General features: G+C 40.2%; 1 protein-coding gene across 1 annotated transcript; it reads right to left on the reverse strand.

Annotated features, from left to right (window-relative positions):
- Positions 1 to 12,551: 12,551 nt before the first annotated feature.
- Positions 12,552 to 51,509, reverse strand: LOC145439424 (L-fucose kinase-like). Its single transcript, XM_080316905.1, has 30 exons — positions 50,283 to 51,509; positions 50,088 to 50,212; positions 43,488 to 43,639; positions 42,879 to 42,929; positions 42,305 to 42,430; positions 41,989 to 42,061; positions 41,827 to 41,933; positions 39,801 to 39,911; positions 36,575 to 36,664; positions 35,853 to 36,030; positions 33,877 to 34,013; positions 33,711 to 33,812; positions 32,282 to 32,381; positions 31,258 to 31,331; positions 31,078 to 31,199; positions 29,116 to 29,240; positions 28,767 to 28,876; positions 27,761 to 27,881; positions 26,802 to 26,975; positions 25,667 to 25,805; positions 23,755 to 23,900; positions 22,544 to 22,696; positions 21,664 to 21,754; positions 18,375 to 18,451; positions 18,021 to 18,146; positions 17,884 to 17,955; positions 16,755 to 16,843; positions 15,819 to 15,918; positions 14,971 to 15,194; positions 12,552 to 14,038 (listed from the first exon to the last, which is right to left on the reverse strand). The coding sequence occupies exons 2-30, from the start codon at positions 50,164 to 50,166 to the stop codon at positions 13,958 to 13,960; spliced, it is 3,330 nt and encodes a 1,109-aa protein (XP_080173031.1). The 5' UTR covers positions 50,167 to 50,212; positions 50,283 to 51,509; the 3' UTR covers positions 12,552 to 13,957.
- Positions 51,510 to 58,893: the final 7,384 nt, after the last annotated feature.

Here is a 58,893-nt window from a genome sequence, read left to right on the forward strand (position 1 = left end):
AGGCCTACGGATCAGTTTCCATGCTTGATAACTGAGAGCGAATCGAAGATTGAAAAGGAAAGAATCCCAGAGTTATATTTGAATATTGTCAAGATTCAATTCATTTACAATAAAATTATAATGCATTTGAATGTTGTTCTCTATCATATCGAGAAATTAATGTATGAGTGCTTGACAGTTGATGCAGTCACTGAGGCAGTGGAGTACAGAAAGGCTTGGTGTTTGTAGCCATAATAGGCTACAGCTAGAACTCCAGAAATTTGGATTGGCAACCGGAAATAGCGCCTTTAACTGGGTCACCCAGATTATGCGTTTTCAGCATTGAAATATGATATTGGTTCGTGTGTGCATATAAGACGTCATCTTATTCATTGACAAACCCATGTATACCCATCGAAATATTCATTTTGCGATCTATCGGGAGCTGTGCAATGTGTAATTGTGTATCCATTGCGAGACTTCGGACAGAACGCGCAAGAGCTGTAGTTGCCGCTTGTGGGCACTGCCGGGACCAGTGTGCATTGCTTCGCGACTCGCAACGCGCAACTCGCGATGTTGCGTCGCGAGGTCAGTGTGCAGAGGCCTTAACCGTACCATCAAGTTACTTGTTTATGTTGGAAAACGTCATTGTGACGTCATCGTCAGTCGCTTGCAGCCCTTGCCCCACCACCCGATATTGTCACGTGCCGCCACTGCGTGATACAATTTCACTGAGGCGTGAGATCTGCCTGTGTCGACACCATATAGGACACTATGCTTTGACATAATAATTGGCAATAGCATCTGATAATCCGACGTTTCTGCCATCAATAACCTGATATATACATCACACTTTTCATTGTTCAAGAATGTTCACTGTCCAGTTCATGTCATTATAGTCCTTGCACAAATGAAAAGTAATCGTTCTTTCACAAAGAAATCGATTAGATATGTGAAATAGTCGATTACGATTACGATTACTTTGGATTTTTTTCGAATGTAATCGATTCCGATTCCGATTATTTGAAAATGCTGTAATCGTCGTAATCGATTACGATTACTAATCACGATTACCCCATGTCTGGTTGTAGTACAGCGAAAGACACCTTCCTACATTCTCGGATAGAAAGTTTGTGTCCTTATCAGGGTTGTAATGACTCGAGTCATGACTCGACTCGAGTCACGATTTTCTGATGACTCGACTTGACTCGAGTCATTTTATCAAAATACGGAAATGACTCGACTCGACTCGAGTCAATCTGTGCATTGACTCGACTTGGACTCGAGTCAATGCGCATGACTCGAACCAAGTCATTGACTCGAGACTCAGACGGCCAAGACCGACATTTCATTGTAATTTCGAAGCCAACACACTATTGGGATTTCGTCTGTTGGTACTGGTACTTGAGAATGCGACCAGAAACTGCTAAAAGTGAGGACAATTGGTATATCATAAATGCGAACCATTTGATATCACCAAACAGAGTTATAAAGAGTGGGTTTACCAAGACTTTAACTGGAAACTGAGCACAACACAATGACTTGGACTCGGACTCGAGTCATAATATCATGACTCGGACTCGAACCTCTGCTCGATGACTTGGACTCGGACTTGACTCGGTGGTGAATTGAAAATGACTGGACTTGACTCGAGTCAAAACTATAAAAGTGAGATTGACTTGTGACTCGGAGCCTTGTGACTTGTTTACAACCCTGGTCCTTATTAAGTAGCTTGCCAAAAATGGAGAAAGGAACGTTCAACAGAAGCTGTTGTTGGCTGGCAACACTGAAGTTGTGCGTACACTGCTGGTGACACAGCGTGTTGCTTCATTCTGACAATGTTGTCTACACTCTCTATCACAATTTTTCATCATGCGTTTCTAGAAGTAAGAACCAATGCCCACGCAATTTTGCTTCAGTTAGGATATTGCGGCACGTTCAGCCTAACACCATGTCAACCAATTTGTTTCATTTAGCCGTTTATGATTCACAATGAGAAGATAATGTGTCGTCTAGAACGGTAGGCCTATAAGGTAGCCTAAAATCTGTAAAATGCCGTATGATAAGCTCACCGATAGTGCAAACATTTACGATACAAACGAAATGCAGGTGGCAATTTTTTTGTCTTTGTAAACAATTTTGACAATATTTTGAATTATTTTGACATGTCAAAAGGCATCGTCCTAGTTATGACCTTTTTATAGTCAACCTTCGTGTCATATGCAGAACACTGGGGTCGATATCGCCTACGTTGGGATTTTGGGAACTATTGGACTAAACTAAAGGTTGTAATATGCGTGAGGGATAACACGCCGTGACATTTTCCAAAACGGGATGTTCGAGTAAACAAAAGATTAGTATCTCATTTACATAGCAAAACTATCATATGCATCTCATGATGCGGTCGAATGCTCATGCTGTCGGAACTTTATACCTGGTGGGATGCATCAATGTGCAATGTACACTCTCTGCACCTTCCGCATAGCTCAATTTGCAGCTCTTGAAAGTCTATGCGAACATATTATGACCGTTTTCAAAACTACTTACTTACGTGAGTAGATTTAAAGCCAGCAAATTCTACTTCTACTTCAAGTAGTTTTAGGTTGCTTATGGAGGAAGTACTTCTACTTGTACTTGAGTAGATTTTTCTCATCACTACTTCTACTTCTACTTGAATAGCTTTCTTGACTACTTTGACCACCTCTGCTGACTACTACTCCAGGGACATTGAGATTTGCATTGTCTCCAAAACAGTGAACGCAGCAGAGACGATTCTGAAATTCAAGAAGATTTTCAGTAGGCATGCACGGCATCTGCGAGACTTTGGTCTCTTACGTGAGTAGATTTAAAGCCAGCAAATTCTACTTCTACTTCAAGTAGTTTTAGGTTGCTTATGGAGGAAGTACTTCTACTTGTACTTGAGTAGATTTTTCTCATCACTACTTCTACTTCTACTTGAATAGCTTTCTTGACTACTTTGACCACCTCTGCTGACTACTACTCCAGGGACATTGAGATTTGCATTGTCTCCAAAACAGTGAACGCAGCAGAGACGATTCTGAAATTAAAGAAGATTTTCAGTAGGCATGCACGGCATCTGCGAGACTTTGGTCACAGATGGAGCACCATGTTCTCTTCCCGTGACTTTGCGTCATTTTGCGAAAGCTGGAAAATTGAACATATCATGTCCTCACCTAGATATCCACAGGGAACTCGGAGGCTGAGCGTGCCGTTTAGACCATCAAAAACCTTCTGCGAAAATGTGACGATGAATATCTGGCGCTACTCACATACCGCTACACGCCATTGGCTATCGGCTACTCGCCGGCAGAATTGAGCATGGGCCGCAAACTAAGAACAAGAGTACCGTGTCATCCAGACGATCTTCTGCCTAAGTCTGTCGACCGAACCGCCGTGAAGAAAGTCGAAGCAGATTACCGACGCAGAGTTACACGTGATTACAACAAAAGACACAGAGTAGCCTAGTACCTGGAGATGAGTTCAAGGTGGGAGATCGCGTCTGGATTCCGGACCGCAAATCGCAGGGTGTTGTGGAAAAACTTGACACTGACACTCAACCCAGATCCTTGGTTATCAGAACCGGGCGTGGCACCTTCAGAAGAAATCGCCGAATGGTGCGAAGATACCAGACGGAGAATGCCCCGCAAGAAGGCGTCGACATTACCGCCAGTGAGGCAGCTGAATTCTTCAAATTTCCCGATCAGGGAGGAGATAGCAGTTCGAGCGCTACTAGTGTCGATCGCGATGACCATCATGAGGCGGTGATAGTCCGACGGTCGGATCGGAACAGAACCGCACCTCGCAGATACATCGAGGAGTACTGATGTACCGTAGTTATTGGAGTGGTGTGTGTAAATATATTGTGTTCTTCACTCACCTCTTGCCTGCCAATTACTTCATACCTTTGTACCGCTAACTGCCTCAATTCGGATTGTTTATTGTCTTCATTCTGTGCTTGTGTTGTATATGTTTGTGCTGCTTATAAGCTTGTGTGCGTGTCCCGAGAAGGGAGATGTAGTGGTAGCTCTATGGCGCCACTAGGGGGTGACGGCATCGCAGGTGCTTTGGTGCTTGGCAGTGTTGGGATGACTCGAGTCATGACTTGACTCGAGTCACCTTTTTCGTATGACTTGACTTGACTCGAGTCACTTTGCTAAAATGACTTGACTTGACTCGGCGTATCAGAAATGTGGATTGACCCGTGACTCGGAGCAAAATTCACGAGTCAATTTCAAGTCATCAAGTAATCGGTGTCGATGAAAATCAAGGTATCTTGCATATGTTTGGATTGTTCGCGACACGCTGGTGTAATCCGTGTGATCGTGTTTTACTTAGCCTCCATTGTTTTCTCACAATTAAATTGCCACGAACGAAGTGATCGAAGCTTACAGCTTACCTTACGTTGTCGTAAAGTAGTAGTAAAGTAATTTAATAGCAGAATACATCATTCTGTTCTCTGTTTTTACCTTGGCTAAACCTTTTTGTTTTATTGAAATTGAATTCGAATATAGTTTATATACTTCTCAGCCATTGGCGAAGGCTCGAATTGTATCATATCAATATGGCATTGGTTAGTGTATTGCATCTAATCAATTCGTTTCTCTATTCTCTATATTTTGGCTGGTAACTATACAATTGCTTACGTAGTTTAGCAATTCTGTGAGCGATGAAGCGCCTTCTTGTTATATTTTTAACTCTATATTCGTTTATAGGCTCAGAATAAAGGACCACCCAATCTGTATTTCAGACAGTTAGCAAAATGCAATGACGTAATCATGCCTCATGCTTCGAAAAGTCAACTTGACTTGAATTGTGACTTGACTCGTGACTTGACTTGACTTGACTCGACTTGACTCGAGTCATCTCCAAAAATCGGGTGACTTGACTTGACTCGAGTCACTTTCGAAAATCGATTGACTTGACTTGACTCGAGTGCAATGCAACTCCAGTGCAAAATGTGCAATGACTCGAAATGACTCGTGACTCGAAGGTAGTGACTTGATCCCAACACTGGTGCTTGGTCGTCACTGAATACATGGCTGCTTGAGAACTACACGTCTCGTATATTAGACAGACCGTCAGTCACGCTACTACAACGACCAACCAGTTAAGGTCTCTCGATCTGCCATCCATCTCGACCTAGAGCCTGAAGTCACAGTCTTCTTCGATGTTATACCCTTTCTTCTATCATGCTCGAAGATATCATTGGATATGCTACACCAGCGGTCTCATGTCTTATATAAATTGTAATTTCGCAATATTTCATCGCATGGAAGAGAGGATTTTCGTTTTCCTGATACTTTCAGATGTCTCAGGCCATTATCAAAAAATTGATGGTGGCAAAAATATAGGTTTTATCTATAAGGTCACCGGTAACGCACTGGCGTAGCAGCATGTGCTACCGCCCCTGGCTCTCGCTTAAAATGCCGCCCCACCCCTAAGTAGAGCGCACCAAATTTCGACATATTTTCATGTTCAAGCAATCTTGTCAATAAAAATAATTACAAATATTATGCCGCGTCTCAGCCTCACCGCCTCAACGTTAATAAGGCCAAAAATAATAAAGGCGACAAGAAATAGCGAACGAATGTATCGTGCAAATAGAAAATCAATAGCAGCCTCAAAGCAAAATCAGCGATAATATCCTCAAATTCTGTCTGTTTCTATAGACATAATAGATAGAGCTGATAGCTGATCATCAGTCATGGTAGAACGTAAATAAGACTTAATCAGTTTGAGCTTTGAGAAGCTCCCCACACACCAATGGTCAGATAAAGCTTCAGACACGAGCATAAATATGGTGTCGAATCAAGTAGCTTTCCATTAACTAATCACTGTAAAACATCAAACGCTGTTGCACTACGATCAAACGTGGTTTCACTGCTCCGCACCAGCCTCTTCTCTTAACCCTTTCAAATCTCGAGCTGAACAACTTCATATGATCATATCTTAAAGCAGAGGTCTCAAACACGCGGCCCGCCAGAGCATTTTGGGCGGCCCGCGACGATATTTTAGGTTTTTATTAATTTGACAATATATAAGTTTCACATATCTTTTCAGGTAATAAAGTGAAAATTCCCTCATAAATTGCTCCGAATGCCCGAAACTATTCATCAAACACATCACATCAATTGCAAACGCTACCATGCAGTGGAAGATTCAATATTTCGCCAAATTGCCAATTCATGATGACAAAACCTCACACATAGGCGATTCGTGACTGAAATTTGTGAGTTGGACTTGGACGCGACCTTTGTTAAAATTACTCAAACTCGAGCTATCTCGATGGCAAAATGAAAATGACTCGAGTGGACTCGGAATGCCGTGAATTTGTTAAAACCATGGACGCAATAAACTAATCGCGTAGTAGGGGAATATAGTAATAGATCAGAAGGTTGCAGCTTGGTTTTTCGCTAACTAAGCAAGTATAGTTATGGCAACCATTGGCAGCTGTTAGTTACATCTTTGGTCGCTAAATCATGTTATTAAAGCCACTTAAAGGTACGGAGTACCATATAGTACGCTCCATAACGATGTAACAACAATGGGCCGTTCGGCGTTCCGATATTTCAATCACTAGGACACTTTCATTAATATATTTTATTATATTTATCTTATTTTCTGCTCCTATGTTTGAAGATATTTGGCCATTAGATTAATAGCCTACTTATCAGAAGTATACCCGAATCCTGGATTGGAAATACATGGCTCAACATTGAAAATATTTTGATATCAGATCAGTCTCTATTAGCAATCTGTAAATTCAAAATATTCATAGTAATAGCTGCAAAATTATAACCCGAGAGTTTTTTATTGGCATCATACATTAGTCCGCCCATATGGTGTCTATATCTTATAATTATTATATATCAAGTACAACAACGATTCTATTTAAATAGTTATAAATGTGATGATATCTTGTTTATTAGGTGCCCTACTCCGAGAAATACGCATGATTTATAGAAATAGGCATTTCGGCGTCAGCCATTACCGCGCCACGACGTAACAACAGATAATGATTTTCAGACTAACATGGGACTCTGAAAGTTGTGCTAAAAATTCGGCAGCGAGAAACCCGATTCTGTCGTGAATGATCGAATATTTTCGCTATTGGCACGATGAAGCTACAGAAACTCTTTGCTTACACTGAGCAGAATGAATGTGCTGACAAGCACAGGTGAAACATCCACCCCGCTGTAGGGTCTTGGGTCGAAGCCCCCTGAAGTTTGTCTTGTCGCCCTGTTGGGGCCCAAGACCAACGTTTTTGGGGGTGGGCTGACGAAGGGCTTTTTCGACACGGATTGGCGGATGGTCGGTATAGTTGCTGTATGGTGTTTTCTTGCGGCACGCATTGTATTCGTAGTTGCCAGAATAGCCTATGCCCCCGGTGGCAGTGGGCCATAAGCAAGGTAGCATGACATGGTGCTTGGTTCGACTCCGGAACGCTTCTTCTCTCGATATTGTCAAAGAGAAAAATATTCGAGTTGGCGTGGTCGGTTAAACACACGGCATTCGGCGCGACAGACTGTAAACGACTCTCGGCGGTAGCACGCTTATCTGGACAAGGCAATTTCACCTCGATTCAGCAGACTGACTACCATAACATCATATAAATGTCATCAGGAAGATAATTAATTACAATCAAAACCAGCTAAATGTCACTCGCTAGCACCATATGATAGTAAAAAGCGGTTGCATACTCTAAATTTCAGCTTCATTTCAATTTTGAAAGTTAACCGATCCGCCAGGACATTTTTTGAAATTTTACCGGTCCGCGAAGTGAAAAAGGTTGAGAACCACTGTCCTAGAGGCCTCATATTGGTTTGTACAAAAAGCTAGCAATCTTCTGATTTATATGATCCCTGTTTGCGATTGCGCATATTTTATTTGTTCTCTATTTGATGTTTTTAGAAGAATCAGCTTCATTTCAATTTTGAAAGTTAACCGATCCGCCAGGACATTTTTTGAAATTTTACCGGTCCGCGAAGTGAAAAAGGTTGAGAACCACTGTCCTAGAGGCCTCATATTGGTTTGTACAAAGAGCTAGCAATCTTCTGATTTATATGATCCCTGTTTGCGATTGCGCATATTTTATTTGTTCTCTATTTGATGTTTTTAGAAGAATCAGTTTCCAATTCAACGATGTCCTTTTTTTCTATATCGCTTTTCTAATCATTCTAATCGTCTGATTTTAATCCTGATTATTTGATCCTAATCGCTTTGCCTTTATATTTTTCTCGTTGCCGTTGCATCATTCCCCATTCCATCGAGCAACGGACGAACGAGCACTATTGCGAATCTCGCTTGTACGAGCAATGAGCATTTTGTATTTGCAACAACGGAATCTCAAGTCTACATTATTCTTCGACAGGGTTCATTTGGTTAGATTGAGAAGAATACGAGAACGATACGCAAGGTAAATCGACACTCATTACGATCGGAGTGTCGCATCGAAACATCCCTAATTCGAAGGTATTAAGGCATGACAATTTTCGCAGCAAACTCCAAAAAGTCCACCTCGTCGTCATAAGTGCTTCTAAAATTGTGACTTCGCTTTGCAGCAGCGCGTGTGGGAGTTCAAAAATTCAAACATATCATCTAAGTGGTGTATGCCTGTAAACCTAGTTCCAGCTTCAAGTTTAAATCTGTCCAAGAGCTTGAAACATGTATCGTCTAACTTCTTCAACAACACTGAGGCCAGCATCTTCTGATTGTTCGCCAGCATTCTCCTTTTTCTGAGAACTCTCCGAAGAATCGACCTTGACGGCTATTTCGGAGTGGTTCCATTGCCATGTTAACATAATATTAATTCGTGTTTTCGCTATCAGCGCGACACTAAGCTTTCGATTGAGACCTGTTTGATTAAATTTTAGCTCAAGGGACGCCAGCTATGGGACTACCAATAACGCTTCTTTTAGACGGCTGTGTACTAGGGCTGTTCAAAAATAACTTTTTTTCCCGGATTCCAGCCATTCACTGATTAAATTGTCAGGTTACCCTAAAAAACGCTGCACCCCAAATTTGATTCGATTCCAACAAGTATAGGACTCCGCAGATCCAATTAAAATTTTTAAGTTATTATCGAAAATTGCACCCCAAATTTGATTCGATTCCAACTAGTATAGGACTCCGCAGATCCAATTAAAATTTTTAAGTTATTATCGAAAATTGAAAAAAAAATTTCCAAATTTTTCTGCCAACCCCATGAAATTGTTGAGCTGTCTTCGAAGACGTTGCAAAACAAATTTGAGTCAATTCCGACCAGTAGAAGCGGACTTATGTGAGTTTTACGTTGATAAATCGCGGATTATCCACCGATCAAGGATAATCCGAGAATTCTCATCGAAAAACTCACATATCTCCGCTTCTACTGGTCGGAATTGACTCAAATTTGTTTTGCAACGTCTTCGAAGACAGCTCAACAATTTCATGGGGTTGGCAGAAAAATTTGGAATTTTTTTTTTCAATTTTCGATAATAACTTAAAAATTTTAATTGGATCTGCGGAGTCCTATACTAGTTGGAATCGAATCAAATTTGGGGTGCAATTTTCGATAATAACTTAAAAATTTTAATTGGATCTGCGGAGTCCTATACTTGTTGGAATCGAATCAAATTTGGGGAGCAGCGTTTTTTAGGGTAACCTGACAATTTAATCAGTGAATGGCTGGAATCCGGGAAAAAAAGTTATTTTTGAACAGCCCTACTGTGTACACTCTGTGGTTCTTAACCTTGCCCCCAGCGCCCCCCAGGGGGCGCTGGCGATCTTGAAGGGGGGCGGAAACGTTCAGGGGGCGATATGGGGGGCGCTGGGCTCAGGGGGGCGGTATGGGGGGCGCTGGAGAAAAATGGCTTCGCAGTAGATGATGTGGTGATAGGACATATCCTTAATTAGTATTCAGGGCAAATTAACACCGACACCTTCGTTACATATAGCCTTCAAAATACATATAGGTTTAATTGTCCATGGGCGCCTAAATGACTGACACCGAATGTTCCTGTCTTGGCAATCTGAGCCTCAGAAGACGAATTCCATCTGGCAGGGAAAAAATATGTGTCAGTGAAGAAATACCAATCTGAAATCGTGTGCGTCTTTTAGTTTAGTACGATTGGGCGACACGGGATATTCCTGTTGGGCGATATCCCCGTTGAGCGATTCTATATTTTTTGATATTCCAGACAGGGGGTCACGAAATAACATCATGCAACGAAGTCATACCAACGGGTTCGCCCACTCGAATATGTTTAATTATTAGTATCGGGCCCTACAGTTTCCAAGAAACCTCACAATGATCGCTTTAAGTTTTGATGAGTCTGCGCACACTCAACAACTCACTGCGCTGACCCTTGGACAACAGTGCGTAACGACTAAAAAAATGTAATAACTCCGGATATGTTGTGCGCAACGTAGATTTTCTGTGTGCAGAGACCGCGTGTCAGCACTGCGCACGTGCGCAGCTTAGAGGGAACATTGCACCTCACTCAGCTTTACCAAATGTGTTTACGTGAGCAGAGAGAATATAATATAAAAATTGATCTCAAGTTACATGCAATTCCCGATGATATTGACCAATTCAATCATTAATTAATGGAATTTTTCGCACTTCGCGCGAATAGGCGAGAATAGCTGCCTCAGTAAATGGACACTGGACACCCCTTGTAGATACCTAATAGGCTATCAGCAAATAGCGGACAGCCTAATGGGGGTCTGGGAGTGAAGTCCCCCGGAAGTTTGGTTTACCACCCGATGGGGGCCCAGGACCAACGTGTTTTGTTGGGGGGGGGGGGGCTGACGAAGTGCTGTTACGGCCCTGGTAACGAATAATTGTACCTGCGGGCACGCCCGAATATGTTTAATTATTAATCACGTGCCCTTTATTTTCCTATACAACAGCTCACTCAGTGCTACTGGTAAATCTGATTACCTGGGCTGAGAGGATAAAAGTTTATAGCGACTTAGCGACTTATATATGTCATTAACACCTATTCAGTCATGCATTATGGAAAATTTTGGTACCTAGGGCGACCAGGCCACACAAACTTTGCTGACCATCAAAATCCCGATATGGGGTTCGTGGGGGCGAAGCCCTCAGAAGTTCGGTTTATCACACTATGGGTGCGCAAGGCAATCGTTTTTAGGGGGGTTGACGAAGTGCTGTTACGGCCCTCCCTCTTACTCATTGTCTTTATTACATTACTTAATATGAAGTTGGGGGGGGGGGCGCTGGAGCACGATAATTTTTGAAAGGGGGCGCTGGAAGAAAAAAGGTTAAGAACCACTGGTGTACACTATGCCGAGCGAGTTAGCGTAATGCGTCCGGCTTCTTGATCGGTAGGTCGTGGGTTCGATCCCCGGCCGGGTCAGACCAATAGACTCGAAAACTGGTATCCGCGGTTATCCCGCTAGGCGCTCAGCAATCACGGAGGATAAGAAAAAAACGGGTGCAGACTGGATGACCTTATTATAAAATCCGTATATCCTTCGTCAAAGCATCTCAATTTTGCAGGTGAAATAGAATACCATCTCTCTCTCACTGTGCAGCCTCATGTTGCCGCCCCCTTGTAGTGCGGATCATTGACCGGAGCCGGATTGGATATCCGGCCGGATTTTTACAATTTTGACCGGACCGGATCGGAGCCGGATCACTACTTTTTTGATCCGGCCACAATCTTTATGGATAAGCATGACTTTTATAACTATATAACTACCAACCAACCACACGTAAATAACCACCAAGCCAGTGTGAACATAAACGAGGCGTATTTATCAATTCACGGAACCTCCGTACCGAGTAGGGCCGGATTTCTGGCCGGACTTTTTCATTATTGGCCGGAACCGGATCAGTACTTTTCCGGATGCGGCCGGAGCCGGACCAGAGAATTGCACAACCGGATCGGAGCCGGACCAGAGAATTTGTCGATCCGCTCCGCACTACCCCCTTGGAGCCTGCCGCAGAGCCAGAACCGTCAAGTGGCTGCTACGCCACTGCGGTAACGGGTGAGAGCGTGCGATATCAATGGAAGTCGGCCTATTCTACAAACCCATCCGCTACATACGTAGTGCAAACAAAGAAGATCTCCTACGCAAAATGGATGAAAATATCCAATTTTGATCAACATAACAATGCTTACGCCGAGCCCACTTGGGTTAAATCAACGATCGACGCATATCTTGATGTTAAAGAATTCCATTTAATTCGCCACTATACCCTTAATTGAGTGTGTTCCATCGGCAAGTCTTCTTTTCGCGAATGTTAAAAACTATGCCGGGATCTCGTCCAGGCTGTGAAAGTTTATATTCCATCGCCATTAAAATCATGCGCATAGCCTACATCCGGCTAGCGACGAAAAGAGCACCTCATATGACAACTTTGACCCCGTGCAGGATGGGCTGACGATAGTCATCTAGGCGTAACATACTTCAATCTGTCAGCTTAATAAGGCGTATGATTTAATACGAATATACGTCAAGTCTATTCATTTTAATACAAATATGCGCTGTGCAAAAAACCAGCTGCTGCATAAATACGAATATGAATTGAATACACATCATTCAGTTTTTCAGTGAGTGATTTATTGTCATAAGTTCGAAACACCACAAGATAGCGATATAAAGAAAAGTGGGTCTTGGAGTAATCTTTTCATCAGACACCAACCAGTTGTTGCAACTCGGTGTCAAAAAGAGTTCAGACTAACCAACTTTAGTCTGGGTAACATTCTGGAAATAAATGCACCTCGAATGTAACCTCGATGAACGTGCAATTCGAATCTAATCTATTTCATCTCCAAAATCAGAATCACTAAGAAAGGCGTGCCGAATACGTTGAACAGATCACCAACACTTGTTATAATAGGAACGACGCAGAAAGAAATAAAGATTGGCACTAATTATTATTAGTCCTATACAGATTATAGTTAAAGGACGCCAACGTAAATGCGCTGAGCATAAGCATAATGAGGAATAATACAAAGTAGCCAGAGGTGGTCATCGTCGCTACTCAAGTAGAAGTAGAAGTAACGCCGAAATTTCTACTCAAGTAGAAGTAGGAGTGGTGGTTCACAAGTAAGTAAGTAAGTAGGTATTCTACACCTATTTCTGCCTACAAAACTGAAAACTGTCAAGTAGAAGTAGAAGTATTGTAAAATCATAACTACTTAAAAAGTAGTGTGAGTAGGCAAAATCTACTTCAAGTACTTCAAAAAGTAGAAGTACTTCGTTACTGACCACCTCTGAAAGTAACTGGGGAGTTTTGGCAAGTCAGTCGACAGGTGCAAGTGGAAACCAGTGCATCAAAACCAACAGCGTTGATCAATATGAAAAATGTTGGAAACTTGGCGGTTGCACTGCACTCACTACAATACACGTCACACATATGGAATTGCATGTTTCATTTACAAGCCCCACCTATGGCCATAATAGGATACACCCATTTGCTACTTCTACAATGATTGATGGACGCAGTGAAAAAGTATAGAAAATTGCCGATCGAAATCACCGTCTTTTAATGTCTGTTCAGCAGACTGAAGGCAAAAGAGGCATTTTACATTGCACATGCACAATTATCATTATTCAAATTCGATTATTCAAAAATTCATGCCAGTGACGTCATATTTGGTGACACGATTTCTGTTCTTTCCATTCTCTACTAGTTTCTGACGATTATCCCTGAAGAGTGTCAGCCGAAAATATTCGGGTTCATTTCAATATGTATGTACTATTCAATTGTATGCTAAATTCTGTACCTCCAAGAGTTACTACTAATACAAACTTTCTGGATAAACGAGTCATTAGGGCTCACCACAGATGGCAAATTATGGCAAGTTGTGGTGAATAAATCGATCAACATGCGGTAGAGGACAAAATGTATGGAACTATGAAAGGATGAATCTACCAGATATTAGCAGTAACTGGACGTATCAGTGATACGGGAAATGAAAAGGAACAAATATTGGGAGTGTCACGAACTAGCAAGCTCCTTGTACAGCGTTACGCCAACTCTGTCGATGGTGGCATTGAACACTCCAACGTCTGATATTCCCTGAATAAAATGAAATGTGTGATAGCGAATAGAGTAACAAAATCACGGCAAGGGTCATACGAAGTACTGGTTTACGTTCCGGAAATAGCCAAGAAGATGACATTTCATTGGAAATTGGAGGAATAGTAAAGTCACCACATTATGGGCATTTCGTCTATCAGTCCTGATTCTTGAAAAATAGGGTCAGAAACTGCTTGAGTTGAGGAAAATTACGATATCATGAATGTGAGCCATTCTATATCACACGAGCAGAGTTGCAAAAAGTGGGTTTTTCTTATCCTGCAGACCTGTTTATTCGATATACATGCTCACGCTCCACTTTCAAGACGGTAGAGAAATCAGTGAAAAAATTTGGCTTGGGAGTTTGTAAGAATTCTTTCAAGTCTGACTGCAATGATTTCGAAATAACGTTAAATGATGCAAGTTTAAAAGGGACTTGTCAGAGTCTGTGTAGCAGTGACAATAACTAATCATAATAATAGGCTTAGTTTGTCCCTGAAAATTTAACATTCAAATAAAGTCCTGTTCTGAGGTTTGTGAGATGTTCAGTCCACCGATATTACTCAATACAGACACCATATTGGAAATGTTCATGGTTATAAATGAGTCTAGCAAGATGAGAGAATCGCTTCCTTAATACTTGGCAATACGATAGAATGTTCTGTTGTGTAATTATTATGAGGGTTCCATAATACGTTGTGATATCTAGAAAATGGTATTCATGTCCTTCATGTCAAATACATTGGGATAATAAGACCATGACAAGGTGCCAGAGCACCTACATTGCTCTGAAATATCAGTAAAAAATCCCGCCAGTAAATAAAGCTTATAGTGTCTTATAATAATAATAATAATACAGGACTTGTTTGGAATGGCATATCAAACATAAATTGGAAGTGTTTCACACAGGTAAATCAATGTGGCCACAATACCTCGATCTGCTCAAGGAGGTTAGTAAGCTCGTCGTTTCCGATCGGATCCTTGAACAGGGCAAAACAAAATCCGCCCCCACCAGCGCCGGCTAAAAGTTGACCCAACACTCTGGATTCTAACTTTTCCATAATCCTGACGCAGTACTGCGGTTCAGAGCCCCGAGCCATTATCTTTTTTTGCTTCCTGTAAGCAGTGATGCAACGACCAAGAGCCAAACTGTCACCTGAGATGAATAATAAGAGAGGAACTATTTGATGCTAATCAGGCACAAGTATTGACATGAGTTTGAACAAAGCTTTAAAAGTACATTGATATGAAGTGTCATACGCATTATTATTATTCCATCTATCTGTTGGTGTTTTTAAAAAAGGCCAGGAACTTAGTAAAGTGAGAAAATTTAGCATGTTCTGAATGCGATACATCACCAAGCAGAGTTGTAAATAGTTATTCGAGGATTGACCTCGAAAATGAACAGTGAACACAATGACCTGGACTCCGACTCGAGTCACAATGCTATGACTCGGACTCGAACCTTTGAACACTGACTTGGACTTGACTCAGTTGTGCATTGAAAATGAATCGACTTGAATCAAGTCAAAACTATCTGAAGTAGAATGAAATTGTGACTCGTTGTGACTTGGTTACAACTCTGGTTATTATCACTATATTGTCACACTATGATATACCGGTAGCATGAAAGTTCTATGAATCACGGATGCATATCCGACAACTGGTAGAATTAGACACGAGATTGAGTCAGTAAAATCAATGTGGCTAATGAAAGTTTTCGAAAAGTCATGTGATTTTATGAGTTTGATAAGATCGACAAAAAAAGGAGAATTCCTACCATTGACAAAAGCATCCCGGCATTGAAACGCATTCTCGACGAGAGCATCACAATTGGAGATAATTTCAGACTTCTTGGCATACCAATTTCTCAATACCTCCTGAAAAAAATGAACAAATATGTTGCTACATCAAACATCGGAAACAAAGTCAAGGAAACAGTTTTGCATGGTATTTAGAATCAAGGGTTCGATATTGCAATGGTTGTCACCACCAGGGTATATACGGCAAAACATTCCGTAGCTAGCATATGGTATGATAATCGTTACCCAACGCCGTGGTAACATGGTACTGCTAAGCAAGTACTTCCTTTGAAATCCGATAACCGGTTAACAAGTTTTGTTGTTGTCCAAGTAAAATTATTCTGCGAATATTCAAGCGCTTTTGTTGATGAAACCGTATGAACTCTCTCTCTTTTCATGGTGTCGGTAACGGTTCAAAATTTCCACGATCCAGCAACATAAGTCTGTCACGTCACTTCTCAATCGATCTCTTGTGTAAACTTCTGTCTTCAATTGAGTAATATATTCATATTGAAAGAACCTCAGAATTCTAAAGTAATTTTCCCCTTTGTTGATATACAAAGTTCTTTTGAATTCTCTGCTAGTTGCTGACGAACGTCCTCTTACAATATTCGGGTTATTTCAGTATGAATATAGTATTAAATTGTAGACTGTTCGTCTAAGAGCCTCTTCAAATTTCAGTAAATTGGTTCTCTACATCCGCTTTTAATGAATTTTGCCACTTGATAACTAACTGTTGCCTACTTCTACATCAGTAGCGTAAACAACTGGACATATTGGCATTCTCTGCATTTACTGCACACTATATTGGCTTTCCCTAACTGATATGGCATATCCGTATCCATACTACTTGACTAGTGGAAGCATTTTGACCGTCACCTATATGCCAGCGGTACAGGGATCAGTAACGCTACCTGCAACACATTCCTAGCGAGTCTCGTCTTTCCAGTGTAAATCATTTTCATATGTTCGTCCACGAAATCCAGGAATTCGTCAGAAACATCTGCAAAACAATTTTTGCCACATCAATCATCTGTACAACAGAAAAAAAACTACCAGATTTTTATGATATTATTATTATACCATTTCACATACGTAATGACGCGACTAGTACCACTACGTGTTCCAGCTGTAAGGATATCTTACAAGCTAACCCCATCTGTAATTATAAGGTTCAAAATTCATAACAATGGATGGAATATGGATTAGGATTGCCATGTCATGGGAGTAAAAGGTCGCAACCTAAATCTTTTTGGGTGATTTTTGTGAGCAATTTAGTAAACCGAGAGCTGAAAAATTGACCTCATTACGGCCTGATTACCAGTTGGAGTGCTATTATTAGTGTTTTTCGTCTGTGTGGCTAGTGTGACCTGACCTGTAGTGAAAATGAGATAAACTAAAGACAGATCTTATAAATGACAATTAGTTTTATAGTTGTAGTTTCGACAAGGGCTTTTTGTGAACCCCTTGAAACTAGTACACACATCCCAGGTTAAAAATCCCTGTCATAGAGATTTGGCCGTTTGAATAAACCTGAAGTATGATTAGCTTCCCAACTGTCCGAAATTCTTCTGTTTTGGCTTGAATAAAACTGGATGAAGTTGACTTAGGCTACTTGTAGGGTTATCATATTTTGATATCCTACAAAGAGGACACTTTTAGTCACAAAAGCTATAATAGCGGATGAGAAAACGGGTGATTTGAAATTTTTTACTTGAAATATTATAGGGTTGACTAAAAAAAGGTAATTTTTCCAACTAGACTCCTGAAAAACTCGATCCCATGTAAAATCGGTTGGGCTTGACCTTTTTTTAGTTAACCATGCCATCACTGCTGTTGAAGTTCATGTTTCTTGTCATTTATGACTTGAGTCTTGCAAGTTCGACCGACAGTACCATATGCTCTTGTTTCCATAAACCATGCATACGTAGATAGCTATACTGTAACAGCATTGCGTGTGTCATGGCTTACTACCTGTATGCCATAATAGTGTGCCTTTGTACAAAATAACCTCAGTCCGATATTAGTAGCAATGACACTCACCAATAGATTCCACTTTAATCTCCAATGGCAGTTTGGCCTCGGAAGAGCAAATTTTCACCCCACCAATCAAACCTGAAATAGCACAGACGTCGCTACGGTTTCAGGTCAATCACTTCTGCTTGTTAAGTAGAAAATACCTCCGACTTGATCCTGCCAGCCACCGCCAGTAGTGAGCATTTGTTCTACCATGACAACAGCATGTATCACGGAATGGGTATCAACTGCTTTTCCAACGGCATGAAATAGAGCCATGATGATTGTCCCTGTGATGAAGATTCGATGCTGTCATATTATATCGCACTCATAACACAGACAGGGGTCGTGGACCCCAGGTTGGGAACCACGATACTTGGTGCCTAACACCATTCCAAACTTTGAAAACAATCAATACTTCAGGTGGAAGTGAGATTTTGTCATAATCCTAGAACAAACAGAATGATCCAAGAGCTAGCGCAGAAAGCAGACCATCGCAAATCTGCTGACATACACACCGGCGAGAATACTGCTTGTCCCCATGCCCGATCCGCGTGGAAGATTGGACCAGGTCTGAATCTCTAGTCCTCCGCATCTATGAAAATAGAAAATGGCAATTGGTAGAAATACATTAAAATTTCAGATTGACTCCGACATTATATCAGTAATTATATTTTCCCGAATTGTCGTGCTCCAAGCGACGTTAGATGCTGGTCAAATAGAAGTGAGAAAGTCTTTTATATGAACATCAACATGAGATGACCACAGTGGCGTATCCAGCGGGGGGGGGGGGGGGGGTTGGGGGGGTTTGGGGTCGGAACCACCCCCTTTCAAAATCCTAAAATTTGATGTCAAATATCGCCTCTAATATTTGCTAATTTATTAGTTTAACATATTCGTTTTTACGTATGAGAAGGCGAATATGGCGTCTTAATGTTATTTAAGGGGACTAAAACCCCTACAAAATATTGGAATTATCCGCCGAATTAGTCGAAAGGATAAAATAAGTCATTATATTTCGCTAATTCCATACGAATTCTGCGCTTGTTCAGCTACATTTCAGCTGTGGCAGTTGCTGACGTTCTAAACTTTCTTCTTCGATTTCTCTCTCGCTTTGCTAAAACGAGAGACGCATTTTAGGAAAATCTAATCTAATTGGCCGACGCGATACGTAATTGCAAAGACGGAGTTGTCGGCAATCAACATCGCTCGCGAATTCGCTGCACCTGCTCGCCTTGAAATACTAATTAGGAATTGCACGGCGTGTTGATTGATCAGCGAGACGCAGACACGGCGGCACCAGTACGACAATGCTGTTCTCAAATCCACATTGTCTTCGCGATTATTGGGGAGAAATGGCCTACGATTGACATTCACATTTCAAAATACAACCCTAGCGATCCGCGTTCCCGATTGTTAGGTGGCTTGCTGTCGTCCAAATACAGGCCTATGTTGTCGCTGAACGGGAGAATTGAGTAGGCCTAGTAGTAAAGTTAACCTAATTATATCGGCTGACAATTTTCTCCGTCGATCAAGTTATTATCCCAGTGTGTACTCTGTATTAATTGACTGACTTGCGTGCTTGCAATTAACGTCTAATTATCTTCGCGCGTACTACACGCTCAGCCGTACGGCTAGTAACGCCATCGAAAAGCACACATTCGTGTACGACGTACACTGTTCCCACCACACCTCTCTGTGGCGATCGCGATCGTTCTCGTTTATGCTACTGCCCTATTCCGAGCTTGTTCGTCCGCTGCTATACTACCGGCCGTGTGAATAATATTGTCAAAACCTGACAAAATCGCGCAGCTCTGGCCGGAACTAAGCGCTTGGAGACGGGCGGCGTTAGCCGGCTCATGACTAAATGTGAGCATTTACGAATTTCTTTCGATCATACCGTAAATTAGACGCGACTTTCAGGCAATGTCTGTATCGTATTCGTACATCTCCCACTCACCGCAAATCTCTTTTTATTATGAAACTATAATATATCGTAAATATTTGCCATGGTGTGGAGATGAGTCATCGTCATGATGACATCATAATAGCCGACGCAAACACCCCCCCTTTTTCGCACTCTGGATACGCGCCTGGATGACCAGCAATGTTCCCTCTAAGCTGCGCACGTGCGCAAATGCGCAGTGCTGAAACGGTCTCTGCGCAAAGAAAATCTAGGCTGCGCACAAAAAATCCGAAGTGATGACTTTTTTTTAATCGTTGCGCACTCTTGTCCAAGGCCCCGCGCAGGCGCTCAGACTCGAGAAAAATGAGAGGGAACATTGTCAGGGGTAAATAGTGCTATCGCTGAAGTCTGAAACCGAGGTAGGCCTACAAGTGGGGCCCGAAAAGGCAAATATTGCGCTCCGCGAAGCAATGAGAATTTGCAATCGTGTGAGACTCACGAAAGAGATTTCTCTTTTACTATGGTATCGTACGCGTGAGCGATACTGATATCATATCAATAGCGCAATCCTTTGTGGGAATGGCGAAATAACATGGTTTAACAAAGTTATAAATAACAATGGGCTAGCTCGAAGTTAACTGCGATAAACTAACGAATAGTCTTCTCCGCGTGGCATGAATAATGTGTAAGATTTACTGTACAATTACATGCCGCGAATTTTCGAAGTCATCACTTCCATCAGGCGAATCTGATCACGTATGGTGATATTGGATAATATGCAGAATATGCAAGATTGCAAGTACAAGCACCAATATTGTTGAAAAATCCATCCCTTTGCAAACGTTGATCGGGAAATGCAGGAACTATAGCAACTGCAGCAACTGTAGGGCGTTGCATTAGATCAGCTTCTCAGCAGCACAAATTTGTGATTTTATTCGATTCGTTTGAACGGGTATCTTCTGTCGATAAGGTCATACGCTGATCTTGTTCTTGCTTCAATCAGACTTGAATATTCGTATCATTGTATCTGACTGTATGTCTTGATAGTAATGAGTGCATTGCCGGTATTAAGACGTCACATCAGTGTTTTAACGCGATAGGCCTACATCGATCGCATGTATTGATTTCAAGTGCGTTCTCGTGCGTGTATGTCTGTCCTCTAGTAATCCATAGTATGTCACCATATCGTCGCAGTGGAATCAAAGTGACTTATGTGCAGATTTCAATGTCTTTTGACATAGCAGATAGGAGGTAACGAAATAGCATGGTGTAAGGAAGTCATTATACCAACGGGTACGCCCGAATATGTTTAATTATCTTTAGGGGTCCTACCTTTTCCAACACATCTCACTCGATCAGCTTTACCTGTAAATGTGATTACGTGAGCAGAGACAGGATTAAAATTGATAGCAATATATGCAATTCCCGATGATATTGACCGATTTTATCATGAATTATAGAAAATTTTCGCGCTTCGCGCGTTTAGTCGGAACGCCCACTAAACGAAGACCAGACATAGATGATTAGTAGCGGTGAAAAGCGTGTAGCCTGAAGGGGGTCTGGGGGCGAAGTCCCCCAGAAGTTCGGTTTATCACCCTATGGGGGGCTGGTTGCGCACTGTTGTCCAAGGGCCTGCGCAGTGAGTTGGCGTATTTGCGCAGACTCGTGAAAAATTAGAGGGAACATTGATGACCAGTACCAATTATCTGGCATATCAGCAGAACTATACAAATACAAGTATTGCTATCTCATATAACATTTGAGGGTGCATGAATAGAATGCAATGTTGTGACAAAATAAGGATAGCCTACTTTATTCGGATACTCAGATCATTCTGCCCAGCCAGGTAGTCACAGATAGTGATTTGCTCCATGCCACAAATAAGGAATAGTCTATCTCACCCCAGCAATGCTAGCAACTGGTTTTTCAACGACTTTGACGAGTTCAAGGACACGATTTCGGTCAAGACAAAGCAGGCTTTCACCAGAGCACCTGTCAACAAAAATCGATTTTTAGTAATGGGCAATCAAAAAGCTGTCCTATAGGTTCACACGAATCACAGTTAGCAATTTTGGAATAACAAGCCAAGTATGACGCACAAGCAGTCGTTTGTCCAGTGCTGGGTTGAACAAATGAAGTGATTGGAAATTGGTGAGTCCATTAGGAAATTTTGTATCGCCGCTTGGAGAAAACCGTGGGAAATGATGCTTGGTTGTGACTAGGGCTGGGCATAATGATTCGAGTACTCGAATCTGAATCGAGTATTAATTTGGATGATTCGAGTCGAGTAGTAAAACACAATTTTTTTGAGTACTGAAATTATACGCTCCTCGCAACTGAAAGTTAATTTACTAACGGGAATTACAGTTTTGACACTATTTTCCACTGAGGAAGCCTGAAACCTTGATTGGCCGTGTCGCAGCATACGAGACATAGCACAAAGCTACGAACGTTACTGGAAATAACACATTTCCGAAGTCATGATCAACCTGCAACATTGTCCAGAAGTGCAATGAAATCGTTATGGTTGAAAAAATAACAAAGTATCTTTAATGTGATGGATTAACATGCGTTATGTTCTTTGTAGTGGCATAAAAGGTACATATTTGAACTTTAACATAATGCATGTTGTTGTGACGTCATAATGAGTGATACTCGAATACTCGACTCGAAGCATAATATGTGATTCAGAATCGAATCACTCAGGTACTCGATTTTGCCCAGCCCTAGTTGTGACTCGAATTGGGTAGCACGGTTATAGACAGCAGTGTCATTCCTAACCTTGCGCTTGCGGCCGGCAGTAATTGTGAAATTGGTCCACACGATCCCATATTATGGACGGATGAGAAATGCTGCTCATGGAATCTAATGCTGAAAACTTGATGACAGGGTCTGAAATTCTTCGCACCCTTGCGCCGATTGGTTTCTTCCCATCTTCGCAGAGAAAAAGAGAACATTAATGGTATAAGAGTAGATATGATGCGAATTTCTACATAAACAGCATAGTAGTGGCAGGTAAGATGGTTGTGTTATAGTTTGGTATATTTAGCGGAGCAGTCAATTTACCAACAGCCCGCTGTAACCAAGCAAACACGGCCCTGCAACTACAACAAGACAGTTATTGCAGTGCTAGTAATCTGTGCAATTTGTACCGGTTTCTTCTGATAGGAGTAATTTGTTATTGCAAGCATCAGCTAGTTAAGATGTATGTACATTATAACAACAATGGCATGAGGTACAGGTTACAGTGTACTGTTATAGTATTAAAATAACTGGACTGTTTTTATCGAACTGGTAGACGACTGTGATTAAAAGTTGGGCAATTGGACTTTTATCATCTTTCAGCTTGGGTGTCCACAAACTGACATAATTGTCTTATACTGTTATTCCTACATGAATTCCAATACAATATCGACAATTGTCCAAAATACCAACATGAAGACCAAGTAGATTTGCGTGTAATGGGGAAGCAAATCTGAAGCATGCCAAACGTATTTCAAGCATAGAAGATTAAACAGGATTCAAAAGTAGTTCTGAATTTAAAAGGGGAAAATGCTCACAATAACTGCAAAACAAAGACAATAAAATTGACCGTTAGGCTATTCATTCTATTAGAGACGTTTGCCGCTGATGAGATTTAGTCCAAATTGTTTTAGTGTGCAATCATTGTTTCATGAATTAACGTACAGAATTGGCTTGTTTACTAATAATTAGAACCACAATTCATCTCAAACTGAATGCCCACACGAAATATGTACTATCGACATCTAAAACTGATAAATAGGAAGAGGTAATACTGTAATAGCTATGGAGACTGGAGAGTAATCATAGGCGAGTGCTTAAAAAAGTAAAAGACTCTTTGTTACTCACGAGTCAGATTAATCAAGCAAACTTAATAGCTTGAGAGATTTGAACAGTAGTTAATGCAGTTATTTAGAATACCCTTCGGCAGAGTTTACCAATCCCGACTTGACAGCAAGAAAAATACTCACCAATCCGAATCGCCATATTCAGCACAGCCCCGCCGTTCTCATAACACACAGGCGGAGTATCAGACCAGCCACCGGATAGGTCAATTCTCGCTGGACTCTCACACAGAAGCCACGTGTCTTGTTCTAAAACCGCGGTCTTCAGTGTCCTGCACAACAAAGTGGCATTTGTCGCGTACCACTAATTCGTTTGTACTGCACTGATAAACCACCTGGCTCCTGAAGATTTGTTTTATTCAAATGCACTAATATTTATTAGGTATTGGTGTTATTAAATACCATGACACATATGAATAGCAATAAGAAAACACAATATAATTTGATAGGTACATCCGTTCCTTATACAATCTTAGCAATCGCATATTTGCAGCAGTTTCAGCTACTGCGAAGGCCAGCAAATTGTAGAGTAAATACAATTAAATGTCACTCATCGTGTAACTTTGTTTGGAAATATTAACATGGTACTTCGGTTTTTAAGTCATCCAAAAATAAGTAATAATTGCAAAATTTTTATTTTATCGGGCATACCGTTAGTACTTTTTTACTGAGAAAATAGTCAACAGCCTTTTTCTCCATCGTAAAATTTCGTTAAATCACTTCCTCAGAAACCGAAAAATTTGTGCAAAACTTTCGTCGTAAATTACTCACTCATGGTTCTTTGAAAAGCAAGCACCAAGATCTATATTTCCTAGTTTTTTGGGGGGCTAGGTATACCATGGCCCGAGTTACAGAACTTCACAGCAAACTTTTGAATGGCTCTTTGAAAAGCAAACATAAACATCTATATTTTCCTAGTTTTTTGGGGGCCTAGGTAGGCCTATACCATGGCCCGAGTTACAGAACTTCACAGCAAACTTTTGAACAAAAATATTGAATTTTGACATTTCAAAACAAAATTCTCCAAGACGAATTGCACATAGTCCTTCAAATTTTAGAAACATGCAGTTCTGGTACTTTCAACAGACGTTAGATCCAAAATGGAGGATCACAATTTTGAGGTACGGTGTTTCACGTGTCGGAGCACTACTTCTCTTGTCGAATCCAAATTCTGTGGGCTACAATTTCTGCTATTTTCTTTACAATGCTCATTGCTACACCTAGCTGCTGTAAAAATTTTATTCCGATTGGGGTAGCCCTTCGCGAGATAGCGCTGCTGAGTTGCTAGTCTCCTTAAGGACGGAGATAATAAAGTTGGCTGATCCAGGACAATGCTAATCATGTGATTTAAAGCTGCTAATCGGGACGCATTTTAGGCGGAGATTATGAAGTTGGCTGATCCGGAAGAATGCTAATCGGGTGATTAAACACTGTTAATCGTGACGCATAAAGTTGGAAAAGGTTACGCTCGATGGTTAGTCGAGGTGTCCTGAGTTTCTAATCAAGTGGCGTTATCTGTTGCATCATAATGCAAAAACGCGTTATTGGCTGTCAGTTGTCAATTTGTTGAATGAAACAGCAGCCTGCTGATAACGATACTATCACTGTAAGGTAGAATTATCTTCATCGGGATATGAAAGTCGTGTTCAATTAGTACGATACAGCTAAGTATCGGATTATAGAATATTGATATCGCTCTGCAATGGTGGGTACATAATTCGTTAATTGCTCAGTGAAGCCATAACCTAGGAGACAATCGGCACTGTCATTATCAAAGATATTTGTGCGTAGGAATGGTACGCAGTGTTCCGGTTTGTTAAATCATGAGATTACCACTGACTTTATGCGCTGCGATCAACCGGTTTCCTTAATCCTGGCTTGATAAATCCTGACGAACGCGATAATCAACTTTTTCGCTAATCCAACTTTATTATCTCCGCCATAAAAAGCTCTCAAGTACCAGTAGTGGTATGTATGTATGCCATAGTTTGAGAACCACTATGTTCCAATAACAAAAGTGTACGGACAACGCACCAACCTGATATATGTAGAAACTGATGCGGAGGCAAATCGAATGAAAATTTGACTGGCTCTTTCATAGTGACGCGCAGAACGTATGAGGGAATCGGCGTTGGACATCCACTTCTGTCGCACTTTTGACAAAGCCACTACGCCGTCTTGAGAAAATACAAGGAAATGATGCTGTCTTCTATATGTTTGAATAAACATGTATAGAGCTAATAAAATCAGTATATTATGAATCCAAGGCCTTCGATATCACCCGAAAGTTTCACAGAAGTGAGTTGAATCACACTTTAACTCGATACTAAAACGTAAGCCCCATGACTTGGACTCGAGTCTTTTGATACTATGACTCGGACTTGACTAGTTGCTCGCTGACTTGGACTTAGTCAAAACTATAAAAGTCGGAACTGGATGACTCGGTCACAACCCTGGAAATGACCGAAAGGAGTTTGGTTATATTTCTAAAATCTTCTGAACCTTAATTCAGGAACATTGAATAATGCAAGCTACAAGACAAATCAAACAATATCTATTTTGGGAATGTCAAACTGAGTTTTGGTCTCAGGTCAGATGCAGACTTTACCGATCAAATGTAAGCCACAGCAGTGTTATCAGTGGTACCGGTATAATGATAACTCGAAACCTTGACTTGATGCTATAAGAGCATCAAGCCTACACTTGAAGTTTACATAATCTCATTGTGTACCACAATGGATTAATTCTATCAAAACATTCATTGATCAACACTGGAATCGATTGAAATAAAATGTTGATTGACATAAATTTTGATCAATTAAGTTGATCAATTGTTTCATATACTCAACAATGTGAAGGCCACATGCAACTGTTTGGCGGTCCGAATTCGGACCATGGGCAATATGTTTGGCATGGCTAATCTATTTGCACGTTATACAAACAACCACATCTTACGTGATTATTTGATTGACCTTCAAATTTGCCACAATATGCCCAATAAATCCGATGCTGGGCAAGTATGAAATAACTCCCGATTGGAAAATAGAGTGACGCCGCAATGATTTCGGTTTGCATGAAATTAGCAAAAGTAAGGGTAAGACACAGGAAGATTTGCATTAACATATTCTGGTTCAGAACAATCCCACATCTGACATCAGCACCGAAAACCTCACCTGAAAACCGTTGGTTGTTGAGTAACAAAAGCGAATCCTTCCATTCTCTATTAGCGGCAGGCCCGCTTCTCAGCCCGGCTTCGGAACCCGCCGTCATTGCCAGAACTTCTGCGATGCAGCTGAAGACTCTGGCACATAAATGTGGCTTGCCGTCGGAGATACACTGCAGGGCGGCTGAAATAATTTGAAGTGATTGAAGGAATTCACAATTTTGTCTCAAATACGAGCGATGAACATCATATGCTTGTGTATTTTCTGAAACACATGTGATTTCCTTGTATGAAGCCTGGTGGACATGTTGTGTACTCCAACTCTTGAACACAAAATACATTTTTGATGTGACCAAATTATATCGAGATATTAAGAGTCTTGAAATTTCAAGGCATTCGCCACAATCAAACCAATATTTAAATTTTTCAACTTTCTAGTTGTCTGTGTATAATAACTGCCGCAATTTTCAGTTCCAATTAATCCTGACTGCTTCTCCGTGTCAGTTCAAATTTTCTGATGCCAATTTATAGGCGCAGAAGTCTTGTCTAAAAGGATTACGTGGTAACGATTGAAACGCTTTTTCGCCAGTTCAATAAAAATGGTCAAGTTCAAACTCAGAGCCACAGTAAACACAATACAAATGAAGTCGCGTCTCGGCTACAACCAAACTAACGGAACCAACAACTGGTTGTTTGAGAAGGCCTAATTACAAATGATTGTTAAATTACAAAAGCAAATAAAGGTGAGAAATTAACATGCGCAATCGTCAACGACCCCCCAACCAGTCCAACTGCCCCCTTACATTGGTGCCCAGCCGGATGTTAAGTTGGTGTTCATCCAAATGATTTATTTCAGAAGTATCAATATGACTATAACACAGCGCTTCCGAACCTTTATAGCCTGCAGACCGATTTTTTATGAGCATTCATGGAAAGGAAGCAATAGCCTATTGAAACAATTAATCGCACCTTCATCCAACGCCGACAAAATCATATCATGTTTCTTTGACGCGACAGCAACAACGTATAGGGGTTTCAAATCAGCAACCCGATTGCTGGTGAGGAAACATTTCAGCTTCTCGCAGCACACCTGAAAAATAATGGAACGGTCAGTTCGAAAGCTCTCGGTGAATAAAATGTAATAATAACATTATTATTGTTTCATGTAGGCCCGACCTAATACTATAATGCTAGCGCCTTTAATAACCCGAGGAGTCCTTGCACTAATCGCCTTCGGGAAACCGTCAATTTTTGTTGGGTCACAATAACAAAAATCCAGCACATTACACATCTAATGCATCGCGATAGATTACTGATGCCCAAAATTAACTGAGCATCAACAACAGTGTCAAAAGGACAAAACCATTAAAATATCATTTTCATACGAAACTAAAACATTAAAATTATAAAAATAACGTTGGAAGTACAGAACTTCAATATTAATTTGAATACTATGTTAATATTAAATGAACCTATATATTTTTGACTGACACTCGTCAGGATTAATTGTCCGCAACTAGTAGAGAATTGGAAAGAACATCATATATAAACAATAGTAACACAAAATAAGACATCACCGACATGAAATTTCGAATTATTACGGCGAATTAAGAATATTTTCGGCTACATTTATAATGAATATGTATTGTAAACCAGTGTGACTTCTGCTATTGCCTTTCAGAGCCCAGTTAAAAATGTGAAATACGTTTGAAAGGCTTTGTCTTAGAACGTGCCTTTGTGCATGTCTTCACCTCCGGCACAACTCCTGATACAAGCCCAGGGACCCCTTTTTGGTCAAGGGAGGAGCCATATTGGAGAGAGCAATGGAGAGCAATGTACCATTGACCAGTAACATTTAATTGAAGATTAGTTACCATCAAATGAGCAGACATCCATTTCATAGGATTTTCAACACACTATGACAAAAAAATGAAATAAAATTCAAACGTTTTTTCAATTCAAGTGTTTACGTTACCATGATCGATAGATTACGCCGATACCGAAATTCTGATTCGTAATCCGTATTTTCAAGTATATCATGCAGCGACATTCTCCACGATTCCCGCCACTTCTGTAAATCTCCGTCTTGAAACAGAAAATTGCAAGTTATTATCAATAGCGTGTTAAAATTGAGATGGTGGAAATAATCTCAACGATTTGAAGAGATTCTTGGAGGTAAAGAACTTGAATATATACAATTGTATAATGAATTCCTTTTGAAATAAACTCGAATATGTCCAGGTGACACTAGTCTGGGGTTAATTGTCAGCAACTAATGATAGATGGACTACATTGATGTCGAAATAAAGATATCTAAATGCTACCTGAGATCTTTTCGTCTAGCAGTTGCAAACAATCGTTCAGACCGACAACGTGTCTCGCATGTAGTACTGGATACAGCTTCAACGTGATCATAGTTTTCGTATCTTTCAGTACAGTGTTCTGATAGCTAGAACAAAAATGTTTTGGCCAAGTCCATTTGACAATGCATGATACATCAACTATTGCAGTCTTGCATGTTCCCACTGCCTGTCGCTTTCAACTTCGACACTTTTTATACTGCATATCATACATTTCAACGAGCGTGCAGTGTAGGGTTACAAAATCGCAGCAAACCATATATTTGTATTGTATTACCAAATTTATTAACTCTAGAGCCAGGGATGTCATACTCTTGTCCAGCCAAAGGTGGCAAGACAGGTTATTTTATGTGGCCTACCGTTAATTAGGAGTCTGATAGTTTGAAGATGAGTGGATCAAAACGGTCTGTGGCCAAAAACTAGAATTTTTCTCTTATGCAAAGAAAAGAGTTTCTTGATATCGGAAATTTGGAACTTGAGCATACAAGCATAAGGCCACATCAATATGAAATAAAATTTGAAAACTAAACCGGTTTTGTATAGCATTGGGACCCCGGGGAATCCCGATCCCGGGATTTGAAGCAATCCCGACCCCGGGATTGGTCCCAATGAAATCCTGGGATTTGTGAACAGCATCTACCAAGGCTTATGTAGCGCCATATCTCTAATTTTGGTAATAAAGCAGTGTCACAAAGTCGACTGATTGTCCAGAACAGTGGTCTCAAACACGCAGCCTGCCAGAACTGTTTTTGCGGCCCACGTCGGTGTTTTGACTTTTCAAGCATTCGACAATAATAAACTCGAAAATTTCAGATTTCGGATTTGAGAACTTGAAATTTCATTTTGAAACCACTCCAAAAACCTGAATCGCTATCACACATCAAACGTCTACTAGCTGCTAAATTATAATGCGACAGCTTTTACGATGACACGATGCATTTGTCGTCTTGCATGGTTTCTAACTGTCTATACAACTCCCTATGTCGCCAAATTATGCCAAGCACAACAATATTTTTAAAAAAATATTGAAAAATATGACTTTTTCGTGGCAACCGTGAATATTACAATAGTGTATTATATTTTCACAATGTGTATGGAATGCCAATCTGCAAGGTTCGACAAAAAAGGCGTACTGGGAAATACATATTATCATCAAAGACTACGAAATTGGCCCGCGAGTAAATTGGAGTTTGGGACCCCTGATCTAAACGATGATACTCTTGATGCTCTTATGTTTTGCGTCAATTCAATATCACAAGGACTAAATGTTATTTGTGTAACTTGTATGTGTATTTTACTACTTTTCTAATCCCGGGATTGAGGAGCAGTAATCCCGGGATTGATGAGCGAAAATCCTGGGAAATCCCGATCCCGGGATTTCAAATTTGATCCCGAAGTCCCAACCCTACTTTTGTAGTCTTTTTCCCACTGAATGCATACTGTGATTCTGCAATACATTCTTTGTGACCGACTCCAGATTGTATTGCTGTCACAGGAATACCCGTGCACTTGCGTTATCGAACGTACCACCCGCCTCCCTGGTAGGCATGGCATAAATCCTGAGCACTCAGAACGGAGCTTGGATGCCTATGCCGCAGATTTCTGATGTGCCAAAATGACGCCAAGAGTCACATACTGGGTAGCGAAATGAAGCTACAAATAGTCTCAAGGTCAGTGTGAAATACTTTCCCTTTCCTTGCAGTTGCAGGCATATGTTAACGGGTAAATGTTGTCAAATACCTTACCTGGTATCCTACGTATTTTAATTGCAACATTTCATGGCAATTATATCCGGAATGCACACTACTAGCTTTAAATGAAAAATACGGCGATAGTTATTTGAATATGTTTTGTTGTATGATTTTTCATATACAAAACAAACTAATGATGACCACAGTAACAATCGATTATTAAGTCAATACATACCATCTGCTGAGAGCCAAATGCACATTTTGTGAAGCCAAGTGCAAAAGCTTCTTTCTACCAGTTGCTGACAGAATTTGTTGGTCTTTATCGTCACCAAGAATGCTACTGCTATTATCTGAGAACTGGATCAAAGCAAACTTACTATTCGTTCTCTGGCCATAAAAAATAGTGAAAACTTACACTTGTCTTGTCGACATTCCATAGTGTGCAAAACACTTTCTTTTTTCCAGCACCGGCAACAGTTATATTACAACCTGTTACATCAAATATCAAGATGAACCGATAAAAGATGCAGATAATTTCAAAACCATCCAACATTTGTGCCAGTTAAGAATTACTGCAGTATTTTCAAGAAGTTTTAGATATATTCACAACGTATGTTGCCGGGGAATAATGACTCAAAATGGGGAAAATGACTCGACTTGAGTCAATCTGTGTGACTCGACATGTTCTCAAGCCATTGAGCATGACTCGGAAGTCATATGACTCGAGACTTGGACGGCCAGGGCCGACATTTCATTGTAATTTCGAAGAATGGCCAAGTTACTAGACAATTAGTATTTCGTCTATTAGTACTGGCTCTTGAAAATGTGACTAGAAACTTCCAAAATTGAATAGCATATTCATATTGAAATGAACCCGAATATTTTCGGCTGACACTCGTCAGGGGTAATCGTCAGCAACTAGTTAAGAGAATGGAAAAGAACATAGTATATCAACAATCGTATCACAAAATACGACGTCACCAGCATGAAATTTCGAAAACGAGATTGTGTACTATTTTTAGAAGGTACACAATCTCTTTTTGTTGACACAGCCTTGACTGGTGCATTTTGATAAAAGTCGACTCCAAGGCACACAAATGAAAGTGAATAGTGACCACAATTACTTGGACTCAGACTCAAGTTACAACCACTATGACTCGGAATCGACCCTCTGCTCGCCGACTTGGACTTGAATCTGTGATGAATTGAAAATGACTGACTTTACTTAACTCGAGTCAAAACAATAAAAGAAAAATTGACTTGCGACTCGGAACCTTCTGACTTGGGAACAGCCCCGGTATGTTGTAATATAACCCAACTGCTTTGATTTGGAAAATTGTTGCTGTAAGAGCGTGAGAAATCGAAAGACAAAATAACTCGGCAGAGCAAATAAATTGCTAGATTACTAAAATGTCTGAAAGATATATTAAGCCACATACCTATGACGAAACTATTTTCTGGAATATTCCTTGAAATATCTCTGGTCGATGCTTTGTCAATGCCGATAATAACAGAGTTCCGTCCAACTACAAAACTCCCCTGGACATGATAGATATAATACAGAATTTCGGATTGTCAGAAAAATTTCACAATCAATGAAATACATAAATTTCAGAAACCCTATTAAAAACAGTTTATTTTTTCATTGTCCCAGATATGGGTTGTGTTTCATGTATTATAAGACAATGAAGTTGGCTACTAATAAATATGATATATGGCTTTGTGTTTCCAAGAACATGTGTGATCTCGCATGTCGCAGTGCTAAATGTTTCCCCCGGACCTATGAGTAGGGCTGGGCAAAATCGAGTACCTGGGTGATTCGATTCTGAATCACGTAAAATGCTTCGAGTCGAGTCGAGTATTCGAGCATCACTCATTATGACGTCACAACCAAGTGTACTATGTCAAAGTTCAAATATGTACCATTTATACCACCACGAAGAACATAATGCGCCTTATCCGTCACATTCAAGATACTTTGGTATTTTTTCGACCCTCCCGATTTCATTGCACTTCTTGACAATGTTGTGGGATGATCATGACTTCGGAAATGTGTTATTTCCAGTAACGTTCCTAGCTTTGTACTATGTCTCGTATGCTGTGATACGGCCAATCAAGATTTCAAGGCTTCCTCATTGGAAAATAGTATCAAAACTATAACTCTCGTTCGTAAATTAACTTTCAGCTGCGAGGATCGTATAATTTTAGTACTCGAAAAATTCGTCTTTTACTACTCGACTCGAATCATTAAAATTAATACTCGATTCAGATTCGAGTACTCGAATCATTGTGCCCAGCCCTACCTATGAGTAGCCCCTGGAATTTTGTATAGCCTAGCCAATCGCGATCCCAGATTGTTAAATGTGTGATTTTTTCATAGAGTCCCATGAGCTTTGTAAAACAAATGAATCTAACCTGCAAAAGCAGTAGAAAGAAATTCAGATATCATCAATCAACACTTGACATGAATCTATTCAACTACTGTTTTACTAAGCACCAAATGCACCATTCCCAAATTGGTGTGTAGAGCCCTGCCTACAACAAATGTGATCATGATATCTCCTTGACGTATCATAGTATTGTTGGAATGTGTTATTCTCCGCTTCACTAACAAGCACTGACAAGCTTTTAAAATATTGGTTCATCCCAGTACATTTTTCACTCTAAAGGTTTACGGTTTATGTGTACATAAGAGCTTATACTTATCATGGATTTGGATTCTTTATATTGTAAATCCCACACTACAATATATCAGACTCTCACTAAACAGGGAAGTCATTCTCACAAGTCAGGATATTAACTTAATTGTCTGCACAGGATAAAACTTTGAGGCCGGTAAACCAAAAATGTAATACAAAATAAGCAAACCTCAAGATGTGAATGCGCGATAAAAGTACCCTCTTCAACTTTGACATTCTCTCCGATGATTGAATTGATTATCAAGCACTTGTCAGATATGTTCGACTCGTTCTGAAAAGAGATTTTGACACAGCCGTGAGCATTCTTCCAAAACATCGGCGAAACAAACACAGACCTTCGATATTGAAAAGCAGCGGTTGGTTGAATAGTAACAAGGCTGGCAGGCAAGGGTTGGATCTCCCAAAAGATCAACATACGTCCTGGGCGTATCAGTGATGTCAAGATAGCGGTGTGCACCCGATGCTAAAACCACTAAATATATAAAGTACAAGTGAGTACAACTACAAAATGATGATGCAACACTAATTTCAAGGTAATACTATTTTGATGAGTTTTCCCCAGTCAAAACCATTCATTCATAACACTGATCTAATTCAGCGGTTCCCAGTCATTTTGGATGTCCGAACCGCATTTCAAACTTCAGAGTGCTTATGGAGCCGCATGAAAACACTAGAGTAGGCTACTTATAACGAAAATTCATAGGTAGCTACTAGCTAGCCTACCTCTGGATCTCACCATCCAGCTAATGCAAAAGCATGCACATTGAACATAGACTTCTATAAATTCTTTAATTCTATATCGGTTATTTTAGCACTGATAGACGCAGATTGGCGAGTGCCATCCATCAAAATAAACTGAAAATGCATATCATTACTACAACATACTGTAATTTCGTTATTGTGACAGCTGTTCATACGTATTCCATCACTTAATGCCCATGTTTGCGGGGGATTATACGCTGAGTAATAATGAACTTATTGCAATTCATACTCGACTATGAACTATCATTTTGATGTTAGTAAAATTGTGTCGCAATTTACTCTTCAAAGAGGCGATATATAACGGTCTACGACCAGCAGAACTCGAGATATATCCTTGTTTGATGGGGGTATTCATCCATGCGTTTGACGCTACTCTTTCCTGGTTTACAGAAGCGGTCTCGAATGGCTCTAGACACAACTAATATCCTTCATTTTAGCATTCATATACAGAAAATGACTATAACTATTCATGGAAACAAACAAGTGACGTCTGTTATATTTTTGTGGCATAATTCGAGGTCAACCACTCCAGACCCGTAAGAAGGCTGCCTTTGAACCGCGGCTCGTGGGTCGGGATGCACTTATCTAGTTTCTATCAGTTTAAATCGGAGGTCTCAAACTCAAATGTGCTCATTAGCACATTGATGCAGTAGCCTAATCACCCCCATGCCCGGCGATGTCGCGTGAAAGCTTGGCCGTTATTCGCAACAACGGATATATATAAAACACTAGAATTGTGGTCTCATTGATAGAACCTATACAATGACAATACCAACATAAGGAAGTAACACATCCTGTGGTTAAGCCATTTCATTGGAGAACTAGTAAATTACTTGCAACCAGATGAATCACAAGAATGGTATGCTTTCTACCTTATTGGTATCGGTTGTAATGGGCTGGAACTCTAATCAGACCACCAGGTCATGGTATATCTATCGTCAATGAACAGTGATACAGCTCATACAGCAATAGGCGATATCTCAGCTAAGGCAGGCCTATATATGCCGCAAGGTATGAATATGATATGCCCGGCAGGAGCAGACTAGTCAAATGCTGTACAATAAATAATAGTGAATGTCTGCATATGATCTCATAATAAAAGTAATCTATACAGAATAAATGCCAAAACCTGAACTTTCTCTTGTGGTACAATATAGTGGATGCATCACGATCAAGTTACATAAGATTTCATTAATATATATTCGGTTTGTATTGCAACAAACCGCCAAACTATACATTCATACTGTCGGAACTCTGAGGATATATATTCAACTCTACATACTAGATATCCTTGAAATGGAACACCTATAAATTTGCATACAAAATTTACGGCTAGTTCACCAGCACCAGCATGCAATGTCGAATTGTAACAAGCAATTAGAAACACCGTTTTTCTAAATCACCAGGTGGTGGTTCAACTCACTCAACTATCCCTTTAGCAATAGAGATCGCGAAATGGTAAGATTTTGTGCCTGAAGAGATTGATTTCACACAATACCCATGAAATAAAACCCTTTTAAAAGGTAGAAAATAGAGAATTAAAGCATACCTGCTTTGATGGGCGCGCCTCTCAGGCATTCCCATAGGATTTTGCGAACCATTTCCATATTGCCCTTTTTGTTGGCCGAACTGCCATGACCGAACGAATTACTCCGATTGCCATGTACGAAGTCCTCATAATCAATGTCGCTAGCCATGCAGAGAAGAATGTCGAAATATAGGGAGATCTATAAATAAGGTCACGATATATCTTGAATATGCGAGTATTCACGAACTGGTACACAAGAAAAACATGACTGCTTCTGGATATCACGGTAATTTGATGAAACATTTATTACCTAGCGCAGGGGTTCTCAGTCTGGCAGTATATGATCTACTTTCCCGAACCAACGATGCGATGCCGCAATTGTAATCACCCTGTGCTATAAACTTGGGCTGTAAAATTACGTGATCACTTTTTTCTTTGCCATGATTATGACTTAATCCAGCAGTTCTTACCACATTGATAACTATCCCCAAGAGGTAATTCGGAATTCGTTAAGATGGAAATTGAGCAAAATCGTTCCATGGCCTCAAAACATTTGAGGCCATTCATTTTGCATCATGTCGAACTCCAATTCCTGTTATGATTGATATTTGCTCAAAAGTGAACAGTAGGCTACTGGAAAATTCACGTCAACGTCAATATCCAATTCGAAATAGTTAAATCGTATATCCAAATCCGACCAAAACCTGGCCAAAATCTTGGATGTCCAATGTTAAATACAATACCTGGATTGGTTCTTGACCACTATCCAAACCCATGTACGTGCAAGCATCAACGGGTGACCAACTATGAAGTGATAGCATCTTCCCAGCCATCTGTGAATTATTACATATTTGTGTTAATAAGGGGATTTATATTACAACAGTAGAACAAAGACAAGTAACTAGAATGAATTAGGATGGTGTAGTTTAGTATTAGTAACATGACATACCGGTAGGCTACTTATTTCAAATTGAACGCAATATACTAGCGTGGTCCAAGACTATGACCAGGTAGTGCATATCATGGAATGGATCACAGGCCGTGACATTTATAGACACAGAACCTGGGTATGCCACGCTTTAATTATCGCGGGTTGCATGCGACAACCCACGATTTCGCTGAGCAGGTATCATCACAGCCCAGCTGTGCCATTTGAAAAAACGATACGTACCACTGCTTATTAGAGCAAATTAATGACACATGATATATTGGCATGTTCAACACTAACCATTAAATACAAGGCGAACTACCATCTCCAAATTGAATCGTAAACATCGCAAACCACATCATGGCGTTTACAGGAATTAAGAAGCTATCGTCTTCTTTTTAATCACAGCGAGAAATTGGACATTGGTGTGTTATTGTGTGTGCATGCGAATCGGAATTCATTCCCGTGCAATATTGTTGCTCAAACAATATGCTACTTTGCCAAATTAAAACTGGAAATACAGCAATGTAGTCCTAAACGCCGTTACAATTACGAAACCGTTGCGCGACGCAGTGTCAGACCTACTGTGACAGCGTATGAATCAGGATTGGAAACAAGTCACAAGGTTCCGAGTCACAAGTCAATCTCACTTTTATAGTTTTCCCTCGAGTCAAGTCGACTCATTTTCAATTCACCACCGAGTCAAGTCCGAGTCCAAGTCAGCTAGTAGAGGGTTGAGTCCAAGTCATAGCGTTCTTACTCGAGTAAGAGTCTAAGTCATTATGGTCACTGTTCAGTTCAATCCGGTTAAACCCACTATTTTTATCTCTGCTCAAGTGATACAGAATGAATCGCATTCATATTGCAGCAATTCTCCTCAGTCTAACAATTTCTGTATCAGGACTGATGAACGAAATACCAATAATGTGGCAACTTTACTACTCTCCAAAGTTACAATGAAATGTCGGTCTTGGCCGTCCTAGTCTCGAGTCATATGACTTGGTTCGAATCATGCACAATGACTAGAGTAGGCTACTAGTCCAGTCACCAATGACTCGAGTCGAGTCCGGACTACAGTCATTACAACCCTGGTATGAATTGCTGATTTGATGCGAGCTTTCTTGAAGGGTAGCACTTGTAATTATCTATACCGCATTGCATCTTGTCATCAAAACTATACAATGTTGAGTCTACATGCGAATTGAGCACCCCCGAAATGTCGCACTGTCAGCGTAACAAGGCATTGGATTACGTAAATGACTTAATATTTTGACAAATTATGCTGCGACACAAGTGAATTCATTCAATTCGTTTGAACGGGAAGCTTCCTCCTTCAAATAAGTTGATCGGTAACACAGAGAAAAATGGTAACGCAGCGTGCTAATATCGAATCGTTGTGTCTTTAGTAGAAATCGGATTTCTTATTGATAAGGTCGCGACAATGCACAGGCTGTCATACTGCTTTTATTACACGTGAACACTACTTCACGACTACATTCTACTGCATGGCTCGAGTGAGTGCAGCACGGGTAATAAAATATCATACCAGTGGTTTAACGCTACACCAGGGCTCTTTAACCGGGTGTATCGTACACTGCCGGGTGTGCCATAATTTTTGAAGGGTGTACCGCTCAGATGGGGTGCACCAGATCCGCGTTATAATGAACGATGATTAGCTATCACAATAAATACGCCAGTTTATGCTTCAGAACAGGTTGACCGGATGTGCAATATCGGACAATGTTCATAATCACGGTATGCAGCTTGTAAATTATATTCCATTTGTGATGTCCTAAGCAAATGTTTCTCCTTGTCATTCAACCTTTGGTAATGAACTTATTGGCTCGTTTTGGAAAAGAATAGGGTGGAGTTAGCACCTGTTCAATACATCCATATCCAGCCAAAGTGTATGGACTAGATGCAACAGTATGACTGCAGGGAGTGCTCTTGTGTAATCTTAAAGTTCACTCATGTGTGCCGATGTGAAAAGACAAACTTGGTGGCTTTCCGTAAAACAAACAATCAGTAACCCCTGAATCCAACCATGCTCATTCAACCAAGTCTTGTCGCTAGAAAATTGGAGTAACACTAAAATGAGTACAATGCCATTCAGATTCGCATATTACACATTTACAATCCGTTACTCTTCAATAAATGAGTACCGACAGGTCTGCTTTTTTAATCTCTTGATGAAGTAGTCATGTCACAATCGCGCTGTTGATCGCCGTTTCATAGAAATAACACTGAATACTTTAATATTTACCAGTGTTGGGATAAAGTAAGTATCTTTGAAACTTGAGGCAAACCAATTCATTAAATGTTGACGAACAAAGTTCAAAATTTTGTATTTTTTGATTTTAATGTGTCGATGCATAGGTGGCGCTATGCCATTTCTAAACTACTGCAACGATTCAGTCATAACGGTTATTCAAGTAAATTAATGATAATTCTCTATTTAATATAGTATGGGGGTGGACTATAATTCAACATAACATTTACAGACTGAGATGCTGTACGGCCGTTATAAGTGCCCTTATAACAGGGGTCACCATCACGCAGCCCTCATGCGGCCCGCGACTTGATTTCAGATTTCGAAAGAACGCTAAGCAAAGCATTCTGAAATGCTAAAATTTATTTCAGTTTCCAAATATTGCTGTTGCTGTTCAAAATAAGCAATTCCCTTGTGCCTCACATCATTATTCCTCACTAGCTAATACGGCGTCAGCTATTGTAATAGCACTCCATGGAGGAAGAATTAGCTGATATGTATTGCCTTGACGTGTAATCGCCCAGACAGAATCGCGCGATATGTGCACAAAACTAATTATCATAAGCTTTGGCAGTTTAATTCACTGCTCGTTAATTGGCTGATAGGCCTATTAAGCTTCACAATGGTCATACCGGATGAAATTTCATGTTAAATTGATTGATTCACTCTTAGCTTTTCAAGTGCTTTGATGTCAACAGAATGGAGATAGGCGTGTTCTTAACTCAATTTCTAGTCCGTTCTATGTAATTCTTCTCACCAAAATCAGCCATACCTCACTAGAAAAGTATACAATTCCCGAAACGAGCGACACCTGACTTTCGTCAATCAGGCATGATCTTATTTCATCCTCGCTGCCTTGGTAGATGATGTCACAGACGGTATTCTGAAAATGCGAGGCATAGAAGTAAAAAGCAGTAGTTCCGTATTGGTCAATACTACCACAAATTACGTCTGAACCTTCAGGTGCATGCAAACTATTCTCATCACGAGAAAAATCTAAATGTTTCAAAGTCTGATGTGTTGATATTAAACCTCAGATTTCTCAGATTTCACTGGCTACTTGATAAAATTGTTGGGTTGCCTAAGAAAACGCTGCACACTACTTTTAGCTCAATTCCAACCCGTAAAAACAGATTATTGAAGTTCAAAATTTAGGATTTCAAATCATAGTATTTAAAGTGGTTAGGTCTATAATAAATAATTAAAGAATTTGCCATTGCGAACACTATTTCTTTCAATTCCCAAATTTTGTCCTCCAATAACTTCGCTTCCACGGATTGGAATTGAGCAAAATTTGTTGTGCATCGTTTTTTTCAGACAACCTAACAATTTCATGGGGTAACCAGTAACCAGTAAATGGGGTAACCGGTAAATTTTATATATTTATTTTGATTAAATAAATCAAAACTTTTCCACAGCTAGCAAAGCTGGTTGGAATTGAGGCAAAATTTGTGTGCAGCATTTTTTTTAGGTAACCTGGAAATTTTATCAAGTACGGTACCCAGTAAAATTTGAAAAAATAATATTTTTGTACAGCCCGAATGTCTATAGCCCATTTCCACCCGACCAGTCCATCCATAGGCGCCGAACCTGGGCATGCAAGGCATGCCAGGCATGCCTAGACATTTTTTTAGGCATGCGGCATGCCTAGAATTCGGTTTGGCATGAATCGGCATAAACCCCGAGAGTGTTATTTAGAACGAATCGTAATGTATTTCCGTTTACGACATTACCTGCTACCGCTTATGTGAGTGAGGTAACCCGTTGCGCGCGGCCAATTAGCTACAAGCACGTTGCCAATTAACGAGATTTGTCTGTGCACAATGTAACGCGACGCGATCTCCCGCTGAGATGATCGCGAAATTGTGTCATTGATTGCCGTGCGCTCGGCAATCATCGTTTGGGACGCTTGCCTGCTTTATCGTGTCTCCGACAAGCCTAGTTTCACTTGCTTGAGCATGAAATCACATCAGCAGTAGGCCCGGTGCCATCGCTGCCTGCACTATCGCATCTGCATTGGCGCGCACGATATTATCGCTTGCCTACACAATCGCATCTGCAACAGGCCTGGTACGAAAGATATCATCGCTGGTCAACTATCACGTCTAGAGCCGAGCATGCGTTGGCTCCCATCTCTCGAGCCTACCATGCGTTAGTTCCAATCTCTCGATGGCTTGGTGACAATGCCGTTAGGTGTTTGTTGGTTAGCGATTGTAATTAAAGAGCGACATCGCTGACCTGAATAACATCGAATGTCCGCAGACAGGTGCGATTGTGAGTGCGCCGTGCATGCGTAAGTGAATTCCGCTAATACCTAAACATAACCATCAGAAGATGTGTGTCAACTGTCAAGGCTTGAGTTGTAAAAGACGAGAAAGGTTTGAACAACCTGAAGTCCGTGCCATTATAGAACTGATTCCATAACAACTCTGACATTTTGCCTTGCGCAAATCGTCGCCGAGGTTACGTAATACGCGTTGATAAGCGGTGTATTTAATTGTTCCGCTAGCGATCAGGAACTCGCTAATTGACAGCACTTCCGGACTCGTTGACAAGCTTATCATACGCGCAAGTTTGTTAACACGAAGATATTGCATAATCGGCATTTATGCAGGCACTCAACTCTCATGAATTGATGCTATATTATCCCTAATTATCAATTCCGTCGGATCATGACGTCATTCCTTTGTGACGTCATCGAACTCGCATGCCTAAGGAAAATTAGCGTTCGGCGCCTATGAGTCCATCTTAAAGTTCAGCAAATCTGCATACTTGGAATTAATCCAAAGCAAGTTTACCATTTCATCGATCCGATACACGCCATGTTTGCGAGCATAATCAATGTCAGCAGGAAAGGATATACAGCAAACTCCTTCCCATATGTTCGGGCAATCAAAATCAAGTTCTAAAAATGATTCCAGTTAGGACACAAATCAAGAAATGACGCATTTAAAACAAACCTGCTTCCAGTGGCATTTGATATATCATATCGCTGCTGCAAATCCATACTCCAGGTGGGGACTTGGCATTGAACTGGAAAACAACAAAAAGACATGAAATAAAACAAGTAATATTTGAAATGCATCAGTAACTCCTAATTAACAGTATGTTAAAGATTACACAATAGTTACATGTTGGCCTACAGTACACTGTGTAAAGGTCTACCTAATTTAAACTTACTAAACAACAATTTATTTCAAACCCAGTTATGTCAGTTCATGGCATATATACTGTAATTCAAATACATGGTGGTGTGATAGATTTAACACTACTCACTTGATTAGTAATAAGATTGTAAATTGCATCAAAATTTGTTATGACATGAGTCATCTCTTCTTGCTTGCTGACTACAGGTAGCGCCACGAACGCCCTTCCACATGGATCATGAGAGTATAGCCTACCCTGGAAGAGCAACGTATTAAAGCTTCAAGCGGGAACATATCTGGATTGGATGAATGTATATAAAGATATAATATTCGGTAATATGTTAATTTGATAAATATATATATTTGGATGAAGACCCGAGTCAAAACCAGTTAAATTCAACACATCACCGAAATCAGAATTATCATGACATTTTTGCTCTTTACGTGTACTGTACAGTGTACAAGTACATGCTTGACATTGATGTATTGCTAACCCTATCCAACAAATTTAGCAAGTAAAACAGTAAGTAGAGCACTCTGAAAGATTACTCCATGAGAAGTCAAGAAAATTTCAAGAATTAATACTCTGGTGCGTCTGTGAAAATACATTGGCAAATATAGCATCCTACTGATACCTATTGACCGAACTATGGAGATGTGTCAGGTAACGAAACGAAGCATAGGTAAAAAAGATAGTCACCGACCAGATGAATGATGAGAATCCGAGAATCTTTGAGAATATCAGCCGAGATAATCTTAAATAGAAAATACTCCGATCAGACAACCTGACAATAATTCAAGATTACAGGTCTCGCAACATTCGAGGTTACAGAAAATTGCAGCATTAGGTCACTGAATACTGTAACCTTTAATTTCACAAACTTCGTAACATTCTAGATTTTGAATGGTAGACTATTTGATACAATTATTTACCGTTACCATTACAAGAATTTGAAAATAATTAGAAAGATATCTTAAATGGATTATGATCGCTGAAATTAGAAAATTATCGCTTCGTGGTTTAACAAGTTTGAAGACTCATAAATCTGAATGCTACTAATAGCAAATAGCCTACTGTGTGATAAATAGGCTGCTCTACCGAGTTGCCCCAGTATGATATCGAAAATTGAAACTGCCATTCATTCATGAAGGAAAGCTCTTGAGAAGTAGGAAGTATGCCTAGTCAACTTGAATTGCAACCAAACACAAACAGTTCCTGTGAATACGATGTTCCGTTATCAACTTAGTATGGCCTAACGTCTAACACGCAATAGGCTATAGGACAAATGTCAACAAGTACAAGCGACACATACCGACAACTTGTTTCTTGCAGACAAAAGCTCAGTTATGACCAGCAAGGCGTTTAGAGATGCCCCACCACTGCCCAGGCCTTCTTGCGGATCCTCGACACAAAGCAAGATCACATCATTTGGAAAGAAGCCAATTTTTTGACGTAGTTGTAACTCTGGTAAGCAATGATAACATATATATTAGTATAGTGCAGTGGCTCCCAACCTGGGGGGGGCGTGAAAGCATCTGAGGGGGGTGCAAAGAAGCGATCAACTGAAAAATGTTTTCGCGTCCTGCGCGATTTACCTCTAATTCACGCGTGTTTCTCTATATATAGACCGAATTTCATATTTTTCAATTCTCTCGTCAACAGGCATAACCTTCCATGCCATCAAACTATCTGTTGAGGTTGCTGGCATCCCGGTTGGATTTTGCGATATAACGATAAGGGGGACGTGAAGTTTTTCGCTAGAGGTTGGGAACCACTAGTATAGTGTGAGCCCATTTGTAAATAGCTTGCTGTGAAGACAAACCTGTTACTGTTATTGCACATTGCTAATTTCAAGAATTCATCTAGGTCTTCGAAAGCAAGATAAAATAGGCTATATGCAATACTTGTGGACATAATAGCATTCTATTACACAATAATATGTCACTCACAATGTCTCAATCAAGGCATACATTTGACTTATACTATATTGAACGAAAACAGGGAAAACAAACGGCAGTTCATATTTTATTATTACTATTATGCCAAGTCTTTTCATTAATTTCAGTCATATACAGTGGTCTAATAGGCTACAGAAAACATGAGAATCAAGTATCAAGGCGAAATTATACCTAATAGCCGATACCAATCAACAAGAATAGATATCGTATCACGAATATTGATGGGGTGAAGGATATTTTGCCTTGATGAAGATTGTGTGCGGGTGATAGGCCTGCATGAAGAATTGATCCGAAGCCCTTTGCACAAGGCTTCTGAATATTTCTTGTAGTTTGGATGGTTGAAAATGGCCATATTTTGGAAGTGGGGCACGGGAGCTCGATATAGCATTACATACATCAAATTTGAAAGTAATTATCTTTGAATCAGCTAGAAAGCATGGGTCCTATCATTGCTACAGTACCAAAACTTTGGATAGGTACTGACACTATTGCTACTAATTGAAATTTAATACCGGCTACAGGAAGTCGCAGTCGCAGCACAGGCGTGAAAGAGTCGGACCAAGCATAATATGGAGATGAGGGGAGTCATTTTATTATTCACTGATATGGAATGGTGAGACATTTCAAGGAAGATTCTGAAAAATGAGTGGAATTTTACACTACGCCTGGTTCCTCCAAGTCCTGTGTTAAATGACCTTTCTTGCTTCCACCGTGATGAAGATATTGATAGATTTTGATCAATGATGCTGAGAATACTGTGAAGTCCCAACCAGAAAAGACCGACCGGACTTCAACGTTATACACATTGTTTTTCTACAGTTGTTCAAATATGGGAATGGCGCTGGAGGAGAAGAGGTTAAGAACCACCGATATCAAAGATTGCACAATGCCTTACATCAGACATAACCAAAAACAATTGTAAACAGTAGATTGGACATAGCACTTGACCACCTGTCAATTAGCTGCGACAGATGACCAGTCAAAGATTTAATAAAGGGTAATTCCAGCCCAAATCAACTGATGCAGATAACCACTTGTTTCAAAATAAACATCAAATGCAATTCCCCAGCAACGTAGACATATTTCAAACTGAACAAAAGTTATTTTGCGAAAATCCATTCAGCGGTTTAGAATTTATGGGGATTTGAAAAAGAGCACTTTTTGTGCTCAGTCAACCGTGAAAAGGTATGATTTTTGGAACATGAACTTTAGAATTTTAATGTAAATTAGTCTTTTTCTATGGCTTTGAATGGAGTACATTTTCAGAAAGTACATAGCCTAACACTCATTTTGAATATTTTTATTATGATAATAACCTATCCGCTTGGGGTTAAAAGGGGGGCTAAAGGTGAGGCAGAAGTAAAATCAGTCATGCGTGATGAATTTTTCCAGGCTGAATTGTGAAAAAAGGTATACTTCAAATTTATTGAGTAAGGTGTCATATGAAAGTGTGCGAAGTATATTTAAAAGATGAAAACAGAGAATGCCATAACGGCAACGCAACGCAACAACAACAAAACGACCTCTCTCTCCACGGGTCACACGAGCTCTGTGTGCCAATATTCACGACCATAAAGCAACACCATTCGAACCAATCAACGAGCAATCAATCAGTCGCACGCGCTATGATCACCGTCCGAGGTAAGTCAGTTCACAAAATCACACATTCCCCCGTGATGAATATCACTCTTCATCACCATTCATAATCGTCTCTCATCTCTTCTCTCCATCTCTCTCCGCTTCTCATCACTTCTCTCCATCTCTCTCCCGACTCTCATCTCTTCTCTCCATCTAATGAACTGGCAACGGCGCTCATCTCTGCACCATCCAACCCATGATCGGTAACGAGGGCACGTGCTATCGATAGCACCTCAGTAAATTTTAACTGCTCCGCCTTTGGTGTCGCCCTTATCTGAACAGACACACGTTTCGGCAACCCCAAGACGAAAGATAATTTCAACAGCCGTTCGTCGTCGTTTTGACCGATACCCGCCAACTTTGCTAATCGTCTCAAGTCGGCAAGGAAAACGTCGACCGATTCCTCTTTATTCAACACCCTCGTCTTGAATTCCCCATACGCCGAAAGCTGAGCACATGCGAAGGCACGCAACAGAGCCTCTCCGATTCGATGTTCGTCCCTCTTTTCAGTCTCCGGTAACTGGTCGTACACGGCAAATGCGTCACCGTCGAGAAACATCGGGATTACGATTGTTGTTGTTGCTATATCACCCGCTCCATCATACCGCGTCAACACATCCGTCACCTTGAAACTGGCCATTATCGTCGATGGGCCGCGATAGCTTGTGCGAAGTATATTTAAAAGATGAAAACAGAGAATGCCATAACGGCAACGCAACGCAACAACAACAAAACGACCTCTCTCTCCACGGGTCACACGAGCTCTGTGTGCCAATATTCACGACCATAAAGCAACACCATTCGAACCAATCAACGAGCAATCAATCAGTCGCACGCGCTATGATCACCGTCCGAGGTAAGTCAGTTCACAAAATCACACAGAAAGCTAAGAATGAGCACTGTCCAATAAAAGCAATGCCACTAGTGATTTCAAGGATCTAAGCTGCCTTATAGCAAGAAAACTATATTCAGGTATTTTCCATGTGTCCAAAGGTATTTTTAGTTATATATTTTATACACATTCTTGACATGTATGATTGATTAATGCTTCATTAAGCATATTAAATAGCTTGGGGCAGGGCTTACTAAAATATGAAATATAAAAAGCAGGAATATAAAGTGAGTTGTGCATAGATTATTTAGCTACATACCATCATTTCTATAAATGAAATCTTCAAACAGTCTGGCGGTATAGCAGCTGTGCATGGTTGAAAAATATAATTTTAATAACTACCCTAGGCACATATGATTTGGTTTCATGGGAGTTATTCTTTGTAAGTGGCAAAGATTTATCTTGCAAACTTGAAAGCTCAATGTCACATCTGTGATTTAAAAACATGGGATTTGACGACTCTGACCCGGCATAAGGATGGAATGCTTATGTGAACTTTTCAATGAGAACTATATCCTTACATATTTTAAACTTTTGCTGTGTTCTGACTAGAAATGTAGTACAGAAGTATGTCAGGGTTACATTTGCAGCAATACTTTTTATAGTATAAGCTTGATCAACAGAGACAAGCATCAACTACAAACCACTTTATATCATCACAATCACAAAGCTACAAAACTGCAACTGAAATCTTGTGATCTATTCAAATTAACAAAAAATATCAACGTACCTGCAAGTGATAAGCTAAGAATTCGTGTAACAACGGAAGTGCTGTAAAGGGTTGTAATGACTATAGTCACTGAACTTGACTCGAGTCATTTTTTTTAAACGTTTAAAATGACCTGACTCAAGTCAATTTGTGTATTGACTCGACTTGTATTCGAGTCATTATTCATGACTCGAGACTAGGACGGCCAAGAAAGACAATTCATTGTAACTTTGAAGAATCGTAAATTCACCACATTATTGATATTTCGTCTATCAGTCTTGATACTTGGAAAATAGGGCCAGAAAATGTTAGGACTGAGGAAAATTACAATATTATGAATCCGTGCCATTTTATATCACTTTAGCAGAGTTGGGAAAAATAGGTTAAACCGGATTGATAAGTCGGACTCGAGTCATCATCCCTCTACTCACTGACTTGAAACTCGGGCTACTTGACACGGTGGGAATTGAAAATGACTCGACTCGAGTCAAAACTATAAAAGTGAGAGTGACTAGTGACTCGGAAGATTGTGACATGGTAACAACCCTGGTGTTGTACAGGAAATGTAGCTGTTCCCGGAAGAATTTTATTGAGAATCTGTGAACAGATTTGAGTAAACTTGCTCGTTGGGCGTTTTCACAATTCTGTGAAATCAATTTCCAAATTTTGATGTTTTGCAAGTGTTGACTGGCCAAATGAGTGAATGATTGCTCTACCAGTATGCTATGTAATTTACCTGTATGAGATTTGACCGATTGTTGAGGCGATAATATGGTTGAAAAATATAATTTTGATAACTACACTAGGCACATAAGATTTGGTTCCATAGGAGTTATTCTTTGTAAGTGTATGAACAGTTCTCTGCTTGAGAAAATATTTTTGAGAATATCCCCAAATATTGTGATGACAACAATACTTCAACTACTTATAGGTCAGTGGTTCTCAACCGGGGGTCCGCGAAGCATTTTCGGGGGGTTAATCAGGTTGACATCAATCAGGTTTCGAAACATTTTGGATTTGAGGTTGTCAGGCAGCAAATTAGTGAAGAGTCGTTTAAAATTTAAACCTCGTCACGAAATCCATTTTTTCCTTTGGTGCCATATATGCTGCGATTATATACCGAAAGGTATTGTCGGAAGCATTACACATAATTATATTACCTCCGCCAACTCCTATCTTTTTATCAAATCAAAGGCACGGATTTTCAAGACACGACCACGTATTTCAAGAAATGCAGCTGCAGACTTTGCTTTGAAATGATAAAAGTCTACCCAATTTCTACATATAGTAAAATGTTGTTTTCAGGACAAGTCATTTTGTTGGTGTTTATCACTAGCGTACAATTGTTATTTGCACAAGACGGATTACTGTTGCAGGATTATTGAGATAAATTTGTACTAAAACTTGAGATGGTCCCCGGGTCCGTGACGGCCAAAAGGGGTCCGCGAAGACAAAAAGGTTGAGAACCACTGTACTAGGTCATAAACAGTGCCTGGTAATCAGAGTGTAGCACAAAAGTTGTCCTTTTACTGATCATTTTACCATGACTGTCTATGTATATTAGTTACTCAGAGATGTCAGAGTGAAATGTAATGTGAAGTATAGAACTAGGCACTCAGTCGGCTGTCTCTGTATTTGTATTTTTGACTGAATAATAGTATGATTAAATGTCTGATATCACTTGTACCATGCAATGAAATGGATAGTGCTAGCTAATACATATACTTAATCAAGTAATGGTCGTAACCTATCAAAAACCAAGCAGCTGTATAAATTATACCACCCAAAATACCTTTAGACACAGGGGAAATAGCATGATCATAGTTTTCAGGCTATTAAACTGCTTATATCCTTGAAATCACTATTGGGATTCCTTTTACTGCATTGTATTTATTCTCAGCTTTCATATGATACCTTACTCAATAAATTTAGAGTATACCTTTTATCACAATTCGACCCAGAAAATTGTGTCACGCATGACTGATTTCTTGGGGGGTTCAACTGTCACTGCTCATTTGACCCATAACCTTTTGGAATATCAAGCAAATTATTATTTACATTTAAAGTTCAGTTAACAGAGGTCACAAAAACATTGATTCACCCGCGAAAACTCAAGCCCATTATATGTAAACATAACTGCAAAATAAGTTGTTCAGAAAAGCCATTTTGACATGGTTCAACGAACGCAAAAAGTGGTATTTTTCTTATTGCGATAAAATCTTGAAGGCTTGTCCGATTTTGATAAAATCAAGTTTTTTCTGATCAGACGATCAATGTCTCCCTTTGTGTGCGATTTGAAGAAAATCCATGACCATAGGGTTATCTTTTGAAAATAATTCTGTTGATTTGGGCTGGAATTACCCTAAACACACATGAAACACAAAAGTGTTTACAATTAGAACTTGCCATTAATAATATAAGAAACTACCTTTACTGAAAGAAAGGGTTGTCAGATGATTATTTGAAAAATAATTTCCTATTAAACTTGCTAGACCAATGTATAGTTACTAAGTACTAACAATACTATTTTACCAGAGTGGAATTGGTGGCAACGTCACGCAGAACTTTCTGTTCGATTACTTAATAATTCTATGCAGAAAAGCTCTCATCACGCAGAATTTATTTCAAAAAATGAACGGAGATTCCATAGGGGCTTGGCTGCTCTTCATCTTCATCAAGGTGTTTCATATTATAGGGGCTAGGCCTACACATTACCTTGCTTCACTGAGTCAGCATGTTGTCTTGTTTTACAGGTAACAACAATTGCATCCCATGGACTGTTACTGCTATTCATATTTCTTCCAGGCAGTGCTAAGGTATATAATTGGAGAAATATATATCTGCAAAATACAATTTAAACCAACGTCACCAAGTTGTAAACCCCAGCATGAATGATTAGGAAAAACATACTTGTCGGCCCGAGTGGAATGGTGAGTGGAACGTCACGCGCAAATTTCCGTTAACGGCATAATTACTCAATTATTCTATGAAAGAAACCCTTCCGCCACAAAAACAAACTACGATACTGTAGCAGTCCCTAGGAAGTCAGGAAGTGGATGTTTCAATCTCATGGTCAGTAGATTATAAATATGAATAATTGGAGGTAAAAGTGACTAAATTATAAAACAGGATATTCATCAATTGGGCGTCGATTTAGCAATTTACAGTGGTCAACACTCATCAAACATGCTGTATCTGTATTATCATCATCATCATCATCACTGGTTTATTAGCAATTTTATCAGTTCAATACACCACAAAAAATGCAATACAATGAATAGACAGGAAGATGTCGAAGCGACTTGGAGTAGTCTATGGAATCAGACACCCACCTTGGCCTAGGCGATGTAAATAGGAGGCATGCACACTGAAGGAAAGTAAAGAAGACAGTATAGAAAAAGAAAGCGACAAGAATACCGCGGCATGGAAGGAAAGGCAAGGACGTAGTTTATTTTTGTCCTTGATGTTTTTGCGGCATATACACCGACTCATGATACACATACACACGATCTGCGCATATGCATACCATGAGTGCATGATGTGCATATGCCGCTGGACAAGGAAGTGCAGATATAGCCTTTACAGCTTTCTAAGTCATGCACCACCCCTCCATGCTATCCCAGTAATGCATGAGCGCCAAGCAGGGAAGCCATGGATACCAGTGTTACTAATCAGGTCTTTGGTCTGACCCGGCCGGGAATCGAACCCACGACCTACCGATCAAGAAACCGGGCGCTTAACCATTACGCTATCTTGATGTCATGGGAAGCGAGATCGATAGGTCAGTCGTGGTCCGGTAATCTTGAAGATGGACGTCTGTATTCATTTAGCAGTAATTGCTTGTATTTCGACTTGAATGTGGACATGCTCGTCGACTGTCGGAACGCCTATACACTTTTTCGCTTTTTTGGCGAGTCACAGCAGCAACTAATATCTGCTGTGTTAATGCTATACCTGTTTACAATGGACTATCGGCTGAAGGAATATTCGACAGACATCAGACATTGCCTACAATTCGAACACAACATCATCCCAGCTGACTTGGCAAGGCATTGCTGCAAATGCAGCATCGAGCGTCCAGCGAGTAGCGAAAACAACAACTCACAGATGGCCTAGCCATTGAAGCGTGACTCACGCTTGTTTCCGCAGTCCGCACCGGAGATGAGCAGACTAAAGCAGGAGTCTCAAACACGCGGCCCGCGAGATCATTGTGCGGCTCGCGGTGGCGTTTTGGATTTTCAACTATTCGACAATATTTAAATGCCAGATATCTTTTTTAGATTTGAGAACTAAAAATTCACTCCAAAACTGCTCCGAAAACACTACTGATAAAACTTTGATATCACAACACCTTCAAAAGTCACCATGACGATTCGCAAACGGTATTGTGCGATTCACAAGCGAGTCAAAATAGCTAACGGCCGACTTGTAAGAACCAACCAGTGTTATGTAAATCAGTGAACAGTGCGAGCAGGTATTTTCTTGTCGCATGAATCACGAAGTTTTTTACAGTTGAGGACTCAATTTTGTTGAAGCATGTAGTTATATGCAGGACCGTAAGTGCCGTACCACAGACCCCCCGATAGGGGGGGCAGCTCGAAGGGGCCCCAGAATTAGTTCATGACTTAGCATGAATTATAGAGTATTTTTTGAGAATTTATGCAACTTTTTCAAAAAAAATTCGCGCTTCGCGAGATTTCATGTTGCCAACTGTCTTGATTATTGGGTATTCTTCCCCCAAGAACAAATATGCAAGATTTATAGAAATGGGCATATCGGCGTTGGCCATTATCGCGCCACGACGCACCAGGACATAAAAAGTTTTAGGCCATGCAACATGCGACTCCAAGGCGGGAAAACCTTGATCAAAAAGGAGTGCCCTTATGCTAACCGAAAACTTCGTTATATAGGCTACAAAATACATATAGGTTTAATTTTCCATAGGCAGATAAATGACTGGCGCTGGCGCCTAATGTTCCTGTTTTGGCAATCTACCTCACAAGGCAAATACCATCCCGCAGGGAAAAAATTATACGCAAGTGAAGAAATGCCAATTTTAAATCGTGCGATATTTTAGTTTAGAACGTTTGGGTGTTTCTATATTTTTTGATATAGCAGACAGGAAGTCACGAAATAACATCATGTAACGAAGTCATACCAAGGGGTCCGCCCACCGGAAGATGTTTAATTATTATTTACGGGCCCTACAGTTTCCAAGACACCGCTCACTCAGCTCTACCGGTAAATCTGATTACGTGAGCAGAGACGACAAGAAATTGATAGCAATCTATAGTAATTCCTGATCTTATTGGCCGGTTTTATCATGAATTATCGAAAATTTTCGCGCTTGGCGCTGGCTCACTAAACAGTATAACCAGGGCTGTGGAGTAGGTAAATATTACCACCGACTCCGGCTCCAACTCACACTCCACACATTTTCAATATACCGATTACGACTCCGACTCCGACTCCTGGGTCTTTAAACATACCGACTCCGACTCCAGCATTTTTACCAATAGGCCTTTTGCAGGACTTCGATCACGTGACTAGATACGCATAGCAACAACAAATTGGTTAGCAAGCTACTTTCTCGCGCACCTGCTTCAGTGCTAAATATCGCATAGTGTACTGTTGATTTCTGGTTGTAAACGTTTCGGAAATTTGTTGTAGAAGTCATCAGAGATTTACCTATGCTAGATGTCAATCCTGTACAAAGCACATAGAATGATATCGTCAGAATTACGCAGAAATACGTCGTTAACGTAGCCGTATTTCGGATACAGTATAATATCGTTTTCGGGCTGTAAACGTTCGCAAGTGTCATGGAGATGCGCAAGGATTCAAATATGTTGGATGTCTTTGATTCATGAACTATGTAAACTCCTTGCGTCAAAATGATCGACATTGCAGCCGTTATTTGGTAGTCAACTATGATTTTATGACACAAAATTCGACATTGCAGGACATTAACTTCATGATATTTATTGCAGCATTAAGTTAGGTGTGGATAGTATACTATAGTTGTATTGTAGCGGTAGTTGGTAATCATTGCAGCATTTTGATGATTGATATCGATTGCAATATATATAGGATACTGCTATTTTTAGGCCTAAGAGACAATGACTGCCAGTGCCAGTACGTTGATGTGTTATGAATTCATGCAATGTGCTACATACCATATATATATTAAATATCCTAAGCTATTGTATGACTTCTCAGTTAAACAATTCAAAATACTTGGACCTCTACACCTATATTACAAGTTATTGATCATTCTGTCATGCTGCCAAGTGAGGGTGAAACAAACTGTCCCGGGGCCTGGATTACTTGATTGATTGCCTGGATTGGATTACTTCGCTCTATGGCACAGTGCAAATATCTTGAGTTTCAAGACATATGGCTATACCACATGCATACGGATTAATGATCTGATGGATTATCCCAAGAGAGCCGAACATAGGCAACTAAGAAATTGATGATGCCCTCGTCAAGAATTCAGCCTGGAGCCAATTATTATCACCACATAAAATTTGGAAGGCAGCGTGGTTTCATGCCAACAGAAAATGTCAGCAGATGATCTGACCACTGACTAACTGTCCTGAACTTCTTTCCCGATGTTGATGTCTGCTTTGAAAATGATATTTCATTTGTGTACAGCAAGACAAGCGCTCTTCCGTGGATGCTATGACTATGTCTAGACAAGTGGCTATGAAGGTAGAGGAAAATACAATAGGCATAACAGTCTCGGCAGTTATTGAACTTGATAAGCTTAACATCCATTTTTCTTCAACTATTTCTTATGCTCTGGGTATCGAATGCACAAAAATTAATAAATCGATCTTCTTTGCAAGTTTATTTGTAAATTCAATGAATCAAAGAATATCATAAGTTCAGAATATTATGAGTCAATGCGAAAGAAACAATGTTAGTCGTCTTTAGAGGATGTTTCTGAGTTGGTTGAGCCAATACACAGAGGGGGTCAGCAACAAAGTACTATTTTACCTGAGTACTAGCGTCATTATGAGTTTAGGCTACTTCCACTTCTACTTGACACTTTTTAGGTAGTACTTTTTTGTCAGGTTTGGGATTTTGTCAACTAGAAAGTAGCTTTGGCGCATGATTGCATCCCCTTCAAGCGTGAGGTTGCCATAACAACTGGGCAAAATAGCCCCAGTACCACGGTAACTAAATTAATTTTTGAAAATTGCACTTATTTGTGGTGTCATCACCCTTTTGCGTTGATCAAGAAGATGCAACATGCAATGTTTACAGTTGTCACATGGCATCAATTTCTAAAACTAAGTGAACCTAAACCAAATCTACTTCATGTAATGAATTTCTTGACCGCTTTTCAGAAATTCATTTCTACTTCCACTTGAAGTACTTTGGACATGTCCTGGAAGTAATTAGTGCTACTTGTACTGGAGTATAAATTAAGGCATTACTTCTACTCGGTTCCCAGCAATGACCACGTTTGTACAATTATGCATTTATTAGTGAGTGTTATACTCCAATAAATGATTAAGCTGCAAATAAAGCAACGAAAGACTTAACCGAAACTTGCACTTGTCACTACCTTCAACTCCAGTGAGTTGACACAAAAGTCTTTGTCAGCATGAACACAAGTCATGCGTGACGGTATGAGCCATAACCATACATCCCCCCACAACTCCGATAAAGGCACAACTTGAGGAGTTGAAAAGAAAAGGCGCAACAATAAACATGCATCAATATGAATAGAACGCGCCAAGGACATAGTCTTTGTGCCAAAATGGAGGATTTTTGACACGGTTTGACATGCGGCCACCATCAGCGCTGGTTGATGGTGAAGTACCAGGAGAGTCATCATCCACGTACGCATCGTCAACATCATCCACAGGCTGGTCGTTGCAATCTTTTTCCTCGTGTGCGTCATTGAGAATCCTCTGCGCGGGATTCGCACCATCAACATGCGGTGACTCAGGTGTCGGTACAATTATGCATTTATTAGTGAGTGTTATACTCCAATAAATGATTAAGCTGCAAATAAAGCAACGAAAGACTTAACCGAAACTTGCACTTGTCACTACCTTCAACTCCAGTGAGTTGACACAAAAGTCTTTGTCAGCATGAACACAAGTCATGCGTGACGGTATGAGCCATAACCATGCAACGTTGACCACGTCTGGGTATAGGATGATCGATCTTGTCACTGCGTTTGAGCTGCTCTAAGAGTTATATGATAGTTACTTCCCTTAGTTCGCTAAATATCGCACATATGTGACATCAACTATTTATCAAAATCGAGTGTGATTTGCCAAATCCACTTCAATCGCAGTTGCGAAGTAGTGGTAATACAATTGGCATTGTATAAGGCAACAATAAAGTGCACTGATTTGCTTAGTCTTGACGGCAGGTTCTCCCAAAAGATACTTCCGATGTGTTCAGCGACATTTGTTTTATAGCAGCACGCCAGCAGACAGTATATCCTGATCCTTGCGGGTCCCGGCTGCTTCTGCCATATCTTCCATCCAAAATCAGGCTCCACAACAGACAAATAGTACTGCTTGAACTAACAAATACTCTTACCAGAATATAAGCCAATCGCTTTACTTCAAATGCATAAATTTAAGTACATATGATCAGAGTTAAGTACCGTAATACGACTACGTTACCGATGGATTTCTGCGTAATTCTGACGATATCATTCTAAATGCTTTGTACAGGATTGACATCTAGCATAGGTGAATCTCTGATGACTTCTACAACAAATTTCCGAAACGTTTACAACCAGAAATCAACAGTACACTATGCAATATTTAGCACTGAAGCAGGTGCGCGAGAAAGTAGCTTGCTAACCAATTTGTTGTTGCTATGCGTATCTAGTCACGTGATCGAAGTCCTGCAAAAGGCCTATTCACTTCGAAAATTATATGCCACATTGTCGGTTGAATGACTATTATACAACCATTAAACATATGCAAACATATGATTAACGGTGGTATGCTAAATTTTGTCATTGTGGCACAGCTCGAATTATCAACTATGCAATTAACATGAAAGAAAAAGATTTGCTAAATATCATTCCTTTTTCAAGTTTTTCTAACATGGACTCTCTAATATCCTGAAATGTATGAACAGATGTGGTCGAAGTAGTCAAGAAAGCTACTCAAGTAGAAGTAGAAGTAGCGACGAAAAAATCTACTCAAGTACGAGTAGAAGTACTTCTTCCATGAGGTACTTCTTCCATGAGCAACCTAAAACTACTTGAAGTAGAATTGGCTGACTTTAAAAGTACTCAAGTAAGTAAGTAGTTGTGAATACGATCCTAATTCGTTCAAATGGATTGTAAAAAGGTGCAAATTGAGCTATACGAAAGGTGACGAGCTTGATTCATATTGATGCATACCAGCAGGTATCCAATTTTCGATAGAATGAGGATAAGCATTCGTCCACATCATGGGATGAAAATGATAGTATTGATAAGGAGATGTGATACTAATCCTCTGTTTACTCAAAGAGCACGTATTAGTAAATATCATGGTATTGCGCATTCCCCCATATTATAAGGCCTGTAGTTTAGTCGAAGAGCAATACAGAGATGGTGTGTTGGATACGGTGTAAACACATTGTGCGATTAGTAATCGTTAATAAAAAATATGGTGGACCGTAAAAATGCTATATTGTGTAGCTTTATTTCTGGAAATAGAAGGCATTACAACACTTGCTTTTATACTTCAACATGTATGTTATCCAGACAAAAGAACCGATATTAATTAGAAATCAAATATATGGTACTGGGAATTGAAAATGAAATATAAATCTAAAAACGGAACATGTATTTAATGTCTTTAGTCCAGAAAGTTTCAAAGGTTGGTATGCTAAAACAGCCCTAAAACCCAATAAAAGTCAGAGTCCACTTTTCCAGATTAGGACACGCCATGGACAGCTAGAATACGATATGATAAGTAAATGCTAGATTGCGAAACATCAGTTTCAAACATTATGATAAGCCATATATACTGAGATGAAATATTTGATATGGCGAAGGGTGAAAATGCGGTGTGAACGGAACCACGCCAACATGCTACCTGAATTATATTCACCGATACTTTCGTGAAATCATACTGAATACTCCGCATTCACTGCGCGCGAAGCGCGACCAAAATTCTAGGCTTAACTCGACTTTCATGAAAAGTAAATGCTGATACTCCGTGAAAACAGCCCCGATATTTCTCAGGCTATCTTCCTGATTGGAGGATTAAACTACTTCTACTTGACAAAGAGCCATTCCATACACAGACAAACGATGGTCACATCACTACCTCTTCAAATCTCCGGAAATTTGGTATACGCAGAGATGAGCTTATTCGGAACAGGATGAACTTTATTTTATGAAAATTGGACTTTGGGGTCAAAAGTTACGTCACTTTGAAAATTGACAATTCGTTGCTCATTCGGGACTGCACATCTCAGGTTTTATAAATGAAATATTCAAGAAGGTGTAGCTAGATGTTGGACGACAGTTGAGATACGGCACTTGGATTTATCTGAAGCTTGTCTGATCGTCTATATTTCCAAGGGAAATTTGATACCCTGTAGATTAAGGTCAAAGGTTAAATTGAGGGGAAAATCTAAAATCAGTCAGGCGTTACACGATTTAGACAGCGGATTGCTCAAAAACATATTAAAATATTTTGAAAAAAAACGATCTTAAATGAAAGTTTGCTTCAAGGAGAATTCGTTCATAGCTGTTTGATTTTGGTTTTGAAACTGTAAAGTGATGAAATTGCAGTTTTAAGAGCACACTTCATTTGTACATGGAAATGCAGTACTAGTAGGGCGTGTTCGGACATCGAGTCTGGGGTGTATGCGGGCACCATGTCTGAGGTGTGTCCAGACTGTGTTGCTATTCGGAGATCGAATCTGGGGTGAGTTCGGACTTTTTTGCCCCTCGGACATCGTGATCGGGACATCATGTCTTGAGTGCGTTTGGACAGTTTTGCAACTAATGATATCGTGCCTAGGCTGTGTTCGGAATGTGTTGCCATTTGGATATCGTGTGCAGGGCGTGTTCGTGCTTCATATCTGGGGTGTTAGGACTGTGTTTTCACTCGGACATCGTGTCTGGAATATGTTTGTGCTGCGCCAGACATGCCTCAGACCTGATATCTGCGCACTATTTTTATCCGAACATGCTCGGGTGCTGATACCTGCGCACTAAATACCCCTAGGCATAGTCCGGGGTGCTGATACCTGCGCACTAAATACCCCCAGGCATAGTCCGGACTGGATATCTGCGCGTTTAATGGACACATACATGAGTCAGACGTGATATCTGCGTCCTAAACGACGCATGACCTATATATGAGCTATGTCTGCAGTTTTTGCTGATATCTGCGATAGCTGGGTATATCCACAGCAGTGATAGATAAGTATATGTTTGTGATGCGTACTATTTTAATCTGGACATGCTTCCGAGCTGATACCTGCGCACCAAATACTCCCAGGCATGGTCCGGACCTGATATCTGCGCGCTGAA

The sequence above is a fragment of the Botryllus schlosseri genome, chromosome 5 (genome assembly GCF_051294905.1).
Source record: "Botryllus schlosseri isolate E-star chromosome 5, Bs_hap1, whole genome shotgun sequence".
Lineage (NCBI taxonomy): Eukaryota > Metazoa > Chordata > Ascidiacea > Stolidobranchia > Styelidae > Botryllus > Botryllus schlosseri.

Bases quoted from the DNA above. Each gene is read 5' to 3' on its own strand.
- LOC145439424 (XM_080316905.1), bottom strand. From the start codon at position 50,166: ATGAATAGCAGTAACAGTCCATGGGATGCAATTGTTGTTACCTGTAAA. The intron at 42,062-42,304 runs GTGAGTAGTGTT...GTTGTTTTCCAG, and splicing joins ACAATCTTATTACTAATCAA to TTCAATGCCAAGTCCCCACC. The intron at 27,882-28,766 runs GTAACGTAAACA...ATTATTTTTCAG, and splicing joins GGCGTAATCTATCGATCATG to GTGTGCTGCGAGAAGCTGAA.